The sequence below is a fragment of the Ornithodoros turicata genome, chromosome 4, assembly GCF_037126465.1.
Source record: "Ornithodoros turicata isolate Travis chromosome 4, ASM3712646v1, whole genome shotgun sequence".
NCBI classification, from domain to species: Eukaryota; Metazoa; Arthropoda; class Arachnida; order Ixodida; family Argasidae; genus Ornithodoros; species Ornithodoros turicata.
The window spans coordinates 81,509,410-81,579,786 of record NC_088204.1 but is presented as its reverse complement, the minus strand read 5'-3'; the positions used below and the strand labels follow the sequence as shown (position 1 = coordinate 81,579,786).

General features: G+C 46.3%; 4 protein-coding genes across 8 annotated transcripts; 2 read left to right on the top strand and 2 right to left on the bottom strand.

The window, feature by feature from the left end:
- Nucleotides 1-29,189: 29,189 nt before the first annotated feature.
- LOC135392121 (etoposide-induced protein 2.4 homolog) lies at nt 29,190-31,833 on the bottom strand. Its single transcript, XM_064622804.1, has one exon. It carries the CDS (start codon nt 31,661-31,663, stop codon nt 30,611-30,613), a length of 1,053 nt encoding a protein of 350 aa, XP_064478874.1. The 5' UTR covers nt 31,664-31,833; the 3' UTR covers nt 29,190-30,610.
- A 114-nt stretch (nt 31,834-31,947) lies between these two features.
- LOC135392120 (N-sulphoglucosamine sulphohydrolase-like) lies at nt 31,948-38,304 on the top strand. The gene is made up of 6 exons (XM_064622803.1): nt 31,948-32,243; nt 32,703-32,969; nt 34,439-34,589; nt 34,659-34,897; nt 35,481-35,656; nt 36,400-38,304. Exons 1-6 carry the CDS (start codon nt 32,144-32,146, stop codon nt 37,006-37,008), a joined length of 1,542 nt encoding a protein of 513 aa, XP_064478873.1. The 5' UTR covers nt 31,948-32,143; the 3' UTR covers nt 37,009-38,304.
- Nucleotides 38,305-38,577: 273 nt separating this feature from the next.
- LOC135392119 ((E3-independent) E2 ubiquitin-conjugating enzyme UBE2O-like) lies at nt 38,578-62,280 on the bottom strand. 5 transcript variants are annotated; one of them, XM_064622802.1, is made up of 27 exons: nt 62,008-62,280; nt 61,628-61,801; nt 61,458-61,555; nt 60,883-60,943; nt 60,126-60,278; nt 59,937-60,052; nt 59,727-59,880; nt 58,116-58,311; nt 58,016-58,039; nt 56,701-56,873; nt 55,530-55,632; nt 54,645-54,753; nt 54,414-54,519; nt 53,548-53,646; nt 52,750-52,976; nt 51,391-51,693; nt 49,993-50,185; nt 48,636-48,827; nt 47,515-47,707; nt 46,277-46,380; nt 45,686-45,748; nt 42,906-43,109; nt 41,841-41,901; nt 41,425-41,546; nt 40,093-40,279; nt 39,870-40,028; nt 38,578-38,878 (listed from the first exon to the last, which is right to left on the bottom strand). In XM_064622802.1, exons 1-26 carry the CDS (start codon nt 62,227-62,229, stop codon nt 39,898-39,900), a joined length of 3,768 nt encoding a protein of 1,255 aa, XP_064478872.1. In that variant the 5' UTR covers nt 62,230-62,280; the 3' UTR covers nt 38,578-38,878; nt 39,870-39,897. The 5 variants fall into 5 exon arrangements, with proteins under 5 accessions (XP_064478872.1, XP_064478867.1, XP_064478869.1 ...); XM_064622797.1 differs by having other exon boundaries at nt 54,645-54,750; nt 62,008-62,275; XM_064622799.1 differs by lacking the exon at nt 53,548-53,646 and having other exon boundaries at nt 62,008-62,275.
- A 4,763-nt stretch (nt 62,281-67,043) lies between these two features.
- On the top strand, nt 67,044-68,770 carry LOC135393548 (collagen alpha-3(V) chain-like). Its single transcript, XM_064623957.1, has 2 exons — nt 67,044-67,876; nt 67,907-68,770. The coding sequence occupies exons 1-2, from the start codon at nt 67,219-67,221 to the stop codon at nt 68,749-68,751; spliced, it is 1,503 nt and encodes a 500-aa protein (XP_064480027.1). The 5' UTR covers nt 67,044-67,218; the 3' UTR covers nt 68,752-68,770.
- The last annotated feature ends 1,607 nt before the right edge of the window (nt 68,771-70,377 follow it).

The window sequence follows — 70,377 nt, the reverse complement described above, 5'->3', positions numbered from 1 at the left end:
GTGTGTGTGTGTGTGTGTGTGTGTGTGTGTGTGTGTGTGTGTGTGTGTGTGTGTGTGTGTGTGTTTGCTGGAGAGGATGGAATGGCACGATTGTTCATAGGTAAAAGATCCAGTGATCCGGTCAATATTTCGAAATATCGCCAATCCTGGCACGAGGTTTTTGCTTCAATTCATAATTTGCATACAAGTGACTGAATATGGTAAAATAAATATGACTGTGATCCAAAACAATATATGAATGTATCTGCCGCATCATTTTCTGACTGTTTCGAAGGTAAAACGAAACACAATGGCTCTGGTGAATCCGGTCCAGGAAAATTAAAATAAAAAATAAGATCTTCAAGCAACTGCCTTCCGAACGTTTAATACAGTAAAAAAAAAAAAAAAAAACTCTTCGTGTCGCAGTAAAAATGAACAAATCCTGTGTCCAGTATACCTGCGATAGTATCAGCAACGTATATATCGGCGTTCTCAGCTTTCGTTTGCCTTCCTGAAAAACACCGCAGACCGAACGCAGCCGATACAGACACCGTGGAGCAAAGTATAAGGGTAGCGAAGGAAATCCAATTTCTTCAAACTCTCGAGATTGAAAACTCGGGATACTTTGGAAGTGGTTACCCCGGAGCAAGAGAGATTCGTGTAACTTTCCAGTTATCCATCAATCTTTTCTCCTTCTGTGAGGAGAAGGGCAGAAAGGTCGTGGTGCACGGACTCGATGAGACTCGCTCTACAAACCTATAGAATAGAATAGAAGTAGAAAGAAAACAATCGAAACGACGTATCGGTCGCACTGGTGCGACCAGCTGTTCCTCCAAACGTACAGACTTATCCTGAACGCATAATGTAAAGCCCCCCGAGACTAGGGAACACGAAAGGACAGACACAACACGAAAAAAACGTTCGTGTTGTGTCCGTCCTTTCGTGTTCCTTAGTCCCGGGGGTTTTACATTATGCATCATCTTCACCAGCTCGCTTGCTTAATAGCCTTTTTTTTTTTTTTTCATTATCCTGAACGCTGTGTATCAGTTGTTACACTTCGCATCTTAGTGTCCTTTGGTTATCTCGTTATATTCGTCCTTTTGAGAACGACTGCCTAACGAACGACTGTTTCGACTAACTCGACTAACGACTCGACCTTCGTCTCCACTAACGACTCCGTGCGCCTCCCCAGTCCCCTCTCCCAGTGGCGTAGTCAGAGGGGGGTTTGGGGGTCCAAACCCCTCACGAAGCCTACCTTTGGTAGAGCATTTGGGAGAGGGAAACGAGGACGAAATCCTCCTCCCCATTATAAGGTCCCCATCGAACCCCTTCGGAAATATACTTTTCTGGCTACCCTACTGGACTCCGCTACCATCATGCGCCTTATCCGCGCGTCTTTGGTGCTGCGAATGTGCATGCTTGGAAGAAAAGTTGGAGGCAGGGTTGCCAGATTTGGCTACTTTACGCCAAATAGATAGATTTACCCAAGAAACGTCATCGTGACGTTGGTAGACAGACTGAAAGAGAAACAAATCGGAAGGAGAGGGCTGGGTTCCACGCTGCCTCCTATTGACAGATAAGTAGGACCGAAGGTCGCGTCCCTCTCAGGGACCATCGTAATCCCCTCAAGATCGTGGCATTTCGGGCGCGACCTTTTCCCCCCCGAAGCTTCGAGCTTGAGGGGGACTCAACCAAACTCATCAAACAACTCTACCAAATTGGTGGCGCTGCCGAACACTATGACGTCATTTGTTTACAAACAGGGAGAGGTCTATTGGCTACGTTCTCTGACTCTCGTGGTGCCGAAATTTGGGCAATGGCGACTTGGCTATTTTCCGGCTACTTTTGTGGATACTTCTTCGCGTCACATTTGAGGCTCCTGTGCACCCAAATCGGGATAGTTTTCATCGCGTACCACATAATGCCCAAGTGCGCAGAATGCCGTTTATTCCTGTTTCCCTCGACGATCGGCATACGATGTCCTTCGGACTGTTTTGTTTGTGTGCTGCCGTTTTAGAGTCCTTCGTTCGATACACGATGGCTGCACACCACTAGCCACAGTATTGGCTACATACTAGGGGCAGCTGACTACTTTTGGATACTTTCTCATCGCGTGTTGGCGACATCTGCACAGTTCTCGGCCCATGGAGTAACCCTGGACACCAGTGCCGTGCACTTGGCGCTCTTCTTTCCTTTCTGAGGGCCACCGGCCTCCTTCACGAACTGTAGGGATTTCCTTCCCTCGTCATCCTTTCATGTGAACCTTTTTGGAATGGGGTAGGGTCCTGCACTCAACGCAGGGAAACATCCCACATCATCATCATCCATTCATCTATGTTGTTGTTGTTGTTGTTGGCGACTTTTCAAGATTTGACCTGGCAACCCTGAAGGCGAGATATTCGAGAGGAGACAAAAGGCGTGCGGCTAGTGACGTACAGATAAGAATCTTCGGAGTCTTGTAACTCGTAATGATCGTCATCGCGTTACCTGAGAAGACTCACGAGAGGGCTTCGCACATGTCACCTTGGTGGTTTTGGCGACCGGACAACGGTGGTGGTGGTGGTGGTGATGTGATAGAGAAAAAAAGGGGGAATATAAGTTTCGACGAAGTTGCCAACTGGTTGCATTCCTTTAATAGGCGTCACCATTTAGAAGTTGGCTTCACCGAACACTTCCGTGTATTGCGGGCAAGCCAACTTCAACGAACGCTTTGTGTTGCTTAAATGTAAGTTTGTAAATTTAGCGGAACTTTTCGATTCATTTATTTGTGTTGCAGGAAAGCCAACTTTAACCTATAACATCATACACTTTGTGTACTGATAAATTAGATTAGATTAGCGCGGCTGTGGCAGCTTGCCTCGCCCTCCCAACATCATTACCGAAGCGGATTTGGGGACAAGGCAGGCTGCCATTACCCTATTAATCTAACCTAACCTCACTAAACTAACCTCATCTAACATAATAAACTCATCTAACATCATCTAACTAACATAATCAAATTGGTTAGTTTAGTGATAAGTTAGATTGATGGGGCCATGACAGTTTCCCTTGCCCCTCAAAATCCGTTTCAGTAATGAGGTGAAGCCGCCTTGCAGAACGGCAACGACAACCAAAAGAATAATCTGGTTTCGGAACAAAAATGGCGGGAAAATCAGTAAAAATCACGCTGAACTGCGAAGAAAGAAAGAGTTAAGCATAGCTCGGCGTTCCTTGAAGTGGGCTTGCCCGCGATACACGGAAGCATTAGGTGAAGCCAACTTTCAAATTGTGACGCCCACACCAAAGGAATGCCGAACTGGCTACAGATGATGAGATGATGAGAAAACAAAGAGATGATGACCAGAGAAGAAACCCGAAGAAGCCCAGACGACGAGGCAGTGTGCACATCACTAGACATGGGGCTTCCAGAAATGCAGTGACGTTGCTCGGTGCAATCGTGTATATATATTCGGTACGCGTTTTACGAACCCTTCTTAGAACCACCCCTTTGACACTCTAAGCTTACGCATTAAGTATTAGTACTGTATATTTATATTTAAAAAAAAAAGAACGTACTTCGTCCACGGCGTGAGGAAGATGGGAGGTAAGGGGTGTGCATTTCGAATTCTGTCTTGATATGACATTTGTTTTGCACATTTTTTTTTTCTTTTTGTCTAATGAACTGAAGCACTGAAGGGGAGATGTACAGTTGAAATAGGCGCAGAGGTTATTGAGGGTTAGCACCGCAGGCATCGGTTGAACTTCAAAATCTCGCGAGTCTTATTAATTTCCCGTACCGCGCAAGAAGTGAATTCCACATAAAAACATTACATTTGCGATTACATAGCGCACAACTCCTGCGGACCAGTTCTCCTTTTAACTTGATTTGTCGAGTGATCCTCCATGACCTCGCTTCATCAAAGTTTCTTCGAGAACAGCCAAGTTGTAAAAGGTTGTCTGCATCGACCGAACTGCGTTTGGAACAAGAAAAACGTAGTGTGACCGGAAGAACTAATAAATTGATGAAAGAGCGCGATGAACTCTACGGAGGATCAATGAAGTCTAATCAATTGTTTCGCTATATCGATTCTCTTCATTCAACACCAATTCCAGCGGGCTGAATCCACCGCGCCTACACACGACAATGTTCCTGGAAAGTGAATGAAAAGTGAAATGCCCCGAGGGGGGAGGTTAAAATACTTTTTATTCCGTTTTTTGCGCCGCGAATACGACTATATAAGCGTTGACTATAACTGTGACTATAAGCTTTGTGTACCAACCTGTACGGGTGTAGAGAGTACAGCAAGAAGGAATTGGGGGGGGGGGGACCAATAGTATGCGTCCTGGTCAGACTTCACGGTGAACTGTGTGGCTATTTGTCTGGAAAGTTTTCTGGAACATCTAGGAAAGAGTTCAAATAGCCGGTGGCAAGAGTTACAGCCAGTGATCGTATATGGCTGTAGTCTTTGGTCAGCACTCGCTGGTCAGATACACAAGCCAGTGCCAGCACTTTTTATTTTCTTTTTTTTTTCTTTTTTATTATTATTATTATTATTTGTCATCATGCAGTCTCGGGTAGTAACATAGTGACAAGCAGGAAAGGGTAACGGTAATGGTAACGGAAACAGAAACGGTATATTACCGAAATTGGAGATGGTAACGATAACGGAAACGTATACCACGCTCCTCCATTACCGGAAACAGGAACGGAAACGAAAATTATCGTCCGGTATTGAATTCGGGTAATGGCTATTGATTGATTGATTGATTTTAAAAGAAAAAAATGGAGATGGTAGTCTCGAGCCACTCGGGACTGGCTACTCCAGGACGCGTTATTAATAAAAGAAAGGGAAACTACACTAACCTCGACGCTTTGAAACGCTTTGAAAGAATAAATGAGAACATCATCACCGAGCTTGTCACCAAAAGCGAATGGCTATTCCTGTTGTGCCCTACGCCCTCTTTAACTGAAATGGATGACACGGCGTGGCGCCACATGTAGCTGCTCACGCTGGGAACCCTAGACAACTTCCGGTTGTGCCTTCCGTTTGCAAACAGTGAAAGGGTGAATAAAATCGTACACGATGTATTGTTCTCCCGGGGCTTTTGGAGGATGGGCTCCGTTCGTTGGCATCGGGGTGTATAAGAAAAGCGTCTGGCGTTGTTCGTTAACACATAAAGGCAGGATGACTTTTTTCGATGTAGCGCGTCACCGTGTCGGCGCTGCTTAATGGAGTGCGAGATTTCGCGAAACTTTGTGGTCGCGAATATGTGCCTGCTGCGACATTCGCGACTATTAAAGGCTCTCGAAGTAAAAGGGTTTCACGGAACATTGCGACGTTCAACTGGGTGCGCTATGGGATTGAAACGTTCAATAAAAAGACACACAAAATGCTGATATTTCTCGCAGACTGGCGCAACATATTGGGAACTCGCGTGCGAAGCTCATCTACGTGGGCAGCCGTTTCTTCTTGCCAGCTCTCAGGTCATGCTAAGCACTGGAAGGATTGAATCCCGGCGCCGCCTGCGCGCACTTTCCACGCAGTCGTCTTCACCGTTCACCCTGAAGCCGGCCCAGGAGGCGCACTAGTCCTTCCCACTTCTTCCTCTCCACTCATATAGCCAAACAGTCTGTTCACACAGGCGACATCCTCACGGAAGATTTTAGTGGAAGAAAAAGCGAAAACACTGCTCACGGCGCCGAAGTTCCGTCCGGTGTTATGTTGAGCATTCACACGTTGCTGCAATATCGCCAGTGGCGTACTGCGCACTTAGCAGACGACACTTAGCGGACGACACTTAGCAGATGACACTTAGCGGACGACACTTAGCAGACGACACTTAGCGGACGACACTTAGCAGATGACACTTAGCAGACGACACTTAGCAGACGACACTTAGCGGACGACACTTAGCAGACGACACTTAGTGGACGACACTTAGCAGACGACACTTAGCGGACGACACTTAGCAGACGACACCGTCAGCGTCCTTTCCTGTCGTTTGCTACGCAATATCTTGCGACTGTGTCGCAGGATATTCCCCACGGTTAGCAGTGTACGTGAGCACACGACGTTGAGAGCTCGCGCTCATGTGACAGCAGAAAGCTATGACGTTCTTCGCATCTTCCGCTGGAGTATTCCGGGGAATGTCGTTCGTGCGAATACACGGTTAGTTACTTCGCGGCGCCGAAAAACAAACAAACAACAGGAATAAACTTCCGAGTGGCTTGTTTGCTCAGCTGCGCGCTTGGATATACATCAGTGTAATATCCAGGAAGCGATATCGTCTTACGGCCCCTTTCCCTTTTATTATGTCTAAACACGATTAAGGAGCAATGCAGGCGAAAGCTCGAATTGCCTTCGACACGTGTGGGAGTGTTCCATTTGTCTTCACATTTTTCGTGTCGCTATCATCCGAAAAGAAAATAGGAGAATGAAGGATTTAAAATACGAGCCAAGATACCATGTGTGTGTCAACGGGCAATGCCCATCGACTTGTGTTGTTTCTTCTCTCTTTACGACAGTTCTTTGCAAATGGATTTTCATTCTGCAAAGAAAGCGCGGGAGGCGTTTAGATAACATGAAATAGACGCGGGAAAGTTGTTGCCTGAACACCAGAATACAAAATACTGAACGTGGGCGACGAAAGGTTGTGTCGTCTATCTTTTCGTCGCCTATGCACCGGCCGGATTTTTCACTATGGCGTTCCGTGTCCCATGTTAAAGGGAAGGTGCCGTTCGAAGGCAGGATAGACGGTAGAGGGGGGGTTGAAGACAGGTAGCATGTACTGTTGTCGTCACTTCGAGCTGCTTCGAACTAGTCTCATGTTTGAGTGGTCTAGCTCCCACCGATGGATTATTCCAAGATGCAGAACAACTTATAAATAAGACATACTTTTCCGCAGCGCTCTTTAATACAATTAGTCGAGAGCTATCACAATGTTCAAGGCATGCCATTTTAAAATATGTTATTGTTTAAAAATATTTTTTTTATTGTTGTATCTAGTTTTTGTCAACTTGCTTTTGCACTGCGCGTCGAATACAGGGGTGCAGACGCAAGAAGAAACGGTACGTGTTGATGTCCGCAATGTCCAGAATGCATTGCGTTTGTCTGACCATGATCTGCATCCATGATGTGCATGGAGGTAAGATAATCTGGCATACTCTTTTCTTTGGACTGGAGCACGGCGGGGCACCTCTGTGTTTGTAAAGTGCAGGACACACACCGTTTACACTAGCACGAAGCACCACTTGCATACGCTACACAACATTCGCTTTTACGTGTTCGATGGATGGACCTGACTTGAAAGAGCCATATCGACGCCAACTGGGCGCTCGACAAAGACAAGCGCCGGCGTGGGCAGCTCAATATATGTTATTACTTTCAGTCTGACAATCCACGACTTGCTTCCAACGCCCATTTCGTGTCAGAAGAGGGCGCCACGTACCGCCCTAATTAATTCGACGACGGCGAAATGGCCCATGTCCGTGAAAGCATTACGGCAGGAAGCAGTCGGAACTAATTGAACCTATCGGGAGCCCAGAGGCATAATTAGCTGATTATTGGTTGAGCCGAAGTTCAGGCCTTCAGTTTGATTCCACGCCTCGTTTTACGAACGTTGACGATTTCGTCGCCCACGGCGATGCAGACGACAGCGACATGCATCTGAAGTTGTACTTGGGAAGAAAAATGTTTTCATACAGAAGCACATCTCCTGCTAGTGTCGTGGCCGCGATGCGGTGCGGACATGAGGGTTAAAGCCCTGTGATGCCCTCTAAGGGCCTTTGGGTTATGTAAATAAATAAATAAATAAAGTAAAGTACAAAAGACGACTGCAGCTATTCGCTCCGAGATCGAACGGTGTCGGCGCGCTGCGGAGAACAGAGAACTATCGCAGTGTGGACGCGTCGTCTGCTTTTACACGTTTATTCCGCGTTCAGTGCCGTAGGGGGAACCGAATAGTATCGTGCCATCGCGGCACAAGTGATCTTCCGGCGAATATACGCAAGAATTACGAAAAAAGAACCATCAAATCCGAACATCGGCCCACGTGTTATCCACACTAGAATGGTGACAGTGTCGCCCCCTATAGGTCGATCTCGTAGCGAATAGCTAGTCATTTTCACGGGATACGCTTTCAGAGGTCCCCCACAGATAGAAGCGGTCGGTTGAGTTGAGTTACGGGTTGAGGTACGGCTGAGCACGAAAGTCACGTCAAGCTCTATTGTTGAATTCCAATGGCAGATTCGGAGCGCCTCCGGAATAAGTTTTGTTGCTCCGCCGAGAGCAAGTCTGTTTGATTGGCAGATTGGGAACAGTTCTGGAGTCTTCCAATGGGAGCTTCGGAGCGGCATTCGAGCCAAGGTCGCTCCAGGGAGCAACCGAGACTGCTCCGCCAAAATAGGCAGATTCAACTGGAACACAACGTGACGTGCCACTTGTCGCTCGTGCTTCCTATTTCCTGTCTCTACTTCGCCAACATGGCCGCTTCGCAACGCGTCTTCGCCGTGACTAGTATTTCGCGTCGTACGTTAGCGATTTTGTTTCATGAAGGAAGCGATAAGTCAGACATTACCGGGGCAACGTTAGGGGATTAGGAGGACCTTGATGTTGCGAAACATGGCGTTATAATGGAACATGAGCATCTTCTTCTTCTTCCTCCGTCTCTGGCCGCCATCCACGAAGGGAGATTACCCAGGGCTAAACTCCAAGTTGTGCGGAAGTGTTCCAGTCGCAGATTCGGATCACTTGCTCTAGGCCAGATCAAGCCGCTCCACTGCGGAGCCTGCCCCTTGCTCCCACTCTGCCATTGGAATTCAACATATGACGCGCAACCCAAAATGGGATTGCGAGTTTAAAAAAAAAAGAATACGTTTGTTGTTATATTCCTCTATGTTCAAAGTTATTCCATAAAGAAAAAAGTGCCCAGATATAGAGAAAAGCAAAAAAAAAGAAAGAACAGGAAATCTTTGCCCAGAAACCTAGAAATGTCCCCTAACGGGTTAAGCTACATACTTACTGACCCCACACGGCCAGCTCCCGTGGCTGGCATTCAACGCCGCGCGTTACTGGGAGGTGTCCCAGATTCGAAACCACGACGTCTCTGCTGTCTGTGTGTTTTCCATGGGTTTTCCTCTGACATTTTAAGGCAAATGTCACCACAGTCCCCAGTGAAGTCGGCCCAGGACGCGCGATGCCCCCCGCGATAGTCGTGATGTTGCCCGCCTGATACATGGCCGACTACGGCAAGCAGGTCAACTACCAGCCCTGCATACGACGTGGTATGCAAAAAGTTCCAGGGAGAAGTGCGCGCCCTGGCATGGCGGGCCGGGAAATAGGGTGCATTTTTTGAAGCTGCAAAGAGGCACCTGGAGGCACCATTGTCCAGATACTAGCATAGATTCCAGTAGCCTCCATTTTCGGTGCTCAGTAGCAAAGGAGGCAAATGACACACACAGAAAAGGGAAAACCACACTCATTGAAATCAGCCATATATCTCCTGAAAGCTCCCACGTATGGTTCTTGCCTGTGTCGTTTGGCTGCTTTGCTGCAATGTACGATACCAACTACCCAGCCCCTTAGAGCCTCCAAATTAGGAGGGAACGAGCCGCGTTCGCATACAATTGAAGAAAAAAAACAAAGCTGGTCAAATATTGTTATTACAAGACTTGTACCGTGTTGTTGGAAACTGAGGACGGGCTCCACAAATGATGCGGCTATTCTGACACAGGTGTCCTTTGACCCGTCCTCGTGGTGTCCTCGTCAAGGTGTCTACTCCTCGTGCAAGCCTCGTGCTCACAGCGCGAACAAAGCAGCTAGAAAACGTCTCCGACGAAGGCCATTAAAAAAGGCGGTTGGTGAAAACGCACCACTAGTGCGTTCGAGTTCTATACCTTCAGTGGTAGCAGCTGTGACCGGAGGTGGGAAATGCTGCCATTGCACCAACTAGGGGGTTTTCTCGTCGGGACATCGAGCCTTGGCTCAGATATAGGGACACACGCACTAATCCTCTGTGCAGCCTCTCCTACATTTTTCCCAAGTCGCGTTCATCCAGACGAACGAGGAAACTGCGGGAAAAAAAAAGAGTAAATGGCCATCTACTGTCTTCTTCTTTCTTTCTTTCTTTTTGTTTTTCCCGCTGTTCTATACGCTGTTCCCGCTGTTCATCTGTCTTAGTAATCGAAACTCATCATTGGATTGTTCTTAGACAGAAAAGAGCGTAAACGACACTCTGAAAGGGCCTTAAACATCTCTTTCACCTTTCTTCTGGGACCTGCACAAAAGAGGTCCTTGAAGATTACAAGCAAACTGCTCATGTGGTCGCAAAAGACTATCTAGATATCGTAGGGACGCAGAAGAAAAAAATTGAATTTTTCTTGATAATATCCTGGCATAACCGTGGTGAGCATTGTGGAAAAGGTGCCGCGGGACGAACCTCAGACCCCTGGGGGCTTATGGAACACCCCCACGGGCTACCCCCTGCCACCTGACGATCCTATCTTACCCACCCTGTCCTCGGCTACTTCCTGTTTGCCCCATTACACCCCACCTCCCATTAAGGATAACCCACACCTACACCCCTTCGGTGAAAGCTACCTCCTAACCAGGGCAAAGAGATCCCGTTTCGAATTAGGGTCTAGGGTCTTTCTGTACAACAATCAAGCGCTGAACCAACTGAGCTATCCACCCACGAGTACAAACATGACAGGAATGCTTTTCAACGCAGCGCTTGGTAGGTCACGGCGTTCCTATATCAACGCTTTTCGGCTTGCCTAACAGATGGCGCTAGGCATTTTCTTAGTCATACACAACGCCTCTACCCCTGCAATTCCACATATCTGCATAATTCCAGCTAATTCAGAGCACTTTTATCTTTTCGCTGAAAATGAAAAAAAGGTAAGGCTAACACCTTGGTAATTTCTAAGGTCAAATTTCCACGTTTCCCCTACCCCTGCAATTCCACATGCAAAATAGGGAGCACCTTCTACTGAGTATATCTGCATAATTCCAGCTAATTCTGAGCACTTTTACTTTTTGCAGAAAATTAAAACGAAAGGTAAGACTAACCCCTTGGGGTTTTCTAAGGCCAAATTTCCGAAGTTCTTCTACCGCCTTAACTCCACCTGCAAAATAGAGACCACCTTCTACTGGGTATATCTGCATAATTCCAGCTCATTCTGAGCAGTTTTGTTGTGTCGCGTTTAACTTCACAACAACCCGTGAACAAGCTTCTCACGTTGTCATAGGTTTGTCTAGATCTAGTTGAGACGCAGAAGAAAAAAATTCTTTGCCAATATTCTGGCATACGGGTAGCATAACCGTGGTGAACATTGTTGAAATAGCGCCGCGGGACGAACCTCAGGCCGGGGGGTCGGCAGGGGACCCGTGGGGACTTACTGAATACTCCCCACGGGCTACCCCCTGCCGTTGCCACCTGACGATCCTATCTTACCCACCCCCTCTCTTAGGCTACTTCCTGTCACCCCGATTACGCATCACCCCCCGCTAGAGCTAACCCGCGCCTGCACCCTTTCGACCTTAGCTACCCCCTAACAGTACGACAGAGAGAACCCGTTTCGAACCAGGGTCTTTCTGTACAGCAGTCAAGCACTCAACCAACTGAGCTATCCACCCACGACTACAAGCGTGACATGGATCCCTTATCAACGCTGTGTTTGATAACACACGGCGTTCCTATCTCAACGCCTCTCGCTTCGCATGAGAGATGGCGCTGCGCATTTTCCTCGACTGAGTATATCTGCATTAAAAATGATGCATGAAAATTAAAACGAAAGGTAAGACTAACCCCTTGGGGTTTTCTAAGGCCAAATTTCCAAAGTTCTTCTACCGCCTTAACTCCACCTGCAAAATAGAGAGCACCTTCTACTAGGTATATCTGCCTAATTCCAGCTCATTCTGAACAGTTTTACTTTTTGCAGAAAATTGAAACGAAAGGTAAGCCCCTTGGGGGTTTTTCACGGTAAAAATCGAAAGTCCTATTTCGGCACAAATTTTGGGCTAAAATTAGAGGGCAGTTCCTGCTGAGTAGCCGTGCGGAATTTTAGCTCGATCTGAGCACTTTTGATTTTTGGCTGAAAAAAAAGGTAAGCCTAACCCCTTGGGGTTTTTTCACGGTAAAAATCGAAAGTCCTATTTCTGCACAAACTTTGGGCTAAAATTAAAGGGCGATTCCTGCTGAGTATCTGTGCGCATTTTTAGCTCGATCTGAGCACTTTCAATTTTTGGCTGAAAAAAAAGGTAAGCCTAACCCCTTGGGGTTTTTTTCACGGTAAAAATCGAAAGTCCTATTTCTGCACAAATTTTGGGCTAAAATTAAAGGGCGATTCCTGCTGAGTAGCCGTGCGGAATTTTAGCTCGATCTGAGCACTTTTGATTTTTGGCTGAAAAAAAAGGTAAGCCTAACCCCTTGGGGTTTTTTCACGGTAAAAATCGAAAGTCCTATTTCTGCACAAATTTTGGGCTAAAATTAAAGGGCAGTTCTTGCTGAGTAGCCGTGCGGAATTTTCGCTCGGTCTGAGCACTTTTGATTTTTGGCTGGAAAAAAAGGTAAGCCTAACCCCTTGGGGTTTTTTCACGGTAAAAATCGAAAGTCCTATTTCGGCACAAATTTTGGGCTAAAATTAAAGGGCAGTTCCTGCTGAGTAGCCGTGCGGAATTTTAGCTCGGTCTGAGCACTTTTGATTTTTGGCTGGAAAAAAAGGTAAGCCTAACCCCTTGGGGTTTTTTCACGGTAAAAATCGAAAGTCCTATTTCGGCACAAATTTTGGGCTAAAATTACAGGGCGATTCCTGCTGAGTAGAGCACTTTTGATTTTTGGCTGAAAAAAAAGGTAAGCCTAACCCCTTGGGGTTTTTTCACGGTAAAAATCGAAAGTCCTATTTCTGCACAAATTTTGGGCTAAAATTAAAGGGCGATTCCTGCTGAGTAGCCGTGCGGAATTTTAGCTCGATCTGAGCACTTTTGATTTTTGGCTGGAAAAAAAGGTAAGCCTAACCCCTTGGGTTTTTTTCACGGTAAAAATCGAAAGTCCTATTTCTGCACAAATTTTGGGCTAAAATTAAAGGGCAGTCCCTGCTGAGTAGCCGTGCGGAATTTTAGCTCGATCTGAGCACTTTTGATTTTTGGCTGGAAAAAAAGGTAAGCCTAACCCCTTGGGGTTTTTTCACGGTAAAAATCGAAAGTCCTATTTCTGCACAAATTTTGGGCTAAAATTAAAGGGCGATTCCTGCTGAGTAGCCGTGCGGAATTTTAGCTCGATCTGAGCACTTTTGATTTTTGGCTGGAAAAAAGGTAAGCCTAACCCCTTGGGGTTTTTTCACGGTAAAAATCGAAAGTCCTATTTCTGCACAAATTTTGGGCTAAAATTAAAGGGCAGTCCCTGCTGAGTAGCCGTGCGGAATTTTAGCTCGATCTGAGCACTTTTGATTTTTGGCTGGAAAAAAGGTAAGCCCTTGGGGTTTTTTCACGGTAAAAATCGAAAGACCTATTTCTGCACAAATTTTGGGCTAAAATTAAAGGGCAGTTCCTGCTGAGTAGCCGTGCGGAATTTTAGCTCGATCCGAGCACTTTTGATTTTTGGCTGGAAAAAAAGGTAAGCCTAACCCCTTGGGGTTTTTTCACGGTAAAAATCGAAAGTCCTATTTCTGCACAAACTTTGGGCTAAAATTAAAGGGCGATTCCTGCTGAGTAGCCGTGCGGAATTTTAGCTCGATCTGGGCACTTTTGATTTTTGGCTGGAAAAAAAGGTAAGCCTGGGGTTTTTTCACGGTAAAAATCGAAAGACCTATTTCGGCACAAATTTTGGGCTAAAATTAAAGGGCGATTCCTGCTGAGTATCTGTGCGCATTTTTAGCTCGATCTGAGCACTTTCAATTTTTGGCTGAAAAAAAAGGTAAGCCTAACCCCTTGGGGTTTTTTCACGGTAAAAATCGAAAGTCCTATTTCTGCACAAATTTTGGGCTAAAATTAAAGGGCAGTCCCTGCTGAGTAGCCGTGCGGAATTTTAGCTCGATCTGAGCACTTTTGATTTTTGGCTGAAAAAAAAGGTAAGCCTAACCCCTTGGGGTTTTTTCACGGTAAAAATCGAAAGTCCTATTTCGGCACAAATTTTGGGCTAAAATTAAAGGGCAGTCCCTGCTGAGTAGCCGTGCGAATTTTAGCTCGGTCTGAGCACTTTTGATTTTTGGCTGGAAAAAAAGGTAAGCCTAACCCCTTGGGGTTTTTTCACGGTAAAAATCGAAAGTCCTATTTCGGCACAAATTTTGGGCTAAAATTACAGGGCGATTCCTGCTGAGTAGAGCACTTTTGATTTTTGGCTGAAAAAAAAGGTAAGCCTAACCCCTTGGGGTTTTTTCACGGTAAAAATCGAAAGTCCTATTTCTGCACAAATTTTGGGCTAAAATTAAAGGGCGATTCCTGCTGAGTAGCCGTGCGGAATTTTAGCTCGATCTGAGCACTTTTGATTTTTGGCTGGAAAAAAAGGTAAGCCTAACCCCTTGGGGTTTTTTCACGGTAAAAATCGAAAGTCCTATTTCTGCACAAATTTTGGGCTAAAATTAAAGGGCGATTCCTGCTGAGTAGCCGTGCGGAATTTTAGCTCGATCTGAGCACTTTTGATTTTTGGCTGGAAAAAAAGGTAAGCCTAACCCCTTGGGGTTTTTTCACGGTAAAAATCGAAAGTCCTATTTCTGCACAAATTTTGGGCTAAAATTAAAGGGCGATTCCTGCTGAGTAGCCGTGCGGAATTTTAGCTCGATCTGAGCACTTTTAATTTTTGGCTGGAAAAAAAGGTAAGCCTAACCCCTTGGGGTTTTTTCAAGGTAAAAATCGAAAGTCCTATTTCTGCACAAATTTTGGGCTAAAATTAAAGGGCGATTCCTGCTGAGTAGCCGTGCGGAATTTTAGCTCGATCTGAGCACTTTTGATTTTTGGCTGGAAAAAAGGTAAGCCTAACCCCTTGGGGTTTTTTCACGGTAAAAATCGAAAGTCCTATTTCTGCACAAATTTTGGCTAAAATTAAAGGGCGATTCCTGCTGAGTAGCCGTGCGGAATTTTAGCTCGATCTGAGCACTTTTGATTTTTGGCTGAAAAAACAGGTAAGCCTTGGGGTTTTTTCACGGTAAAAATCGAAAGTCCTATTTCTGCACAAATTTTGGGCTAAAATTAAAGGGCAGTTCCTGCTGAGTAGCCGAGCGGAATTTTAGCTCGATCTGAGCACTTTTGATTTTTGGCTGAAAAAAAAGGTAAGCCTAACCCCTTGGGGTTTTTTCACGGTAAAAATCGAAAGTCCTATTTCGGCACAAATTTTGGGCTAAAATTAAAGGGCAGTCCCTGCTGAGTAGCCGTGCGAATTTTAGCTCGGTCTGAGCACTTTTGATTTTTGGCTGGAAAAAAAGGTAAGCCTAACCCCTTGGGGTTTTTTCACGGTAAAAATCGAAAGTCCTATTTCGGCACAAATTTTGGGCTAAAATTACAGGGCGATTCCTGCTGAGTAGAGCACTTTTGATTTTTGGCTGAAAAAAAAGGTAAGCCTAACCCCTTGGGGTTTTTTCACGGTAAAAATCGAAAGTCCTATTTCTGCACAAATTTTGGGCTAAAATTAAAGGGCGATTCCTGCTGAGTAGCCGTGCGGAATTTTAGCTCGATCTGAGCACTTTTGATTTTTGGCTGGAAAAAAAGGTAAGCCTAACCCCTTGGGTTTTTTTCACGGTAAAAATCGAAAGTCCTATTTCTGCACAAATTTTGGGCTAAAATTAAAGGGCAGTCCCTGCTGAGTAGCCGTGCGGAATTTTAGCTCGATCTGAGCACTTTTGATTTTTGGCTGGAAAAAAAGGTAAGCCTAACCCCTTGGGGTTTTTTCACGGTAAAAATCGAAAGTCCTATTTCTGCACAAATTTTGGGCTACAATTAAAGGGCGATTCCTGCTGAGTAGCCGTGCGGAATTTTAGCTCGATCTGAGCACTTTTGATTTTTGGCTGGAAAAAAGGTAAGCCTAACCCCTTGGGGTTTTTTCACGGTAAAAATCGAAAGTCCTATTTCTGCACAAATTTTGGGCTAAAATTAAAGGGCGATTCCTGCTGAGTAGCCGTGCGGAATTTTAGCTCGATCTGAGCACTTTTAATTTTTGGCTGGAAAAAAAGGTAAGCCTAACCCCTTGGGGTTTTTTCAAGGTAAAAATCGAAAGTCCTATTTCTGCACAAATTTTGGGCTAAAATTAAAGGGCGATTCCTGCTGAGTAGCCGTGCGGAATTTTAGCTCGATCTGAGCACTTTTGATTTTTGGCTGGAAAAAAGGTAAGCCTAACCCCTTGGGGTTTTTTCACGGTAAAAATCGAAAGTCCTATTTCTGCACAAATTTTGGCTAAAATTAAAGGGCGATTCCTGCTGAGTAGCCGTGCGGAATTTTAGCTCGATCTGAGCACTTTTGATTTTTGGCTGAAAAAACAGGTAAGCCTTGGGGTTTTTTCACGGTAAAAATCGAAAGTCCTATTTCTGCACAAATTTTGGGCTAAAATTAAAGGGCAGTTCCTGCTGAGTAGCCGAGCGGAATTTTAGCTCGATCTGAGCACTTTTGATTTTTGGCTGGAAAAAAAGGTAAGCCTAACCCCTTGGGGTTTTTTCACGGTAAAAATCGAAAGTCCTATTTCTGCACAAATTTTGGGCTAAAATTAAAGGGCGATTCCTGCTGAGTAGCCGTGCGGAATTTTAGCTCGATCTGAGCACTTTTAATTTTTGGCTGAAAAAAAAGGTAAGCCTAACCCCTTGGGGTTTTTTCACGGTAAAAATCGAAAGTCCTATTTCTGCACAAATTTTGGGCTAAAATTAAAGGGCGATTCCTGCTGAGTAGCCGTGCGGAATTTTAGCTCGATCTGAGCACTTTTGATTTTTGGCTGGAAAAAAGGTAAGCCTAACCCCTTGGGGTTTTTTCACGGTAAAAATCGAAAGTCCTATTTCTGCACAAATTTTGGCTAAAATTAAAGGGCGATTCCTGCTGAGTAGCCGTGCGGAATTTTAGCTCGATCTGAGCACTTTTGATTTTTGGCTGAAAAAAAAGGTAAGCCTTGGGGTTTTTTCACGGTAAAAATCGAAAGTCCTATTTCTGCACAAATTTTGGGCTAAAATTAAAGGGCAGTTCCTGCTGAGTAGCCGAGCGGAATTTTAGCTCGATCTGAGCACTTTTGATTTTTGGCTGGGAAAAAAGGTAAGCCTAACCCCTTGGGGTTTTTTCACGGTAAAAATCGAAAGTCCTATTTCTGCACAAATTTTGGGCTAAAATTAAAGGGCGATTCCTGCTGAGTAGCCGTGCGGAATTTTAGCTCGATCTGAGCACTTTTGATTTTTGGCTGGAAAAAAAGGTAAGCCTAACCCCTTGGGGTTTTTCACGGTAAAAATCGAAAGTCCTATTTCTGCACAAACTTTGGGCTAAAATTAAAGGGCGATTCCTGCTGAGTAGCCGTGCGGAATTTTAGCTCGATCTGAGCACTTTTGATTTTTGGCTGAAAAAAAAGGTAAGCCTTGGGGTTTTTTCACGGTAAAAATCGAAAGTCCTATTTCGGCACAAATTTTGGGCTAAAATTAAAGGGCAGTTCCTGCTGAGTAGCCGTGCGGAATTTTAGCTCGATCTGAGCACTTTTGATTTTTGGCTGGAAAAAAAGGTAAGCCTAACCCCTTGGGGTTTTTTCACGGTAAAAATCGAAAGTCCTATTTCTGCACAAACTTTGGGCTAAAATTAAAGGGCGATTCCTGCTGAGTAGCCGTGCGGAATTTTAGCTCGATCTGAGCACTTTTAATTTTTGGCTGAAAAAAAAGGTAAGCCCTTGGGGTTTTTTCACGGTAAAAATCGAAAGTCCTATTTCTGCACAAATTTTGGGCTAAAATTAAAGGGCGATTCCTGCTGAGTATCTGTGCGCATTTTTAGCTCGATCTGAGCACTTTCAATTTTTGGCTGAAAAAAAAGGTAAGCCTAACCCCTTGGGGTTTTTTCACGGTAAAAATCGAAAGTCCTATTTCTGCACAAATTTTGGGCTAAAATTAAAGGGCAGTCCCTGCTGAGTAGCCGTGCGGAATTTTAGCTCGATCTGAGCACTTTTGATTTTTGGCTGGAAAAAAAGGTAAGCCTAACCCCTTGGGGTTTTTTCACGGTAAAAATCGAAAATCCTATTTCTGCACAAATTTTGGGCTAAAATTAAAGGGCGATTCCTGCTGAGTAGCCGTGCGGAATTTTAGCTCGATCTGAGCACTTTTGATTTTTGGCTGAAAAAAAAGGTAAGCCTAACCCCTTGGGGTTTTTTCACGGTAAAAATCGAAAGTCCTATTTCTGCACAAATTTTGGGCTAGAATTAAAGGGCGATTCCTGCTGAGTAGCCGTGCGGAATTTTAGCTCGATCTGAGCACTTTTAATTTTTGGCTGAAAAAAAATGTAAGCCTAACCCCTTGGGGTTTTTTCACGGTAAAAATCGAAAGTCCTATTTCTGCACAAATTTTGGGCTAGAATTAAAGGGCGATTCCTGCTGAGTAGCCGTGCGGAATTTTAGCTCGATCTGAGCACTTTTAATTTTTGGCTGAAATTCCACATGAAAAATAGGGAGCACCTTCTACTGAGTATATGTTTATAATTCCAGCTCATTCTGAACACTTTTATCTTTTTGCTGAAAATGAAAAAAAGGTATGGCTAACACCTTGGTAATTTCTAAGTTCAAATTTCAAAGTTTCCTTAACCCCTGCAATTCCACGTGCAAAATATGGAGCACCTTCTACTGAGTATATATGCATAATTCCGTGTTGTTGGCTATTTTATTCGTCTCTTAGTCGACAACGGTTTGCTGCGCGAAGTATTGCGCACGTACTACCCAAGAGGTGTTGCTTCAAGGCGCTCTGCCACGCGCCTTGAGGCAACAATTGACACCTCGACACCTCAATTTGTCTTGTATGATCGAGCACGATGACTGGAAAATTGAAATCTGGTATCCAACTGTGCCTACTTTTTGTTGTACTCTGGACAATCATGGGAATATGAAAGTCAATATGCTACAATTTTTTTTTTCGTTCCCTAACTCCCATATTGATGAGTTTTAGTACATCGTACGCTATCGCATTTGCTTACGTAAGGAACAGCGTGGTGATTCTACGCACGCGCAATACAATCTCTAACGTACGCAAAGACGATAGCGTACTCTGCACTGAAACTCTTATCCCAGTACGTAATCGTTATATGATACGATTAGATTACTTCTGTCGGTATTTCGATGTCACAAAGCACATACAATAAAAGCCGATCAAATTCATTAATTTGCTTGTTTTGTTTAGGGAATAGCAGAGTTTAGGGAATAGGGGAGCTGCATGGCTGACTTTTGCTGCTTTCTTTTTCTGTCAATAAATCCCCCCTCCATATCAAATTGTTACTAATCTTGATGGAACAAGTTTGGATGAAGCATCCACAGGTGCGTTTTGTTTGTAGACAGTAAGACTTACCTAATGCCCAGCCTTTCACCCCACGAGCTTCAAGACTTTGCCTGCCGTGCCTAAGCAATTTCTTTGTTTAAGCCCCTGATGAAGCCATATAGCATATGGTGAAGCCATATAATGAAGGGCAATATAGCAACACAGAACACAAGGGAAATTTCTCGATTACATTTATTTCAAAACAATGAAAAGCAGCATCATACATAAAACCTTGAGCCCGAGGAAGACAAGGACAACAGGACACCGAGGCCTCCCGTCTTCACCAGCACTCTGCGGTTCCTTCAGGAATGAACGCACAACGGTATTCGATCGATGGTTCTTGCGTCCTCACCGCTGGGCAGCATCGCCTGCAGATGGAATCAAAGAATTAGCATATATCCGATACAAAACAATATACTTCTCGAGGTGGTATGCTGCGCGTTGCTGGGCGTTCTTGCGTCCACTTGTGTGAAGACAGCAGGTGACGAGCATCTGGAAGGCAAAGGGGGGCATACAAAATTTACCTGCCTCAATCAGCAAGCTAGTGCATGTTTGTGTACCTTGGACGAATGAAACAACAGAGCCGAAATAAGGAAGCAATGATTTATTGCAATAATCAGATACAATGCACACTGATACAACCAAGTGACAAAGCTAGAAAAACTGGGTGGGTGTTGAAGTGTCGCTACCTCAACGGTAAGCTAGTGCATGTTTGCGTCAGGAGGGGGGGGGGGGGTCAGAGAAAAGAGACATACAAGGTATACGTAAGGTAACGAACAGTTTATTTGCGAAAGCAACCTAGTCAGTAGTCACAACGAGAAAGTAAAACTCGAAGAAAACAAACGCCACAACGCATTATGTGCCTAACACCGCGTCCGTAAGCTAACCCTAACGATGATGGAATTGGAATCCAAGGTGGATACAGAATTAGGCTTACCTTTGCCGTAACACCCATTTGGCTTACGAACTGAAACGCGGAGTTCCTCTTCAGTTGACGCAAGACAAAGAAAACATTCCATTCGTCAAAGCGCAACAGCGTCAACTACACTGTTGGTCTGTGACGAACGAAATGTGGGCTCAGTTAAGCCTAACTTAAAGCTACTCGAAGACAAAGGCGCGTAGCTCCTCTTGAAGCTTGTCATCTTCATCTGTCTATAGCTTAGCTACAGCGAAACAACTTTTACACTTAAGAACGTTTCACTGACACTCCCTTAACTGAGCCCCATTGTTGCAGAGCCGAATGGGACAGCCCAGACGGTCCCTGCTAAAGAAAAGCATACGCTCACCATATTCGAAGGCTTCGTTTACCAGGCAGTGACTGTCGAAGAACAAAATTCCGCCTTGTCGTCATAGCTGAATCTTCAGTGTGGCCTAAAAGAAATGGCAGAAGACTTAGGTCAGGACAAGAAAATGGGATAATACAGGTAGGCCCACAAGGTGCTTATACTCACCGCTCGTCTCGAACTCTGGAAGCTGCACACAGCGTCACACGACCAAGAACGACTGGTGGCTTCGATACCGTGCGTGCTGCTTTTAAAGAAATGGTGGCGCTAGGTATGCAATGTAACTCTGGAACAACAATTTTGATCTTTGATATTTTAATAGAAAGAAAAACGCGAAAACAATTTTCTGGCACGCCTTTATCGCAGCGATGGTTTATCGCCTATTTATCAAATCTAAATGAACAACTGCGTTACTGGTTCGGGCCCCAGATATCTAGGAATGATACTAGCACATGGGACGTCTTCGAAGAGTTGCCAGTGGGGCAAGGTGATTTGCGGCTAAAACCATGCAGCAAAAGTGGTTAATTTCGCGGTCTGAACAATTCTCGAATTCGAATGGAGGAATATCTCGCGGGACTTAATTTTCGCGGTACGTGTGTTCTTCGCTGCTGCAGCGCCACGGAGCTCTTCTGAAATATTGAACTTCTCAAGCAGGAACGTCCAGGACAGCTGTTGCGTGCTGGCTCACGGGACACATCTTTATATAAAGGTAGAAGATTTATGTCATCTTCCACGAAGACTTGCTGTGCCCAGCAAACAGACTTATGAGCTTCGATAGTTTACACTTTGTTTGCCGAATTTTCCCAATGCCAGTGCCATTATGTTGCAGTTATATATGTTGCGCCATCACAGATAAAAAGTTCGAGGACAATGACGATTGTCGGTATGACGAATCGATTGTCGTGATAGGTGCATGTTTTCTGGAAACTCGCATGGCCTACATGTCGACGCGTGTCGTCTTCGACCATATGTCTTCGACAGAATCTCTACCTTTTGCGAATCACCAGTGTCCCTGAAACGCGCATGAGTGTATAATGCCTTCATTGCCATACACGTGTTGAACCATCCCCAAGGTTTCAGTAGCTGACTTGCATGATTTTTTGGCAAAACTCGACGTTCCTCCTCTGCTCAGACTGCGAAATCTGTGCTCTTCGCCACTGGCACCTCACCACCTAACACAAAAGTATCGTAAGGTGGTGGTGGTGATGGTGAAAGGGCTTGCCGTTGTCGGCCTCACGTATGTGGGCAACGTCACGACTGACGCCCTGGGGAAATGTGCGTCCTGGGCCGACTTCTAGGGGAACTGTGCCGACATATGCCTGAAAGCGTCTGAGGAAAACCCAGGAAAAACCCCAGACAGCACAGCCGGCACCGGGCCGGCCGGCAAAAGTATCGTTCTGCTTGCACTGACCTGTCGCAAGCCAATCAATTACGGTGTCTGACAAGTAATCAGTGTCGCTATCTGTACATCAAATGCATTCGGAAATATTGTGCACAGCTACTCCGCAACAAGTCTCCGAGCTTTTTTGACTCCTGTATGTGAAGCTGGGCTTACATGTAACTCACGGGTCTCGAACTTTTTGTCGTTTATTGGAAAAGATATGACACAGAAGCCATCACAAGTACAGTGAACCCTCGTTATTATGACCATGGTCGTTTCCGAAAATTTTGGTCATAATGCGGAATTGTCATTTTAACGGGGAGGATTTGCAGAAGTTTCACAGCATTGTTCCCCAAGAGTATGGTCGTAAAGTGCGTATGTCAGATTATCGGGGGTCATATTAACGAGGGTTCACTGTACGTGAAAACGAACTACCGAGAAACGTATGCGCTTGTTGGGGTTCATCCGCTCATGAGCTTTATGGGTTTCCCGCACGTATACAGTGAACCCTCGTTAATATGACCCCCGATAATCTGACATACGCACTTTACGACCATACTCTTGGGGAACAATGCTGTGAAACTTCTGCAAATCCTCCCCGTTAAAATGACAATTCCGCATTATGACCAAAATTTTCGGGAACGACCATGGTCATAATAACGAGGGTTCGCTGTATTGGTCTCGCTCGCTGTCAGTCCTCCTGATGTCATGAGGGACCACGTGACAAGAGGTAATAGGATCGTTCGACAAAGAAACGCACTCCACTTTGTAGGCATTCGTGGTCTTTCAGACGAACGAAAGCAGAACGAGCTCAGTGCCGGAATCAGCCTGTTTTAGATTTGATTGGCTATTTGAAGCTTCTAAGACCTTAGAACTTCTGCGTAGACGCCCACATCTGTGAGGCCCACAACGGCGATCCCTTTCACCATCATGCACCACCACTACCATCTGCGTGGACGAAGAAATGCTTCCGTGTACAAGACCGCTCGAGAGTTCCTTATCCCAACCGAACCCGGTGGGGCTTAAGAATTTCATTTCCACAAAGCCTTGCGTTATGGACTTTGGGATTTGTACGGGCAAGAACACTAGATGGAGACTCAAAAAGAGAACTTGAATTGTTTGGGTCCATTGTCAAACTACTTCCAGGGAAAACCAGGGTTCACTGCGTCAAGTGCGACGTGTTTCTGCGTCTTCTAAATCGCAGTTGTCTTCTCGACTTCCATAAGCTACAAGACATGTAGTACCCAATCGAGTACTACACAGTTCCCATATAGTTTTCTATGTTTTTTTTTAATCTGGTTCTCTTCGATGCTTTAAGCAAGAATAAAGTAATTTTATTGAAAATCTTTCTGTAGCCTTCTCAGAGGTCTGAGGAGGCTAGACGTGACAGCGGGTGGTACTTATGACAAGTGTTCTGGGTTAGGGTTGATTAATTAAAGGGGTTGGGACACTTTCATAGATGTAGTTCATTACATCATGTACGCATTGTGCTGCACGACAGAATACTGAAGAAAAAAGAATTCTTCTTCTACGTGTCGTACTTGGCGAGATGCAAGCCCTCGAACACACTCCAGAACAAAGCGCAGACGTCACAGAGTTCAGAGTTGCGTCCATTCCTATTGGCAGCCGTAAGCACGTGACTTCTCGTGCGCTGCCCGACTGGCGGCGGCGAGGGCTGTGATGTCAGAGCCGCATGAGTTTTCGTGTTCGCGATGCCCATTTTCTCCGTTTCTATTGCCCTCTTCGCTGTGAAACTTTCATGCAGGTTCACTCCGGGGCACAAAACCGTTTCTTTTATCTGAGACAACCTGAGATGACCTGTCGCAGCCGCTTTAATGTAAAACAAATACACGAAGCAAGTTGTTTGTCCTTTTAAATTTGTTATTTGTTCGGTGCGAATGTGGAAATGTTTCTAAAGAAGGTGCTCTAAGCTTTCTACTACAATTGATGATTCCTTCGGTTTTCTTTTTGGGACAAGCACTGATCCTGCTCAACTTCACACCCTCACTCTCTTTAATCATCATCACCTCGCATACCAGCTATTATCTTGTCGATGCCCACAGCTTTGAGGTGAACATTGTCAAGCGGTTTACAACGACACCACACTCAAAGTCCATCCAACACCAACAGGGGCGGCGCAACGTCCTGAATTCAGGGGGACACCAGATCCCAGCCGGTCCCAAAAAGGCAAAGGAAGCGGGTATTGCATTTTATTCGCTTGCGCCACCTGAGATAACACTTTGGCGCCTCACCTCCATGAGAATTTTGTGCCCCTTACCCCCCCCCCTCCCCCCTTGCTCCCGCCCCTGATCTCCACGACTAATCTGAAATGTGGCACCCCCATCACTGGTACGTGTCGTAGTGCATCCAGGAGTTTAAACATTTAGGATGATGTTAACAGTTCCGCACCTGCACAGTGAAGCAGCACACTATGATCGCGTTTTGGTTAGAGCCTGAAGTTTTCGGGAAATATTTTTTTCTAAATTCGGGGGGTAAAAATCGGGTAAATAAACGTGTGCACTAAATTCATGCGAATTCGGGTGAAAAACTTCCATTGCGCTAAAATCGGGGAGAAATAGGGCTCCGTTATTCAAACTAACTGTAGCGATTTGGTACAAACGGTGATGTAACTACATTTTTCTGCCAAACAAGTAAGTTGGTGCATTCCTACAGACATCCCAGAGAGGGCAATTTGCCTGGTAAAAATCGGGTTTCACCCTAAAAAGGCAACCTTCAATTCGGGGTGCAAATTCGGGGAAGAATCGGGTAAAACCCTAAAACTTCAGGCTCTAGTTTTGGTGCAATGAACGATTCCCCGACAACGGGTATACGCAACTTGCCTACGACCTGATGTCCACACAACGGTAGACAGTGACAGCTCGTTGCGTTGATGGAAAGCTCCAGCGGATATCGATTAGCTTCAGTTCTTGATCGCAAGTCTAGATGGCGCTGGTTGTGGGGCGCCTTTGTTCATTAGCACCGCGGGACGACTGTAGCTGTGAACAGTGCCGGGTCAGCAAAAGACAGCTGATAGATCGCTTCAAATATATTTGGGGTCTGCTTATGCGAGTGTTATGCGAGATGTCTTTCATGCGAGTGATCATGAAAACCCTGTAAAAATTTGTCTCATAACACGGAATTCCCGACACCCTGCCCCACCTCTGTGTATGCAGGGGGGCGCGGCCCCCTTAGGCAGATTGAAAGATTAGATCTCCGCCTATATGGGCCTCACATCCCTTCACCTTCACTTGCCTTCAACTCATGGGAGAGTTGTGAGGCCTGCTATGAGTTGAAGGCATCTGAGGGTGAAGGGCTTGTGAGGCACTGAATGGTTTGAGGCCTATGAGTTGAAGGCATGTGAGGGTGAAGTGCTCGTGAGGGCTTGAAGGATTGTGAGGCCTTCAAGGGTTGAAGGCATGTGAGGGTGAAGAGCTCGTCAGGCATTGAAGTGTTTGAGGCCTACGAGTTGAAGGCATGTGAGGGCTTCAAGGGTTGTGAGGCCTGTAGTGAGTTGAAGGCATATAAGGGTGATGGGCTCGTGTGGCCTTCAATGGTTGCGTGGCCTGCTACGAGTTGAAGGCATAAAAGGTTGAAGGGCTCATGAGGGCTTCAAGGGTTGTGCAGCGTGCCATGAGTTGAAGCCATATGAGAGTGAAGGGCTCGTGAGGCACTGAATGGTTTGAGGCCTATGAGTTGAAGGCATGTGAGGGTGAAGTGTTCCTGAGGGCTTGAAAGATTGTGAGGCCTTCAAGGGTTGAAGGCATGTGAGGGTGAAGAGCTCGTCAGGCATTGAAGTGTTTGAGGCCGACGAGTTGAAGGCATGTGAGGGTGAAGTGCTCGTGATGGCTTGAAAGATTGTGAGGCCTTCAAGGGTTGAAGGCAAGTGAGGGCTTCAAGGGTTGTGAGGCCTGTAGTGAGTTGAAGGCATATAAGGGTGATGGGCTCGTGTGGCCTTCAATGGTTGCGTGGCCTGCTACGAGTTGAAGGCATAAAAGGTTGAAGGGCTCATGAGGGCTTCAAGGGTTGTGCAGCGTGCCATGAGTTGAAGCCATATGAGAGTGAAGGGCTCGTGAGGCACTGAATGGTTTGAGGCCTATGAGTTGAAGGCATGTGAGGGTGAAGAGCTCGTCAGGCATTGAAGTGTTTGAGGCCGACGAGTTGAAGGCATGTGAGGGCTTCAAGGGTTGTGAGGCCTGCTACGAGTTGAAGGCATAAAAGGTTGAAGGGCTCATGAGGGCTTCAAGGGTTGTGCAGCGTGCCATGAGTTGAAGCCATATGAGAGTGAAGGGCTCGTGAGGCACTGAATGGTTTGAGGCCTATGAGTTGAAGGCATGTGAGGGTGAAGTGCTCCTGAGGGCTTGAAAGATTGTGAGGCCTTCAAGGGGTGAAGGCATGTGAGGGTGAAGAGCTCGTCAGGCATTGAAGTGTTTGAGGCCGACGAGTTGAAGGCATGTGAGGGTGAAGTGCTCGTGATGGCTTGAAAGATTGTGAGGCCTTCAAGGGTTGAAGGCAAGTGAGGGCTTCAAGGGTTGTGAGGCCTGTAGTGAGTTGAAGGCATATAAGGGTGATGGGCTCGTGTGGCCTTCAATGGTTGCGTGGCCTGCTACGAGTTGAAGGCATAAAAGGTTGAAGGGCTCATGAGGGCTTCAAGGGTTGTGCAGCGTGCCATGAGTTGAAGCCATATGAGAGTGAAGGGCTCGTGAGGCACTGAATGGTTTGAGGCCTATGAGTTGAAGGCATGTGAGGGTGAAGTGCTCCTGAGGGCTTGAAAGATTGTGAGGCCTTCAAGGGGTGAAGGCATGTGAGGGTGAAGAGCTCGTCAGGCATTGAAGTGTTTGAGGCCGACGAGTTGAAGGCATGTGAGGGTGAAGTGCTCGTGATGGCTTGAAAGATTGTGAGGCCTTCAAGGGTTGAAGGCAAGTGAGGGCTTCAAGGGTTGTGAGGCCTGTAGTGAGTTGAAGGCATATAAGGGTGATGGGCTCGTGTGGCCTTCAATGGTTGCGTGGCCTGCTACGAGTTGAAGGCATAAAAGGTTGAAGGGCTCATGAGGGCTTCAAGGGTTGTGCAGCGTGCTATGAGTTGAAGCCATATGAGAGTGAAGGGCTCGTGAGGCACTGAATGGTTTGAGGCCTATGAGTTGAAGGCATGTGAGGGCGAAGTGCTCCTGAGGGCTTGAAAGATTGTGAGGCCTTCAAGGGGTGAAGGCATGTGAGGGTGAAGAGCTCGTCAGGCATTGAAGTGTTTGAGGCCGACGAGTTGAAGGCATGTGAGGGTGAAGTGCTCGTGATGGCTTGAAAGATTGTGAGGCCTTCAAGGGTTGAAGGCAAGTGAGGGCTTCAAGGGTTGTGAGGCCTGTAGTGAGTTGAAGGCATATAAGGGTGATGGGCTCGTGTGGCCTTCAATGGTTGCGTGGCCTGCTACGAGTTGAAGGCATAAAAGGTTGAAGGGCTCATGAGGGCTTCAAGGGTTGTGCAGCGTGCCATGAGTTGAAGCCATATGAGAGTGAAGGGCTCGTGAGGCACTGAATGGTTTGAGGCCTATGAGTTGAAGGCATGTGAGGGTGAAGTGCTCCTGAGGGCTTGAAAGATTGTGAGGCCTTCAAGGGGTGAAGGCATGTGAGGGTGAAGAGCTCGTCAGGCATTGAAGTGTTTGAGGCCGACGAGTTGAAGGCATGTGAGGGTGAAGTGCTCGTGATGGCTTGAAAGATTGTGAGGCCTTCAAGGGTTGAAGGCAAGTGAGGGCTTCAAGGGTTGTGAGGCCTGTAGTGAGTTGAAGGCATATAAGGGTGATGGGCTCGTGTGGCCTTCAATGGTTGCGTGGCCTGCTACGAGTTGAAGGCATAAAAGGTTGAAGGGCTCATGAGGGCTTCAAGGGTTGTGCAGCGTGCTATGAGTTGAAGCCATATGAGAGTGAAGGGCTCGTGAGGCACTGAATGGTTTGAGGCCTATGAGTTGAAGGCATGTGAGGGTGAAGTGCTCCTGAGGGCTTGAAAGATTGTGAGGCCTTCAAGGGGTGAAGGCATGTGAGGGTGAAGAGCTCGTCAGGCATTGAAGGGTTTGAGGCATACGAGTTGAAGGCATGTGAGGCCTGTAGTGAGTTGAAAGCATATAAGGGTGATGGGCTTGCGTGGCCTTCAATGGTTGCGTGGCCTGCTACGAGTTGAAGGCATAAAAGGTTGAAGGGCTCATGAGGGCTTCAAGGGTTGTGCAGCGTGCTATGAGTTGAAGCCATATGAGAGTGAAGGGCTCGCGAGGCACTGAATGGTTTGAGGCCTATGAGTTGAAGGCATGTGAGGGTGAAGTGCTCGTGATGGCTTGAAAGATTGTGAGGCCTTCAAGGGTTGAAGGCATGTGAGGGTGAAGAGCTCGTCAGGCATTGAAGGGTTTGAGGCATACGAGTTGAAGGCATGTGAGGCCTGTAGTGAGTTGAAGGCATATAAGGGTGATGGGCTTGCGTGGCCTTCAATGGTTGCGTGGCCTGCTACGAGTTGAAGGCATAAAAGGTTGAAGGGCTCATGAGGGCTTCAAGGGTTGTGCAGCGTGCTATGAGTTGAAGCCATATGAGAGTGAAGGGCTCGCGAGGCACTGAATGGTTTGAGGCCTATGAGTTGAAGGCATGTGAGGGTGAAGTGCTCGTGATGGCTTGAAAGATTGTGAGGCCTTCAAGGGTTGAAGGCATGTGAGGGTGAAGAGCTCGTCAGGCATTGAAGGGTTTGAGGCATACGAGTTGAAGGCATGTGAGGCCTGTAGTGAGTTGAAGGCATATAAGGGTGATGGGCTTGCGTGGCCTTCAATGGTTGCGTGGCCTGCTACGAGTTGAAGGCATAAAAGGTTGAAGGGCTCATCAGGGCTTCAAGGGTTGTGCAGCGTGCTATGAGTTGAAGCCATATGAGAGTGAAGGGCTTGTAAGGCACTCAATGGTTTGATACCTGTGAGTTGAAAGCTTGTGGCAGCAGCACTTTAATGCAAGGTATGAGGGTGAGTAGGGATGTATACTACTAGGGCAGCACGCTGAGGGTGAATCAAGGGTTGTGTCAAGGGTCAGGGTAGATAAGGGTGAATGATGTGGGAACAAAATGCTCACTTATGGTTGTGAGAACAAACACTTACAAAGGCATCCATTTTATTTTATCATAAAATAATCACTGATCTCATTCAAGCACCACATCCACAGTGCAAGCCTGTGCAAACAATATGTGCAAGCTGCCAGCTTGCCAGAATTTAAATTACGCATGTTCATACATCCCCATCATGCTCAGGAACATACATCTGCAACCATTCTAAAATATCCAAGTGTGTCCCGTTCAAATATTACACACAGCCATTCTAGCCACCAGTTGATCCCTTATTCCATGCTTCAAGAAGCAATACAGTTAGAGCATCTAGTTTCGTACACCACGTACAGCCTTGAACACTAAAAACTGACACGTTAATGCGCCATTTTGATGAGTCGCAAAGCAGTGACATTAGAGTGCTCCGTTGATGTGCGTCACCATTCTGTTATGTGGTGCTGTGCACACTCCAGCGTTCCTTTTCTAAAATAGAATGTCACATATCAAGTGTGCCCAGTGTTCACGTAAAAATCGCTCATTTCCTAACGTGTCTAAACAACGCTTCTATTATCGTACACTGCTATAAAAGGACACGTTTTGATTGTTCTGTGACACACGGTACAAACTGCACTTGAAAATCCTAACACACAAGATACACCAAACTATTGTTACAGCTCCTCTGTTAATAGCTACAGACACAACATCACTAATTGGGAGTGGGAACTGCTTCGGAACATTTGAGAAAAAAAAAACAGTTTGTCTGCTTCAGTAATCAACGTACTTTGTGTCGCACTGCCCTACTCCAAACAGCAGTTTGTCTTTGTACAGCGACAAGCCATCTCATGCGCTCGTAAGTCGATGTGCAAAGGCACCACGTTAACGTTAAAAGCACGGTTCTACCAGTGGACAGTCGATTAAATGCTGTTGGAAGGAATGGACAGTTTGAGATGTAAAGCGCAGACTAGGCATTTTGAAGATCAAAAAGGCTTCGTGACAAAAATATTTTGTGGTGCGCCTAAACTCTGTGTCATAGATTCTAAGGGAAGGACCACTCCTGAACTTCAGTAGGCGAAAGGATGATGACATGCTCATCGTAGATTCACACCATTTAGTTAGCTTTCCATCAACCACCAAACCAGGATCATTTAAACCACTGCATCGGCCACTGAACTTGTAGGAAGTGGGAAATGTTACCTACTAGTTAATTACACAAGCTTGCCTGCCTCTTGCTTGTTTGCTCAAGTCATCGATGTTTAAATTTCGATTCCTCATTTTCTGAATTACACCACTCGAATACCGTGGAGTGTGTACTGGTACGTGGCTGTGCCTTTCAACGGTATGTACTAGCCACCTCGAGCACGCACACACAAAAGCAAGTTAAGACTTTGTATGAGCATTATAGCAGCCACAAGGTTAAAAGCCCTTTCCCTAACATAACTAAAAATTGTTCCGCACTCATCCGCGACAGGTTAAGATCATTGTATTGGAACAGCGCTCTTCTTGCTTCTTCGCTTCATTGAATGAACCTTGTCCTGCGGAGTAAAGTTAGTCGCCGAGCTGTTTGTCAAGTGTCGGAAGATAGCGTTGGAGACCCAAATTGAAGGCGAGAACAGCTGCAGGCGGAACACTGCCGTCCCGGCAACCGGGACTGCCTCGTGTCCGCTGATGATGTAGAGGGGGAAGAGAATGGAGAAGAAGCAACCGCTGATGAAGTATGACGAGGGCCACGACGTCGCCAGGGCCAGGGGCAAACCGAAACCAGCAAAGTAAGGCCAGTTCTCCTCGATGAAGGACAGTCTTCTGTGCAGTTCCCAGCCCATATTGAACCACGTGTATTCAAAGGCATAGAGTGAATACAGTAGACTGAAATGCAGCAGGCTTACGATATCACTTAGATAGCCTATCGGCAAGATAGCAACGAGCTGACTTTGTATTAAGAACAATGCTTGGACGAGGATGCTGAATAGTGTGTCCGCTAACATGCGACTCAAACTCGGCAGAAGTTGCGGCGGTCGTCCGCGTATCTGACGGTAAGCCAAGTCGGCGATGTCTTGAAACCACAAACTGTTCACGACTTTGCTGAGAACAAATAAAGGCAGCACCCACAGCGTTTGAAACGTGTACAAGAGCAAAGGCTGCAGCCAGCCCCATATTGCCTTAGTTGATTGGCTTCCCCCGAACAGAAGGGTGATCAGAAAGTACACGCAAGGCAGGAGCACGTAATTAAACGCAACGATGCTTAGTCCAAAGACTGCTCCGTTTAGAACGCAGCACTGGAAAATGCGATGCCGTACTTTCGGTTCACTGTTTCCAGTAGTGTTTGGGTTTCCCTGGCGTGCACTCGATCGTCGTCGAGAGAGGGTTGTCTCTTGATGACCCGTCGAGTTTTCCACACTTCCTTTAGTGGACGACGATGACGCATCTGATTTAGGTGCGTGAGAGTCTAGGTCTTTCAAAATAGCTATGCCAAAAAATGAGTCGTATATGCCACGAAGAAGTCCGTACGTTAAAGACTTGAAGCAATCCATCTGCGCAATGCCAGCCAGCGTAGTCAAAATGTCATATCACGTTACTTTGCGGAGATCCCGTTTATGCGTGCATTCGTTTAACAAAAAGTGCAATCACAGATCAAAGTTTTCTTGCACTCTTGCAGGCGGCCATGTGTACGACATTGTTGTTCAGGACTGTTTGTGAGATTGTAAAATGATTACACCGTTAGGTGGCGATAGCGTTCAAAGATTTTATGCAAAGCTATAGCAGACGACGATAAGTTTTCGATGCAACCAAACCATTTTCCAGTGCTGATTAGGTGCCCCTGCTCTTGACAGTGCAGCAGTTGCTTTATCTTCGCAAGTTAGTTAAGTGCAGTAGTGCTCGGAGTTGTGTCGAACGACGAAGCGAATGTAATCAGAGTACAAAGTCAGACGTGGAGATAACGAGACAGTACGCTATCGCAACCCGCGACCTGCGCGTACTTTATTGAAAGTCGAGTGAAAGCAGTTTATGAAATGGTACCTGCACAACTGATCTTTGTGTTGGCTCTGCTAATGTGGCCTGGCGTACGTGGAGCGCGCGGGGCAACGCGTAAAAATGTTTTGTTAATATTGGGTATGCCACTTATTTCATATTTTGAAGCGTTTGAATCGAAATATGTTGTTTGTGAAGTTCAGTACACGAGCAGGGGTGTAGCCAAGAGTAGGGGCAGTGGTTTATCCAGGATCGCAAGCATGGTGGCTGCAAAAAAAATGGGGGAGGGGGGACCATTGTTATTTATTATATATATATATATATATATATATATATATATATAATAGTTAAATTATTATAGCTATAAGATTAACCGCTGTATGCTCTGTTCTCAATGTGTGTTTAAAAGTGAACTGACAGAGGCCCCTCTAAGGAGTGCACAGGGGGAAAAAAAGTAAGTCCCCCTGTCCCATTCCCTAGTAGGTCCCATTTTTACTATATGGTGAGTCATGGATGATCCGAGGATGGAAGATCACACTCCCTGATCCTTCCACTTCTTTTGCATTTTTCATCCTTCTCAATTTTTTTTTAACTTTTCAGCCGATGATGGAGGCTTTGAGACCCAAGTCTACAACAACTCCATATGCCAGACGCCAAACCTGCTCGAGCTGTCCCGCAGAGCTCTGGTCTTCGACAAGGCCTACACGGTCGTGAGCAGTTGCTCGCCGAGCCGCGCCTCCCTCCTTTCAGGACTGCCGCCACACCAGAATGGAATGTACGGTCTACACCAGGGCGTACATGGTTTCCAGTCCTTCGCCGAAGTTCAGGCACTTCCGCAGGTTTTATCTGAACATGGTGTTCGAACGGGTATAAAACCAACATGATCCTAACGACCAAATAGCTCCTCTGCAGACTCCATGTTCTAATTCAACAGTCCCGGAGCTGCTGCTGGCAACACTAGACAGACAAAAATTACTTGTCACCCCCTACATACCAAAGTCCCCCAAAACATCCCCCCTCAAACGAAAATTCAGCAAAAATCCCACTTTTCCAGTAGCAGTCGTGTTGTCAATCCCTCCGTCTCCTGTGTTTGGCTGCGTTTTCATCTTGTAGACCAGTTTACCAAAACTAGATGCGATCACGCAAATAATTTCTATGATAATCTAAAAATACACTGCGGACTACCTACTAAACCCCAGTATTGCGGTTTCCAATCATGCCAAGGACACTAGAAACTTAGTGGGGTGGTACATACAGCTCTGACGGGACATCCGCCGCAAGAGCTCTTTAGATGTGTGGCGCCCTCGTGCGGACAAAATCAATCCACACATCAACCACATCATCATAAATGTCTCGCAACGTAAAGCCCCGAATGATTACTGCAAAGCCCTTTAATTACGCGACACAAAACTTTTTCCCAAATCTGGCTCCGGGCCCGCTAAATTTTACGAAATTAAAGATGCTAAAGTTTGTGACTTCATTGTCTAACTTTGTGACACGCCTTAATTTGCCCTTACTACGTTTAATTAAGGCAGTTCAAATACTTACTTTCAACAAAGGGGGAAGATAAAGTTTCAGTGTTTTGGATGTGTCAACTCTCGCTCAAAATTTCTGCATGGGGTTGGATTTCGAGAATTTTTAGGTGACGCAAACGATAAGGGTTTCACAGTACACTTGTTCCGCATTTGCACATACAAAGGAAACACAAATCCGAACTCATATCCAGGGGTCGTATTTTTCAATGGCAAAAAATTAAAAAAAATGAGTCGTGCGCTAAAATTTTTTGAAATTCCACTCTTTTCTGCGCCTGAAGTTACACATAATACTGATCCAGATCATCTCAAATCAAATCTGTCCACATTGCATCTTTTCAGGCTTCACGTATCCTGTTACCTGTCCCGTGATGTGATGCACATCTGAGAAAGTGTACCACTATTTTTGTCTGCAAGGTATAAACAAAGTTCACCCGAAAATAAATTTTGTAAATTTCTGTCTTAAAATGTCAAATCTCGCGTTTTTTCCATGACCAAACTCGAAATCTGCATTTTCAACATTTTTTTGTGTGACAAACAGGATCATGGGAGCCTTGCTCATAACCGGTGTGTGGCTTGCGTGTTCGACTGTTTTCTTAAAGCTTTCTTTCTGATTCCTCTGGTTAATTTCTGAACCTGTGTGAACAGTACCACCCTGGTGCAGATTAGTTTCCACCACAGCTTATAAAGCTGCAGTGGTGCAACACTGCACAGCAGGTACAATGTAGCCTTGAAAACATGCAGAAACTTGAATGCTGAAATGCAATCCTTGAAGTAGGAGGTTGCAAAATGCAAATATTGCAGGAATCATCGGCAAGAAGCACGTGGGCCCCGAATCCGTGTACCCTTTTGACTTTGCCCACACCGAGGAGAACAGCTCCATACTCCAGGTCGGCAGAAACATCACCAGGATAAAAAAGCTTGTCAGGAAGTTCCTACGTTCCAACGACAGTAGGTATGTCTCACGCCGAGAGTTCACAACAACAACAACAAAACGCGACTCTAAAATCGCTTGTATCCACAGGCCATTTTTCCTCTACGTCGCGTTCCACGACCCACACCGCTGCGGACATACGCATCCGCAGTACGGACAATTTTGCGAGAAGTTTGGCAACGGCGAACCTGGCATGGGCTCCATTCCGGACTGGGAGCCGCAGCTGTACGACCCGTCGGATGTCATAGTTCCAGACTTTGTTCCGGACACTCCGGCCGCTCGGCAAGATATCGCGGCACAGTACACTACGGTCGGAAGAATGGACCAAGGTATCACACAGTTCACAGTTAAGCGCATCAGTAAAGAAATACTATCGATGAATGTCCCAGATTAGCAACAAATGTTGACAAAGTTGCCCGATTATTAACGCTACTATCAAGAACATTTCCATATTAACACATACTATCGAGAAAGTTCCCACACTAGAGTACTGGAGATACGCTAGCACCGTAACCCTGTACGACAAAAATAAGTAAGTAGTAAAATAAGTAAAAATAAGTAAAATAAAAAATAAAATAAAAATAAGTAAGTAATAAGTAAGTAGTTGCTTTCACAAAGGCTTGTACAGTATATCTGTACCAGTTCTCATCTGCACATCATTAGATGTTCCAAATTTATTGATGACAACCAAATCAAACTAAGAACTCAAATCTTCCAATCTGCACGTGTGCAGTATGCATTCCAGCATGTCACATATGCCCAGGTCATACTGGTTCTGTTACAATCTAAAGCAATTAAACTTAACTGGTGATGGTCTTGAATCGCAAACACAAACCATGCTGCTGTAAAGACTATCACCATCGTCTGACAATACGTTTTTGGACCGTCCCTTTAAGACTGTCCCCCTCTCAGGTATTGGTCTTGTACTCCGCGAACTTTCTCGTGCCGGCTTCCAGGACAACACCCTGGTGATTTATTCGTCGGACAACGGGATACCATTTCCAAACGGCAGGACAAATCTCTACGAGCCAGGCATTCGAGAGCCATTCATCATTGCAGACCCAACACGGCCACACTCTTTCAACAAGGTATGAAGTCCTACAGAGCTCAGAATTGCATTGAGAATTCCTATCCTATCATTGTATTTCCATGCCTCAATCGTGCTATTAATGCCGCACACTTTAACTGCAATGCTAACTCGTTTTTCCGAATCATTCTTTTGTCCCGGCGCCATTGACTGGAATGACCTTCTGGCTGCGCTTAAACCATTTAATGATCACGGTTTGTTTCGTAAGCAGATGATTGTATATATACAGTCACGTGTCACTTATCCAAACCTTGTTACCTTGTCTGCGTGATCAGGAGCAACTATGCTAGCATTGGCTTCTTTTATTGGTTTCGAGCGATATTTATGCCCACAGCAAATGCGTACATCCATTCTTTTTATCCCCGCGCCATCAAGTTTCGGAACTCCCTGCCTGAATCCGTGGTGTCCATCCTTGATCATTCTTCATTCACATCTGCAGCAAAGTCTCGTCTCATCACGCAGTAAATCTGATTTATTGTTCCGATTGTCCTTTACGTTTGACGTGAGTGATTGTTACAATTGTAGTCCTTGTACAGTTGTTTTGTATAGCTCTGTACGTTTACCAACTGTTATAGTACTTTCCATTCTGTTGTCTTAACTATCATTTCCTCCTTATCTAACGCCCATGTAATGTCCTACAGCCCTTGGGTTTGTGCCAGTAAATAAATAATGCGACAGAACTCATCTTCGCCCTATAGGAAACAGCGTAAGGGTTAGACGTTAATCCCTACTCCTGCATTGCAGAGATCCCACGCAATGGTCTCCCTGCTGGACATCATGCCCACGGTGCTGGACTGGTTCGGAATACCTCTTCCGACCTACGAGATATTCCGCAAGGGCGTCACCTTCACCGGAGCCTCCCTCCTGCCACTCCTCGACGTTGGCACCGCGGTACTGCCGCGAGACACGATTTACGGAAGCCACAGCCTCCACGAGATCACGATGTATTATCCCATGCGGAGCGCGCGCAACGACCGCTTCAAGCTCATCCACAACCTCAACTTCCTCATGCCCTTTCCCATTGACCAAGATTTTTACCTGTCACCCACGTTTCAAGACACGCTCAACCGCACGCAAGCGGGCGTTCCGACCCACTGGACCAAGAACCTGACTTCGTACTATTACAGGAGCAACTGGGAACTGTTTGATTTGCGGGAAGACCCCGGCGAACTTCGCAACCTCGCGGAGAACGTCAGTTACGTCGACGTGTTCGGCGAACTGAAGCACGGCTTGTCCAAGTGGCAGGACCTGACCAGGGATCCGTGGCTGTGCGCACCTGGATCTGTTTGGGAAGCTTCCGGACGATTCAAGGCTCATCCTCAGTGTCTGCCACTTCATAACAATGTTTGTTGATGGGGCTCCGAAGTGTTAAGAGTTTCACCTGATTCTTCTCTCCGACTTTACCCCCTCGAATCGCACATTTAGTGATTCGGGTAAGACACTATGTATTTCTCCCCGAATCGTCTTTTTGCTGTGCCACCAGGAACCGCGGAAGCAGAACAGTGGTAGAGAGCGGGAGGTTGTCAACGGAAGGGGGATGCACTGCAGCCGGCTCGTTGATGTTTCTCGTGTGTAGACTTGTAACAGCGTCACGTTAAGCAAAGATAGATATGCTGGAAAGATATGAAAAGTCTTGGGAAGATGTACCAGAGATCTAGAAAGGTTCTTGATTAAGTTACGTTACGTGCCTAAAAGGTAACAGGTGAGCTTCGACACTCTTAAGATGTGTGCAATGCTTCTTGTAAGCGAGTGTTTAGATTGAAGTGGTATTTGCAAGTTTGAATTGCCGTGCACCTTTCAGCATATTCCTCATCTTGTAGCAGACAGCACGTTAGTTTGGAGGATGTTTTCGTTTTTTCATTCGTGATACGTATAATGAGCCTAATAGACACAATTTTTATCCCGGGAGCTGCTATTTCGCACCCGATTTTTACGTCCCAAATATTGCAAAAAAATATTTCGCAAAAGTCTCAGACCTTATTTGCTGGACAGTCCAATCTTAAATGAACAAAAAAAAAACTACTTGTTAGTGTCCGTTCAATATACCGGCGTCTCTCGTCCCGAGGCACTTCCCTTAACCAAAAAAAAAAAAAAAAAACTTACTGGGTTTACAAACTTAAACTACTGGGTTGGTTAGTACTTAGAGCCTGCTGCTTTCAAGTTAAACATGGTAAAACATGTTTTTGCCCCCTCATTCAAGACAGTATGAATTCAGCTACTCATACCAGGGTTGGCTACCAGAAACGGAAACGAGAAACGGTAATTACCGAAATTCAACAGGAAATGAAAATGGAAACAAAATTGTTTTAGTTTCCACTACCAAATGGAAACTAAATTCAAAAGTGGTAACGTTAGCAGAAACCAAATTCGCTGGACGTTTCCCTCAGTGTTTTCGCATTAATATGAAAATTATATATATCCGCACTATTCTTCCAGTCATCATTCATTCGTTTATTTTCGGGACTTTCTTTCGTGTTGAGCCCACTGCACAGCAAGATGGATGCAAAAGTTTTGGATGACGCGTTATTTTTGCGCACGAGCGGAGGCTTTTGAAACTTAAAGGCATGTATTTGTACAACCTAGAGCGGCATCTACTTGGGGTGTATAAGATTTGTGACGAACTTTGGATTAAAGTCTATAGTGTTTGTGTTTGGTGTGGCTGTCCTTTTGCAACTATTACGTAACAAAAATATCCGACACGAAAAAGCCAAAACCAGACAGTACGAGCTCCGGATGAGAAACGGAAACCAGTACCGAAATTACCTCGGAAACAGAAACCGCTACTGAAAATCACCCAGAAACGGAAACGAAAAGCCCACATTTTCAGTTACCGGAGACGGAAACCGGACACGACCGGACCGACTCATACCAGCCACTCTGCAAACTCCCTCCTTGCATTCCGTCGATTGAGCCTCCCCATGGTTGCCAATGCTGCATGAATTTTTAATTTCACTATTATATAACTTAAACGCGATACGACACCTGCCGTTCCTCACGAGCGCCTCGTGGAATATGGCATATCTTCCGTCTTTGAGGCACCAGGTTTTCGTATGCACCACAGTTCTCCGCACCACGTTGCCAGACTCCGACAAAACAGTGTACAAAGTAATTGCAAGAAGGCAAGAGTTCTACCACAGCAGGCAAAGCAACGCCCTCTGCAGGACCGAAGCTGCTCCCAGAGCGCACCAACCCAATATGGCAGCGGTATCTGTACAAATGCATTCTGAAAAGAAAGTATTACGGAACGTAATCAGCATTTATTATCCAGAAGCTGTTACTGGGTATCTATCGTACGTGACCAGTCTCTATTTTGCTGGATGGTGATTGCCAACACCCCTGCATGACCCGTAGCAATTCCCCTGTACCGTGATTGGCCGCGGTAAACTTCAATGTCTCTCGGGTGTAGGGCCGGGATAGGTTGTAGCATGTATGCGATTCACGGGAATGTTCTTAAACGAAGGACAGTGATTGGCCAGCTCCTGGGCATGACCAGGGCCGGTGAGATGGGGGTCAGCCGGGGATGGAGCCCCGTGGCCCGAGCCCCTTCAGGGTCCCGTTCAACCCAAGGCCCAATGGTTGAGTTTAGGGGGTCTATCCAAGATCAAGTGTTCCCTAAACTTAAAGTTAGCCACACAGTGTGAATTCCAGTAACGCTAGCCAACGTCAGAGAAAGCGGGTTGAGTCGTAATTTCATCTTAAGGGACGGCTTGATCACGGATAAACTCTCAATCGGCGTTGGTGAAACTGGCCCTTAGCCATACAGACACTTTTTCGAGCAATGAATTGGTTTTGGGTTACATATTTCCGTCAAGTTTGTGTTACCCAGTACAATAAAGATGGTATTTACTATCATGATGACGAATAGCAGCAAGAAGACAAGGACAGGGTAGAAGTAGACAAGGACAACTGCAGACTCTCAACTGAAGTTTAATCGAGGAACACAGCATCTTAAACGCTAACATCTAGGTCACTGACTATCACCTAAAAAAGTGATAGTCATTAGTGATAGTTCTTAGGTGATAGTCAGTGACCTAGATGTTAGCGTTTAAGATGCTGCGTTCCTCGATTAAACTTCAGTTGAGACTCTGCAGTTGTCCTTGTCTACTTCTACCCTGTCCTTGCCTTCTTGCTGCTATTCGTCATCATGAACCTATACCAACCACCCCGGATTGTTCCTACTGTGGCATTTACTATTTAGCAAAAGAACGACTTACAATGTACATTAGAGGGACGTCATCTAAGTTACTGTTCCATGATGCCAGCAGCGGCCAAGATTTCCTTGAAGGCAGCCAGTGATTTCCGTAAGGTAAGGCAGAAACCACGAGATGCTGGCAACAGTGGGAACTCGGGCAGCGTCACGTGGTCCCAGCCACCTGCATATGTGCCAGAGGCTTTCCGTTTACATTATCGTTCGAAGTAACCCGACACTGTCCCCACCTTCTGCAAGAAAAGAGGCCAGCGAATCTGGGTCCGGCAGAGAGACCGTGTTCTCGTTGTGCCACGCCTCGGACACCTCCAGCCAGCCTTCCAGCCGGCTCATGAACCTCCCAGCACTTTCCCCAAAGTGCGCTTCCAGTTCGCTCTTGAAAACTTCGGGAGGGTTCTGGATCATCTTGCCCAGGGCCTGGATATTTCCAAAGAACCACGTAACACACTGCTCCAGAGGATCGACGTAAGTAAAACGCGTCTGTTGTACGGTTAAAATGACGATAGTCCGCGCAAAATTCATGGAGCGAATTCGTAACTCCCGACTCGAAACGTTTTCAAGTAGGGTAGGAGATGCAACTTCCCACCGGAGAAAGCGTGAGCGAGCAATGTTAACTTGGCAGAGTGGAAAAGAAGGCGATTTCTAGTTTGTGGTATGGTCACATCAGGAAACTCGATCGAGATACCACTATGTTACTTAGGTAATTTTTTTGTTCGAAAAAGATATTCTTATTCTTAGATATTAAACAAACAAATTATAAAGATTAGGGCTGCCTCCGCAGCTGCAGAGCGGCTGCAACAGCCTCAGTGTGGCGTTACTTCCTAGCAGGAGGAGTCGCAGCATCCCTTTCCTCGAGGCCGTGTGTAGGGAATGACATTTTCGCCTTTTTCCAGAGAGAAGATTCCGGCATGTTCTCGACGTGCGGCGTCTACTCTTGTCAAATATTCCATCGTGTAGCAGTCAAATTAAACCATTTCGCGTGGGATTTTTCGTAGCATGGTCAGTGGTACGCGAGGAATAAAATGACACTGCAGTTTCAAAATCGACTGGAAAGGATGCGACCATATCCCTTTATATGGAACAGCTGATGCCATTTTGGGTGTTCCACTTTTGCATGGGAAGCTCTGCTCTTGGCATTATTTTCCCCCGGAAATGACCCCATTTGGGGAAGGCGTTCGTACAGACTGCGGTAAGGAAAACGGATTTTGCTTCTTCACTCCCTATCCTGCCAGACCACATAACAGACAGAGTGGCCTCGAGATTTTCCTGCGCACCATTTTCATTGCTTTTTCCTCGGCCTAGCTTACCAGGCCTGGAAGCTTCATGATGCTCCCATAGAAAACTTATGGTGACTTCTGGTGGACATTTCGTGGCAACTACTTTTTCACTATTCCCATAGAGCATTGCGCTCTGCTTAACAGCTTCTTGGGCCATGTAGATAGCTTTTTCTTGCGAGACTTCAGGCCTGGAGTAATATATGTAGGCCTAGCCTTGTCTCATTCATTGCCTATAGTTTTTTCTCTGCGCTACAAACAGAACAGCTCCCAAAGCAGCAATCATACCTGCACCAGCTTGAGCACCACCATCTCGTTGTACATGCGACTATTCTCCGACCCCTGTTGGGAGCCTCGCTGCTGTTCGTAGCCAGCTTCGTTGAAGTAGGGCTCTGACACCAGGATTAGGCCTGCATGAAGGCATTTCAGCAAACTTAAGCCACAGAATATGTAGGACCTGACTTTTTCGGGTTATATTTTTAGGGAGGGGGCAAATATCGGGTTATATTTTGCTCCAAGAATTCGGGTGTAATCGGATTGGACTGAATCTGATTCAACCCAATTCTGTTTGAATCGGATCGGATCATGCATAAATCTTTCGTTTACTCGGCATAACACGCATGACACACCAGTAGACACAGAGTATCAATATCAAAATCAATCAGTATCAATATCAAAGAGATAAATATACGCTGCAAACCCACCTTGAATAGAAATGAGAACCTGAAGAAGACTAGAAGTTTTCGGACTCCAGACCTCAGTGCCCTGGAAAATGTTGAAAGTTTTGCACTTCAAGCGGACTTCATTAGTAATAGCAGTTGCATCCGCTAAAAAGTTTGCCTCAATGCTCGTGATTTCTTTTTGGGCATGCTTCATTTTCATTTGTCGACATGACTTCAATATCGTGTCAGTTCTAGCTGGCAGTATCAGTTACGTCTGGCAGCGGCTGTGCCCTAAGCAGATGGGTCTAGCTAAACACACAAAAATGTCACGCACAAATTGAAAGAAATTATGCGACTTATGTAATAAAATCTGCTATTCTGCAAAAAGAAAAGGGGATTCTGTGGGAAATGGCAAATTTCACAAAATTTTGCAGGAAGTTACAAACTGCTGTTTTTATTCTGTGCTCTACAGTTTGATAAAAAAAAAAAGTCCCTCCGTTATATAATACCTCCTGTCAGGAACCTTTTACATTGTTAGGTGCGTGTTTATTTCAAGAGCAAACCAGGCTACAAGCGCTACAAGTTCATCACATATCACTCATTCATGTTTAAGCCCACGTTTCCATTAAGCCATCATTTCATGTTTCAATGCCCATAAAGCAAAAAATGGTGTTCCTTCAAGATTTTTTTGCGGACGAACTATCGAACGGATTTTTGTTCTGAAAACGGCTTTGGTACCGGGCGACCGAAGACATCAGATGTTCTCATTGGAACAACTTCGTAGCTTTTATAATTTACAAGTTAGAAAATTAATTACCACTAATTAATTAACAAGGGGCGACGAAAAAAACATTTTTGGATAGACCACACAACTGCCAAACGCGTACAGTTGGTTCCATTTGTGTCCAGCACTCAGTTTTTTTTTTAGCCCCTGGTCCTTTTTCGGTGGGACGCCCTGTATATCCCTGCGCGTCCCCAGCGTTACGTTTTATTTTACACCTTTACATTTTTTTATTTTACACGTTAAATTTTACACCTTCCACAATCAAACGACTCCCTCACCATGCTTCTCTGTGCAGCAAATGCAATTCAGCAAGTTTGACGTACCTTCCCTCCCCAGGTACCGAGGAGGCTGACACAGACTTTCCCTCCCTCGTAGAGGTTTGGGTTGAGCCGATCGCTGCAGTAGGAAACGTAGTGGACCAGCGGAGGAGCTTTTGGATACTCCGCGGGAAACTGAATGTCAAAGAGGAAGACGCCATCTTCATAGGGTGTCTTCGTTGGGCCTTTGATCAGCACAGAATAAAGGTCCTGGGCATACAGAATTTGTTGTTGCGAGCATGCAGCAAAGATGGCAGGTCTCTTCCATTAGCCGAGGTAACCAAAAGAAAAGCAAAACGGTTGCGGACATTTTTGTACGAGATCACAATGACTGGAGCAAGAGACAGAGGAAAAATTCTGATACCAACCACAACAACTTTGTTCAGAAGCAATACACCATAATGTACCATCAATTACTAGACTGTATTTGGGCTCTTTCGTCAGCATAAATATAATACAGTAGACCCGCGTTTATCCGGACAGCTCCGCTTCCTGTGAAAATGTGCGGATAGAGGAGGAACCGGATAAGTGAAACCAGGGTGTCGAACCGAACCCGAACCCGAACCGAAAACCGTACCCGAACCGTTATTTTTGCCGGAACCGAACCCGAACCCGAACCGAAATTTTCATGACACTGTTGAACCCGAACCGGAGCAGAACCGTAAAAAATAATAGCGGTAACCGGTTCGCAACAAAACGGTTCGGACATAGAAGAAGTCAGCATAAGAGTTCCTCTCTATCCCCGAACGAAGACACATTGGTATCATCATCACGCGCCTATATCATGGATTTCAGAAATTTCCACCTATCAGTGAGACGACGACGTATAGTAAGTATACTTTCAGCGTCTTTTTAACATGTTGAAGCGCAGTTGTCCTTGTGAGCGCCGCGGCTAGCGCCCCACGCACGCGGTGCGGCATCTACTCTTCAGAGACGAGGTGCCACGCGCACGAATGAAACAGGAATGGAGTAGGCCAGTTATGTAGCTCTACAGGACTAATATGCGATCAAATAACCGCCCAAGATTTCCCTTTACACGTGAGCAGTACAAATTAAACAAGTCAGAAACATGAGAAGTAGAGAAGGAGCGTACGCAGAACGGTGCCTGTTTGATTGGTCGTGGCTTGAAAAGTAAATGTGGTTCTGCTTATTGGTAGTGCAGTTGTGTCGCGACATATTGCCTTTGTGTTGTGGATTAACTAGTACACTGCTGTGAGCTCGGACAGAGTAAGGCTGGCAGACTTATTTTCGACATGCTTCAGTACGGTTTCAGATCGATTCACGTTGCGAAGGCAGTGTGCCGGCTAGTACTGTCGTCTATGTTACGCTGCCCATCTTATTAGGCTTCCTTTAAGTGTATCTTGCTGGCACTGTGCGTGTGAAAAAAGAGATTTTGGGAGCAGAAAGTAGCAGGACTACACCGCTTCAACAGCGTAGACTCTATTTGCAATAAGTGTTCATCCATTCCTCATTTCTCTCGCTAAAGGGCTACCTCACCGCTAGAGACGTCAATGCAGACAACAGCAGTAAGCAATTAGCCACGCATTTCCTGATGAAAGCAGTTTTATGGAACATATAAAACGGAAGCGTTGAACCGGTTCGCGAACCGGTTCGGGGCTGCGAACCGGTTTGCGAACCGGTTCGATTCTTGGCGTGGCCGAACCGGAACCGAACCGGAACGAAATCAAAACAACGCGAACCCGAACCCGAACCGTACCCGTATTTTTTGCGGTTCGACACCCTGAGTGAAACACGAAAATCCAGAATGATCCTAAAAGGAAGTCTTTATTGACAATTACGCAGAAAACTATCCATTGTCATCTGTTTCATTCTTCTAATACACGCATCCAGTTCTTGCAAGCCTTTGCTAATGGCATTAACTCGGTAAATAGTATTGTTCCGTTGCTCGAAAAATGCTAGCTCTGTTCTCAGAGCCGCATGCGCATTTTCTACCGTCGCAGCTGGTGCATCCCCGCTTTCATCGTCAGATTCTTTTTGAACACTATCGCTTTTTTGTACGGATAACGCAGGATCCGGATAAATGTGATGATGATGATGATGATTCGGGTTTTTATGGCGCACAGACAACTAAGGTCATAGGATAAATGTAATCCGGATAAACGCGGGTCGACTGTATCAACGTAGCACATCTGTAGATAACATCTGTCATGTACCGCAAGAATCTTCATCAAATTTCAGTCGTAAGACTGCCGAATTTTCGAAGATTGAACTCCAGAATTTGCCAAGTTTAAGTGAAGTTCTTTGAGCGCATTGAGCAACATATTTTGCGATACGGGAAAGACGAGACGAGACAAAGACAAGAAAAAGGAGTTAAAGTACACCCCTTTTCTTAAGGGTGTAGTAACAGCGAGCTTTGGGCCAGCTCACCAAGTTTGCCAGATATACGACTTATATGACACTCTTGGCTGGAGCACAACCATTTTTCGCGGGTGGATTTGGATTTGGATTTTGTAGCTATGCAATGAACTCCTATACTGAGAGTTTATTCCCACAGGGTCCTTCAACTATACCTACATGTGTGTGTATGTGTGCACAATGGATAACCTGAACAAACTGTTACTTTTAACTTTAATCTTGCGCGCTCGCTCTAGATCAACCAGTGAAATTTGAGAGAAGATTTCTAAACACTTTAGGTCATACACCTTGCATAGTCAGTAGTGCTGGTGCCACCTGAAGTGCAAAAAATTTCATTTATGCGAGACACATTGTCATCATAGTTGATGAAATGATGAACAGGTGAAAGCTCCTCTGACTGCATTTCTTACCATTCTGTCTTCGAACGACTTCACATTAATTCCTTCGGGCAGGGAAGTATTGAGAAGGTTCATCTGAATAACAGAGTACAAAACGTGTCAAAAATTTTGTTGCAAACAGGAACACGAAGATGAAAGCAACGCTTGCACGTGCTTCATGTTAGTCAAAGACAACAGTAGAATGGTGAGGTACTGAGGTACACGTAGTGTTCTGAAATATGAAAAATTGCTGCAGGACACTTGCGGCTTCTCCAATGTGGCAAACAAGTAATGTAAAATTAATCGTTAGTTTGGAAAAGTATGTGATAAAGACACGTGAAGACGTCAGTAGTTCTACGTGAGCCAGGGAGATATGGAAGACGCATGCAGACGAATCCAGAATGACGAAGCTTTAATAATAATAATTGGGGGTTTACGTAATGATGAAGCTTTGCTCGTTCCTTGAAAAGTTCAATCTTAACTGGCACCATTTTTATTTGACACTGGTTAAGTTACGCCGTTGATTGATACCACAAAATAACAAATAAATAATCAAATAGCATCATTTTATTGGCCGAAAGAGGCCCTTGAAAACATCTTTAACACCTTAAATAATCTAAATACCTCTTTCTTGACCATCCTAAAAAAGGCTTTCGGATCGTGTGGCTGAAGTATGGAGAGCTTGTACTTGTGACAATCTGGAACCGCCTCTAACGTTGAAAAAACACCTGCAGAGCAGAAACAGAATTTACGTGGGCATGGCAATAACCAGCCTCTTCTAGCTTTGTATGTTTAACTTCTAAAGTAGCGAAAATGACACTATCAGGGGTGTCACCAGTCCATCGCCACAGGGAAGGGGACAGAAGACTGAAGGCGTAGAGAATAGAACGACGCACGCTACACGCAGTGCAGGGTAACTCCAAGCTATGTTAAGGAGCTTCCACTTGCATGATTCAATTAATCAAGAAATGGCTAGTCCTCCTTTACGTGTATGGCCCCCACTTGCAGCGAGCCAAAGATGGCCAGACACACAAAACAACGCAGCTCAAATGCTTGGTGCTCCCATAGGTCTAGCGCGCAAGATGGAAATTAAAGAGTCCTCACATGAGAGCCCGGCTGGCTGTCATTGGTGGGAGCCATCTCTCAGTTTCAGCAACAATGTCTTTCGTTGTTGTTGGTTTTTCTTTTTTTTTTCTAGCCTGTCATGAGACCAAATATTCCGCGAAAAAGAGTGGCACACCCAAACTTTGTGTGAAAGTTTGACGGCATTGCGAAAAGCAGTCATCAAGGTCGCTGAGACTCTTGTGCCTGATATCCGAGCACAGAAACGCGAGTGCACAAATTACGCTTTTTGTTTGTTTGTTTTTGTTGTTTTTAGTGCTAAACTAAAAAACATCCAATGTGCAAATTATGCGACGGCGCAAAATATGAGAGTAAATATGTCAAAGGGTACGTGTACTCGGAACAGTAGGGAGCGTGCGCGCACGCGGTTTTATCCGACTCCCTTTCGCGTGAGCACACAATACTTCTCCTGCGACACTGCAAGTCGTAGTAACCGTCCACACTGCATCAATCGCGTTCCTCGACCCAATCAGATTTCCGCGAAATTCCGCGCAAAACTCCGCAAAATTTCCTGCAAAATACGGGATTCCGCAAAATTCCGTGCCGAACGGAGGAATTCCGCGAAATTTCGCGGAGAACCCGGGGCCTTGAGAGTGGTTCTTACTCAGGAGCCTCTGGGCTGTGACAAGACCTAGAATGAGGTCCATCATTTCACGGTGCACGTTTTTGCTATCGTGGCTAGAAACGTGACTGTTTCGCACTGTTCCTCAAAAAAAAAAGGTTGTGACCGGCTCCTTCACCTTGCCCCTTCGTGCCCTCCTCGGCGAATTCTTCAACTTTGCCGTTTTCCGCTTGCACGCATTCCGCAGACTTTGAGGCGTTTTCCTCCTCTCCCTTTTGCGCTTCTTCTTCCTCTTTGACCACACTCTCCAGCTCCAATGTCGGCTCGTTTGCCGCATTTTCCAGCTGCGCTGCTGACATACCGAATCGTCCCTGGCAACATCAAATGCAACGTCTTAACATTGGATAGTGATAGTCGGCTAAATGCACAAAATTGCGATTGAGACTGCAAAGGCAATGGGCATGTTCAAAAGAAGTTTGGATAAGAAAAAAAACTGTCTCGTCTGCAAGCAAGGCAATGTAAGCCTAGTGCTGCGGACTCGCATTAAAGGGACCATGAAAGAATATTTGACGATCCTACGATCATTTTCAATGTGTTCCTCTTTACTAAAGCATTTACCCCGCGAAATACGAAGTTGAAAAATCGTTCAAATAGCGAAAATATTCTATATTAACCGCGGCAAATTGAAAAATTTGCAAGCGAACTTGCAAACATCACCATGAAACGTGTTTTAATTTGACCTGGAGCTAAGACCGCAGTTGACACAGCTTCCTACCGGAAGTGTAATGTAGCCGTTGATTGTCAAGCATGGTTACCGGAGCACGTTTTCCTCTTTGAGGTTCTTCTTCTTCTTCAGAAAATGTCTCATCAGCGGTCTTTTCGGAGCTGCTGCATACTAGACGCTGCGTGTGCCGCATAATCTCTTCCTCCATTGCTGACAATTTGCGTTTGGCCATATTTCTACCGATTTTCAACGGCAGATATATACAACGTCGTTTTTGTCCAAACCGAAACGAAACCATGCACCCACGTGTTCCCGCGGGGTGTGTGCTCCGGGTCGTCCAGAATTGTCTGGTAGGACTGGACGTTGATGAAGTAAGCCCGCATCGAAGGGATGCATCTGGTGGACACACCCTGCTACCCACCCCGCCCCGCTGAATATGATGAAAATTCGATGTGTGTATGATAGTGAGGGAATACTCGGAATTCGTGGAAATCATTTCATGGTCCCTTTAACACAATTATGAAAGCAGTCACACGGAGGTCACAAAACAAGGCATAGTAACGTCATCAACTAACCTGCACATCTTCGTGAGCCTTAAGCAGCTTGGTCTTGAGTATGGAATAAAGCTGATGGCAGACATTCGACATACCAGTGGCGCCCTCTAGGCGCGTGCTCACGCTCGTCGGCTTTCGTGGCTGCGGATGAACCTGCTGCAGGGGCTCCTCTGCAACTTCTTCGCTGAACACGAGCGAGGTGTCCGATACGCTCTGCAGAAAGATTGTGCAGTGTGTTGCAGTGTACCTCGGGAAAGCTGCTTCTCAGGCACGTTACTTGCGTGCATGATTTGCCTACTTCGCGGATGGGATGCATTCAACTTTTAGTTTTTCGTTCCACGTTAACGTCACAAAGCAACTGTGACCACAAGTGGGTACAGAAGTCAGGAGACATGGGATGTTAGCAGGCATCCAGAACTGACCTGCAACTCGAAAGTCTGGTGGGCATTCCACAAAAAAAATTTTAACACCGTAGCCAGTGGCACAATTCAATCCTACCTCCTCCACCAAGTCTTCAACGTGACCTTGGATGTCAACTAGTTGATGTTGTATCTGCTCCACCACGCATTAATTATTGATTTGCAATACATGAATTATAGGAAACTGAAAAGTCTACACACCAATGCAAAAGCTGCATTGATACTACAGCCTTCAGCTGTAAAGTCAGAACTGCCATCTTTAGTGAAGAATCTTAATATATTTCCGCTCCAAAGTGGGGCAGCGAATGACCACGGTATTCAAACTCTTGCCCGAGCTACACAAAAGCCTTTTTTCTCCTGCAGGAGGGGATCGTACAAGGAGGACAAATAGGTTGTCACAAATAGCTCTCTTTCCTGATATTATGATTCACTTGTCAGACGGTTTACTGAAGACGACAAGTTAAATGACCGCAAGGACTTCTGGGAGATATCGGGTTTTACCCGAATTCTTGAAAAGCTGTTCGGGGGTGGGGGACTATCGTGAAAAATCGGGTTTAACCCGAAAAAATGAAGAACCCTAATCATAATTAGGGCCTGACTTTTTAGGATTAAACCCGTATCCGCCCGATATTTACCCCCCGAACGAAATCTGTAAAATTCGGGTTTAACCCGAATCTACCCGAAAACATCCGGGTCGCGTGGCACACTCATAAGCGTGCATTAAAATAAAGTTTGATAACATTGCTAAACATTAGTTCCATGTTAAGACAAATTTTTATTAAACAAAAAAAATCACCCGAATTCCTGACGACAGAATATGCCGTAACGGGATTTAACCCGAATACACCCGAATTTTCAAATAAAAAATATCACCCGATATTTACCCCCCGAATTTGGCCAAAAATAAAACCCGAAAAAGTCAGGCCCTAATCATAATCCATGCACAAGAGAGTCCTCACTTGGAGATTATCCTCGGGCGTCACGGCTCCATTTTCTTCGGACGCAGAATCCAGATTCGAGGAAAAGAGTCTGGCAACCTGGTCGGAGACATGCTGGGTGCTGTTGATTCGACCGCGCTGCCGGAGTCGGTCGACGAGCGACTGCAGGCAGCGTTCTTGGAAGTACGCCGTGCCCAAGAGGTGGTCGAACATCCTGCGATTGCGATAATGGTCTCCCATCAGGGTTGTCAGATTTAGCTATATTGAGACAGACTGGCTCTAAGAATTTTGGGCAACGACAACCTAGCTACTTTGTGGACATCCCTTGGTGCTGCGTAAAAATTGGGGAAACCAACATGTGCTCTAAATTCGTGCGAATTTGTTTGGAAAAACTTCCAGTATGCTTAGTTTGAGGATCTATGACTCAAACGAACTGTACCGGTTTGGTACAAACACTGCTGTAATTGCATTTCCTGCCAAACAAGCCAGTGTGCATTCCTACAGACGTTTTAGTGAGGGCAATTTGTCGAGTAAAAATCGGGTTTCGCCCTAGAGGGGCAACCTTCAATTCGGGGCGCAAACTCGGGGAAGAAACGGGTTAAACAAACCCTAAAACTTCAGGCTCTATTCCCAAAACGTTGGTTCGAGTTTGTCCCGAGTTGCTGGAAAAAGTGACTCCGTGTGAACGCAGCCTTAGTGGAGCTTAGTGGCGCACTGGCAAGTTCGGCATCCAACTAGGGTTGCCAGCAGGCCGGTATTATACCGGCACAGCCGGTTATTTGCTTCCTCTGCCGGTTTGCCGGTTTTTTGCCGGTTTGCCGGCTTTTACGGGGTTTTTCCTTCAACATTCCACTACAGCTCGAATGAATCTGGAGCACAGACCAAACTCCGCAGTCACCAGTTGTTTTCTTTGTTATCCATTATTACAGTAAATCTTGGTTATAACAGCCCCACTTATAACGAGTTTCCTGTTATAACGAACCCATCGCAAGCGACCGTCAATATTTAACTCAATGTAAGGAGACTTCATTTATAACGAACTATCGGATATAATGAACAGCTGTAGCCTGACCGTCGAGTTCGTTATAAACGAGGTTCACTGTATTATTATTCCTTGTTATTATTATTATCATTGTTATTCATTACGTCTTGTGTTCGGAGGGTACAAGAGCAGTGGTTGTGCAAAGCTGTTGGTGGTTGTGTAGAGCCAGCTAGAATGTTCCTCACCCACTTTCCCTTTCCCACGAGCCTTTCCTCCTTTCCCTCTATTTCACCTCCTCTCCCTCAGCCGATATTTTTTTCACTCCGAATGGTGGCAACCCTGCATCCAACCCATGTACACCACACAAGTGCCACTGGGGCTTTCTTATTCTCGATGACCTCATCTAACGAAGCGAAAGCCAAACACGCGCGGCTTACTTGCAGTGCTTGTACAGCTCCAACAGTTTCCGCACGACCGTGCAGTTCTGAAGCGCGGGATTCTGCGTGAACAGCTCCTCGAGGCGGGCCATGTTGTGTCGCAGGAGCTCTATTTGCCCCTGCGTCCTGTTACACAGGTTTTCGGCCGTCTCTTCGCTGCCCGCCACGGTGACGCCGCTCGGAGTCTTGTTCCCGCTGTCCGATAACTGCCGTGACGGCAGCTTCTGTGACTGCCGGCTCGTCCGATTGCCCGCGATTTCTGCGTCCAGCTTGGTCGCGGGCCTCGAGCCGTCGGGAGAGGTGCTGCGGGACAACCGAGAGAGAGAGAGAGAGAGAGATCAGCATAATGGTCGTCACAGTGTCACTTCCTTAACTCTCGTTAATTTGACCGCGAGAGGATCACAAAATTGGGTCAAATTACCGTAATTTCACGCGTATAAGCCGCACCGCAGATAAGCCGCAGGACGCGTTTTTTGGGACGTTTCGAAAATTTTCTGGCAGATAAGCCGCACCCGCGGATAAGCCGCGGGCAATACGAGACGACTGATTTGTGCGACAAAGGAGACCATAGAGAAGGCCATAAACCATGTGGTCCATACTCCGGGAACGGCACAGTGTGCAACAGAGGAGGTCAGTTCTGGAGTTCTACCAAGATCGGATTGTGCCCTTGTCGGGTGTTTTTCGTGGGCTGATGGGTCAGTGATCCTCCAGAAGACGTGAATCATTGTCACCACTTTCCTTAAAGCTGCTTTGGGGAATGCACCAGGAAGATCAATCTACTCGAATGTGGACCCGTCCCTGTTACGCACTGTTCGTGCATCGGCAGGGCAGTGCTGTTCCAGAGACACTGTCGGCCCTTTCGTTAAAATCGGCGTATGGGGAAAATACCAGGAAAAAATAGTCATCAGATAAGCCGCACCGGTGGATAAGCCGCAGGGCGCCCGTGAGAAAAAAAAATCGCGCATAAGCCGCGGCTAATACGCGTGAAAATATGGTACCCAAACATCAAATTAAAGAAATGTCACGAAAGTGCTAACGACCCAAGATTGCTTTTATCTGTCAAACTAGCTCACAATCCTTCACCACTTGAGACTTCACCACACAAGAGGGAGAAGGCCAATGATGCCATTATGATGCCACATTCTTGGGTTTAAGAGCAGGTTAATCGTGACAGTAAGTACTGTATGACGGACAGCTTCCACATTTTAGGGAACATGTGGACCCACATGGACACACATCGCATCTCACGACCGCTTAATCCTGCGAAATTGTGAGTAAAGTTATGCTAGTTAATGGATCCTTTCAATTGACCAGATGCAGCACTTCCAACGGTTCCTCGAAGCAGACTGTCCTACTCACATTTCACCGACCAGGGACTTCTCGGACTCAGTCTCCCAGGAGTCGTCGGACGACGTGTCATCATCATCATCTCCGTCCTCCCAGAGGTCATCGGAGTCATACTCTCCAATACGGTACAGTTCTTGAGGATAGCACAGTGACTTCTTGCCGTTCACCCACTGCACCTCCACCTTTCCGCTCGTGTGAAGCTCCACCACTTGCCCAGCGGATGACTCAGAGTCCTTGTCCTGCAAAGACAAATGGTCCACGCGTCCTTTATCCCAGGGGGTTCCTCAACCCACTGTAAGGGCAAGAAACTGTTATCGTAGTACCATTTTTGGTATAGCGAGAACACCCCTCCTCCCCACCCCCCTAATAAAAACAACACATTGTGGGTTCCTTTAATGAAGCACGCTCTTCGCAGCAGTAAAAAGGAAAAACCCGGATGATAATGAATGACCCACCACGATACGATATACCGTATATTTCACACAACAATTGGCGGGCAAAGCGTTCTTCTGCCACTATAGTTCTTAAGCGATCCCAAAATACTTCCAGATTCGGCGGTCAGACCGGGCTGGCCGGTCGCGGATCACCAGGATTTTTTCCGGGGGGGAGGGAGGGAGGCGAGGCAGAATTTTTGGGGCAGCGGTGCGTCAACTGTGACCCCGCAACTACATTGTCTCGGCTCAGAAACCCTACGTTTCTGGGGGGGGCAACGGCCCCCACCCGTGACGGCGCCCACGGTCGAGGCACGGAGCTTCCTCGTGGCAGCCGCGCTTGCGGTGGAGAGAGTGTGAAGACGCATTGTGCGGTTACCGTTGTGAGCGTTCCATGGACTTGCGACCAGCTGTGGTACCCCTCGTGAGACACTGCGGAACCCAGTTTGAGAACCCCTGCGTTACGCTGTTGCGTTGCCTGCAGGTAACAGCGTTTTTTTTTATTGCAGTAAAACACGGCTTTCCCTGTTCTGGGGATACGACAGTGTTCCTCTCAAGCAACACTGTCGTCTGCTGATTTCCGCAACTTTTCTGTTTGATAGATGCGTTGTTCTATCGGATGGAACTGTTGTGTAGCCATACCCCTATACTCAAACAACACCCTACATTTTGTTGCACGCAGCACTTCAGTGCAATCCACAACACACACACAAAAAAAAAAGTGTCAGAAAAGAGGCTGTCTGGAAAGAAGGACTGCATTTACAGAGCGTTTGCAATCTGCCCAAAGACTCTGCAGGCAGCCAAACATGATGAAATGCCAAATTGAACTCAATTGAATTGAGCTTTTTTTTTTTTTTTCGAATGCAGTAGCTACTACACCCAAAAGTGCTTCCGCCGTACAATGCAGTTAATCTTTGAATCAACGATTATTGGCAAATGTCTCCCACAAACAAGGGAAGCACGTAAAAGAACAACACATGAAACGCAAAAGGTTACTTCTTTTTTTCCCGACAGCTTCCATGCGTTGCCATACAAAGGGGCGAGCTTGCATTGTATTGCAGGGGGACTGACCCCGAAAAATAATGTCCCCCTTATCCCTCGGAAGCACGTACACGATGCGATACGGAACAATGTGCACCGCACCTAATTCGACTCAATTTTAATATATTCTAATAAAGCCCCTAATTCGAGCACACGGGATGACGAAGACGCGCTTTAACAAATCTCGTCACCTTCAGTACGTACTTCAAAGTTGGCAACCCTGATAATGCACGAGGCCTGGCGGTACTTGAAGTCGGGATGGTCTTTGATGTCGTAGACGCTGACTTCTTTCACGCCGAGCGCTTCGGGGCTGAGGAGAAAGCAGAACGTTACAGGAATGAAAGAAAGATGGCCAATTTCGAAAGCTGGCTGGAAAGCGTAACGAAACTGATCCAATAACAGCAATCGACATCAAAATAGGGATTGATCACGTACTGAGGATCGGTGCCAGCCAGGTACGTCTTGAACATGGTTACCACAGCCGTCCTCCCGGAATGATCAACCTGCTTCACCACACCGTACTCATGAGCAGGAGGGTTGTCTGCTGACAGAGGAAGATGTTAACACCAGTGATGGCCAGTAGTTAACTACATGTAGTTAAACTACTAGTTAAACTACCTGATTATAGTTAAAAAGTAGTTATCAACTACTTGCAGAAATGTAGTGGCAACTACTAGTTAAACTACTATTTCGAGTAGTTAACTACAGTAGTTAGGTTACTGCAGGCGCCAACTACTTCCGATTTTGCTGCAAGCTTAACGGCACGATTGTGCTTCAGACTTTTACCTTGAGAGCTACTTGTTTGATGAGAACGGAGGTGCAGAACAATTGTGCCGTGCATGTGTAATAAATATTCACTTTTATCACTGCTTGTGATTCATATTTAGGTGTCCAAGAACACTATAGAATGGGATTGGTGATGATGGACAACGTTAAGTAGTTATAGATGTAGTTAAAATACATTGCAGTAGTTAAAGAAGTAGTTTTAACTACCTCCCCTGAAAAGTAGTTGAACTACTAGTTAAACTACTCCATTGCGAAGTAGTTAGTAGTTATAGTTAAACTACTGTAGAAGTAGTTAATGGCCATCACTGGTTAACACCGATAAATTATGCCTGATGTCATTTTGTCCCCTTCGTGTTATCTCATTCCGGGTATCAGGTTTATTCTGCGCCATGAATGTTCAACAGCTAGCTACTATCCTTTGAATTCTCCCAGATAAATTGCCTACTGATTCGATTGACATCAATTTCTGAAAAGACTGCTATAAATGTACATAACGCAGCGGACAGTTTATAGCACTGGAGCTATGACACTTACCCTGGTTCTCCACGACAAAGTCACCAGGAAAGAACTCGTGGCCGTCCAGGTGATGAATGGGATAAAGTTCTGATGACGGAATGTTCTCTTCCACAGTACCGTCCTAACACAAGATAAGGTTGTTACACTGTGGTTATTCGACTACTCGAATACACCTAAAAATAACTAGAAATATCACGAATCACTCGAAGTTCTAATTCAAAATGAGGTCCTGAAGTTTTACCTTTTAACTGGAAAACTTTTAAAAGATGGCCGATGTTCGACATTAATTGTGTGCAGGGGCACCGTCAGGGGAGGGGGGGGGCGTTCCCCCCCCTTCCGGCTCCGGCAAGTAAACATTGTCGTTACAACACAATTACAAATTGATTCCTCTTTGAATTATGAAGCCGTATGTCTATGCCTGGTCTGTGACATCACTATGAATAATTAGGGCCTGACTTTTTCGGGTTTTATTTTTGGCCAAATTCGGGGGGTAAATATCGGGTGATATTTTTCATTCGAAAATTCGGGTGTATTCGGGTTAAATCCCGTTACGGCATATTCTGTCGTCAGGAATTCGGGTGCATTCGGGTGATTTTTTTTTTGTTTAATAAAAATTTGTCTTGACATGGAACTAATGTTTAGCAATGTTATCAAACTTTATGTTGATGCACGCTTATGAGTGTGCCACGCGACCCGGATGTTTTCGAGTAGATTCGGGTTAAACCCGAATTTTACAGATTTTGTTCGGGGGGTAAATATCGGGCGGATACGGGTTTAACCCTAAAAAGTCAGGCCCTATGAATAATTAGAGCCTGAAGTTTTCGGGAAATATTTTTTTCGAAATTCGAGGGGTAAAAATCGGGTAACTAAACACGTGCTCTAAATTCACGCGAATTCGGGTGGAGAAACTTCCAGTATGCTAAATTCGGGGAGAAATTGAGTTCGGTTACTCGAACTCTCTGTGCTGGTTTGTTACAAACTGTGATGTAACTGCATCCGCTGCCAAAGAAGTTAGTGTGCATTCTCGTGGACGTCTCAGTGAAGACAATTTGCCGGGTAAAAATCGGGTTTCACCCGACAACCTTCAATTCGGGGTGCAAATTCGGGGAAGAATCGGGTTAAACCTTAAAACTTCACAGTCTATGGATAATCTATCAATAGGATACAACTATGCAGGTAGATTCCTTACTTGCCAGACCACTTCAACAACGGTGTCCGTGCTGAGTGCTTCTACGACAACTACGTCGCCCGGATTCACGGTCACCTGTTCCTGAACGGGCCTCTTCCGCGGTCGATGCAGTTTGCGCTTCTTCAGGAGACGAGTCGCCAGTGAAGGCCCGTGCCTTCCTCTTCGCAGATGCACTGTTTAATAGATGTGGATTACAGCTCCCCTCAACGAAACCCTCGAACACCAAAGAATCCGCATGCTTTGTAACAACAGTCGACTGCGAAAATCATCGTGCACTGTGCAATACGGCGGGACTTGACTGCGACAATCATTCGTGGAGCCCCTAGCTTTCTGCGGCCATATCTCGCGGAACCTGCCGTTTCCCTCAGAATCGTCCATTTCTCGCGGATTATATTCGATATCTTACAGAATTACGTAAGGTTTCCAATCGATCGGCGACATTTTCGCGGGTTAAGCCCGATCAGTTGTGACTGCGATGTTTGACACCACTGATGATGGTGGCACTTAAACGGCCGAAAAAATGCTGCAATGACAGAAAATTTAAGGGCAGCAATGTTCAGAGAGAGGGTGGAGGAGTTGAAGCCTGCTTTTCTTTGCGCATTAAAAAGTTATTAAACAGGCTGAAAAAGTGTGTGAGATGACTCTCTATGCAATCTTAGGAGAATGCTGCACTTTTTGTTTGCTTGTTGTCCCTTGCCCGCATAATCCCGCAGATTTGTAAATCCAACACCGTGGAAAAGTTAATTTTCAACCGCAGACAGCTAGGGGATTTTAATCGTTGTCCTTTGCTATGATGGTTGACTCTGCTTATTATAGTTTCGTTCGAAGCATACTTTATTAATGCCATCATTAACAAGCTGCAGACTGTCCCATGCACCATTATTAGGGCCTGACTTTTTAGGGTTAAACCCATATCCGCCCGATATTTACCCCCCGAACGAAATCTGTAAAATTCGGGTTTAACCCAAATCTACCCGAAAACATCCGGGTCGCGTGGCACACTCGTAAGCATGCATTAAAATTAAGTTTGATAACATTGCTAAACATTAGTTCCGTGTTAAAGCAAATTTTTATTAAACAAAAAAAAATCACCCGAATACACCCGAATTCCTGACGACAGAATATGCCGTAACGGGATTTAACCCGAATACACCCGAATTTTCGAATGAAAAATATCACCCGATATTTACCCCCCCCCCCCCCCAATTTGGCCAAAAATAAAACCCGAAAAAGTCAGGCCCTAACCATTATAGGCAATCATGAGTGTAAATATGAGTTCAAATTACAGTAGTCAATATATATATATATACATTACGTGGGACAAACTTGGTGATCAGTGCTGAAAGGGGCACGAGGCTCAGTTCGGGACAAAGCAGAATATCACGTTTCTCACTCTCTACTAGTCACAAGGTTACCTGGTCTCCGAAGCCCCAGACCAGACGTCAGCGAACCGCTCGTGACGGATGTGCTGTCGGATGTGTTGTCACAATCCTCAATGTCCTCGTAGTCTGAATCGCTGATTTCGTTGCGGTGATTCACAACTTCTCCCGCGTCTCCGTGACTGGCCACCAGGCTGACATCTCCTATGCTGTCCCTGTTTCCTCTTGTCGGCTGAAAGCAACAGTCGCCATCGGTCATTTCAGCCTTAAAGCGAGAGTCGCCCGCGGGAGTGTGTCTAATACCCGTGCCACACGAGCAGGGACAATGACATTATCTTCTAATGCCATTAGGGGTCCTGACATTGACATTATCCGCTAATGTTGCGCCACACGTCAGTTTCATAATTGTCGTCATTGTCATCGAGTATACTTTTGTAGTATACTTTAGTATACTGTAGTATACTTTTGTTTTTCTGAGAGTGGTATGATGTTATTTATCGTGCATTGCCTGGTATGGAAAGGGGTTTATTATTGCAGGTGACGGGAAAGTGTTCCCACACACAGGGTGACTCGAACCCTAGTAATGCCACCGACGGCATCACTGAGAACTATACTCTGCGTTACTATTTGTTCGCAGTTATGCGCCACTTTACCAATAACCACTTTACCGATAGCCAATCAAGTATATCCACTGCGTACACACTCTGGGGACAGTCATAAAAATTTTATCAATGCAGGTAATTCATGAGGAACGAAATTCCATACATTCGTCAGTGACAATTGTGACTAATGACATTAGACACCATGATGTGGATACCGCCCCGTTTGCACAGTCATCCATTATTTTAATTTTGTTAGCGAAAATTTAAGACAACTCCAGCTTTTTCTTCATCAAAGGGCACTCGTGTAACCTCAGATTATGAAATAATCTTGTAACTAATATGTCCTACGGAAAAGTCGCGAAAAGGCCTTCATAGAGCGGCATTCTTTGCGTCCTGCGAGGGTTCGCCATCGGAATCGCGTGACACCGTGAAACATATTCAAAATAGGGCCATTGGAGCTGTCGAACTCGACTAGGTTCTCGACAAACTTGACGGTCTCACTAGCCAATGAGAGAAATCCTTTGCGGTTTAGTATAACATCTTCGTAGAACGTGAAGAAAAACAAACTTGAGCCCTTGAGCCCTAATTCCCCGTACGCATTCTAAAGCCTTTTGTGCCAACTGGCTGCTGTGCCTATTCATGTGCTGTTCACTGGTTTCCTCCACGTACAACTCCGACTCGTCTGTATGTCTGTCTGACCTTGTCGAGCCACCTCCTACTGATTGCGTTTTGTTTTTCATTTTCATTTTTGTTGATATTTGTATCGCGTTTATAGTTCTCTTCACCCTTACCCTTTTCTCTTGTACCATGTGACTCGGTTTTTTTATATATGCTTCACCACTTGTAACAGGTCCTCAAACCTGAAGAAGTGCAGCCTACTGCACGAAAGTCTTGTTTTTAATGTATATAGTAAACAGCTGATGCTCTTAACCGTCTTTGTTATTTTTGTTATTTATAACATCTTCCATTAAATAAATATGATTTGAGAGTTTAAGACACATAAAACCCTTCCGACAGTCCACGTAGCTCAAAAGGATGAACTCACACAATCCGAGTGCTGAGGATGTTGAATGTACTTGGATGCGCACTGGCGTTTCCACTCGTCCACGGTCACGATGACGTCCGAATCTTTGATCGTGTAGTAATTACGGTCGCCGATTTGCAGAGCACACCGTTCAAAGATGTTCAGCATCTTCACCCTGCGCATAATAGACAAAAAATTTACAGCGTTTCTATGGCGACGGCTACCCCTCACCTATCGAGCGTCTCTCCTTCGATTACGTATTTTATGAGTTCCGAGTCGTTTTGTGCACTGGCATTATCTTGATAAGCCTTGCAGACACCTTGGACATAGAGGCACAGTACTTTTACCTGTTAAGGGAAAAAGTTGAAATTAAAGGGACGCTCCACGGGGAGAGCGAGAGACGTTCACTCAAAATCACACCTCATCTACGGTAACTTGTACCATCTTGCGGGGCTTCGAGAGCAATGCCGTCGTCTCTTTGGTTCGATGGAGCCACTTGGCATTTTCGAAGCACTGCATGGGTCCAAAGAGCTTCTGGCCCTTGTAGTATCCCGAGATCTTGAACTCTGACGACTGCGGAGGTTAAGCGTTCGGGTAGCAGTGATCAGCCATACTTAACGTGTGGGGATTTTTTGTTTCCACTACTACTGCATTCTTGTAACAATGAATACATATGCTGCCAGTTTTTTTTTATATTTTGTGTTTCTTTAGGCCTCTTGAGACAGCCAACTGAACAAAAATAGGGTTGAATCCACCAGCTCACATGGTTCAACGAACTTACAGGTTTCTACCCAAAGTCACCGAGGTTTGCAAAGGTTACCAGACTTCACCGGTCTAATCAAAAATTAAAACATACTTAAAGTTACGGTTACGGATTAGTGTTTATTAGGGATGTGCAAACCAAATCCGCAAATCCTGGGCAGGGATTCGAGATTCGAGAACCCGAATCCCAGTGTCCGAAACGGCGAATCGAATCTTTCGAATTCCACCAGCCATGTCTGTTTGTTTGTTTCTTCTTAAAATTTTACCATGTACGCTTCCACATTCAGGAATGAGATAGACTGCACAATTGGCAAGCCTTTTTCCAACTTCCCAAATGTAAGTGCACTTCTTTTTTTTTTATTTGGACCTCGGGTCAATCCAGACACTACTACTAAGAATAGGAGAAGTAACGTACCAAGCACCTGCGATCGAGTACGTCGTCCAGATCGTACGCGTCGTCCTCTTGGATAATACACCTGCAATGTCAGCAACTATTTTTGGCACAGACTACGCAGACATAGCAAGTGAAGAATGGTGAAGCTAGGTGGTGAAGTTAGGTGGTGAAGAATGATGAGAGAAGAGAGCCGAAAAATAATATGTTTTCGTTTTTAGCTTCGGCAGGTCCTATAACGAATACTGCGCGTTTTGCACAAGAGCAATGCTCCTAGCCGACCTACAGAGGTCGCTGACCTACACGAATCCCTCGGACTCCTTCACAGAGTTTGGTCGTCTGCTATGTCTGTTTGCCACTGGAGATAGTGCATTTACTACCACACTTTTTCAGATTTCTTATTCGTGCAAAATTAACGGTTGTTATGCCGACCACCACGTGCGATTTTTGTGCAACACGGCACAATTGTCCCTCTCATGCGCACAAGAAAGGCTCGTTTCTTCTAAGCACTCGGATAAAGTCTAATTCTACCATAGGCTTCAGACAGCTATGCAACATGGACACGATCAGCCATGCTCAGAACAACATGAAAAGTTTACCTTGACCCATCCTGGAAACGGATGCTCAGTTCGGACTTGACATTTTCGATCATACCGACCCAGGAGTCCAGGAAGACAGCAACATCTGGACTAAACCGCTGTTTGACGATGAATCAATCATCAAATCAATCCAGACTAATTACGCACAATCACGATTAGGGGACGCTCACCTCAAGGGGTTGCAAATCTCTGCTATTGACATTGGCTATGACGCTGCTCGTGCCAAAGATTTGAACCGTGGCATACACTTCGGTATTCCTGCAATAACCTAGTTGTGTGTTCTTTCCTTTCACTACTTTGCGCACAATATCACCGGGCATTAAAGATCTGTCGTGCAGCTTCACCTGCAATGCAGATCAAAACGCACGCTTTAAACACACACTTACAACATGCGACGACTTGCTTCAAACACGTTGATGTATCTGAGGCGAGTACAATCCAACAAATTATTCTGCCAGCATTGCTGCGCCGAACCCTCACTTCACGGGCATTGTCGAGTAGTGACACTGTTAGGCAGTACGATGTGTCGGAATGTGGAAAAATAATTTACCCTTTTTTCGGACAAAACTTCCTCTCGACCCTTGGGGTGCCATGCCACTCTGACATGTCCCCGTTTCATGCGTTCCCACTGAGGTACACTTGGAGAGTTTTCGTCATCCTCGTCGCTGCTCACGTACTCGGCGTTCTCTAAAACCAGTCCAAATTCGATACGGCCTTTCTTGTTAATACGGTAAACGGAGTCTTCGTCGAAATATTTACAATTCGATGCCATATTCGACCGACTGAATGTGAACGCGCAGAATCTCGCGAGACTTCGGAAGCCCGCTGAAGCTGACGGCGTCTTGTTTGTTACTATGACGACGGGTGGAAGACCAGAAAAAGGGGGACAGCAAAAACAGCAAATACTGTTCTTTCTCAAACGCGGTAAAGCTAAAATAAGGCTAAAAGCAAATGATTGCAGCGTTACCGAAGCAGTTAAACAGTAATATTTGAGCGTTACTATCCAATCCAATCCCTTCCAGTAACATTTAAATATGGCGTCTCCTATGCGGAAGCTGTGTGCTGCTCAACAGCTCCAAAGGTTGCTCGGAATGAAAAGATCTCCTCAAATTCCCACGAAAGCTCGCTCTAAAGTTACACTGTCTTCAGGGGCGATAGTGGAAGAACCCCAAAAAATGGTTTTTCCGATTTCAAGAGTTGTTCTGACTGTGCTACCCGGACTATATCTCGGAGCAACGATCAGCAAAGAAGGTGCCGCATTCTTAGAGGAGAATGACATTTTTGTGCCGGATGACGACGACGATGAGTGATTGCTTGATGGATGAAATTACGTCTATAGTCTGCAACTCGTCTGTTTGGATCTGCGACACTCCCGGAACCCATACTAGAACTCCCTCTTGCTGTTGGTAGCGCAGATGCTTGTCGGTATCATTGCAGTAAAGTGACAAATAACTGAGTATGGTTGTTTGTGGTGTGGTTGGATATGCTTCAAAGGAGCTAAGAAAGCACTTCAATCACTATATATATATTTTTAAACAAAGCCGTAAACTCACCGAACATTAAGTGTTAGATATAAGGAAGGGATTATAGCGTAGTTAGTTTGATATCGTATGTTTGAGGTTCAAATTCGCCACAATGAAAACGAAAAAAACAAAAAAAAACAATTTAATTATTTCCATTGAAGAGGTTCGAAGCCATTACGTGCGTTGTGCAGTACCATAGCCTCCTATATATTGATCAGTATATAGGAGGCTATGGCAGTACATCACAGGGGCCGGCCCGTGATCCACCAGCGCCTCCTTTATTACCAGTAATAAAGGAGGCGCTGGATCCACAAAGGGAAATTGGCTCCCATATGACACGTGACCTCGATAATCGACCATCGGGTAATCGGCGGTCTTCTTCCGGGACACTGTTGCTCGATGGTGGACGTACTGGACCTGTTGCTGACAACCACGTCCAAAGTTATACGCCGTTATACGCTACACGCGGATCCGGCAACGGATCTCAAACAGCATTTACCGCCACAGAAAGGTCATTATACTGCTACTTAAACACATTACAAAAAAAAGAAAAACAGACGCGGTCTTTTCGTCTTCATCTTGAGAGACGAACATCGAAAATGACGAGGGCGCGCGAGGCTCGCGGTTAACCCAGAGCGTGGCCACTGCGGAGAAAGACGAAGAAGAAGAAGAAGAGCGTGACCATCCTGCCGTTCCAGACCACATTCGGCCCTCGATCGTCCACAGCGTTGGACGCAAAATTCTACGCACCTTTCACAGCTTGGACGCAACCCTGGCCGGGCACTTGAGAGAGCGTTATTCTTCCGAGGAATCCGAAAGTTCGCAATCCATCGACATGTATCCCAACAAGCGCCAGCAGGTACCTGCCTGCCGGTCCTCGGTTCCGAACAGCGGACGAAATTATGCGAATCAACAGGGCTACGGAGGCGGCCAGCAGATGGGCTGTTCAGGTCTCGACGGCATCGCCCTTCAGGTCGGAGGACTCGGTAGTTTTACGCTGGGTTCCGGAAACAATCCGGTCGTATTTCGAACGCCGTCGGCTACCGTGACGGTGAGCAACAGCCGGGAGCAGCTAAGGTGCAGCAGTCCCCGGGCTTTGTCGCCAAGCATCAGACAGTCGGGCGTTCGACTTGACTTCGCCGCCACTGCGTCCCAGCCGCTCCAGGACAAGCAAGAAGGTCGACGGAAGTCGATAGTCTTGACGGAGAAGCAGAGTCAGTCGGTGCAAAATGGACTCGCAGCTTTGGCCAACTTCCTCGGTGGTACTAACCTCCAGCCGTTTGTGGAGCAACCTCGCAGACAAGAACCTCAACCGCCGCAAGCGAGCTTACGTGCCGGATACCAGAGTGCGCAGAGCGGGTACCAGGAACGAAGAGATTCTGTTCAGTGCGATCGACCAATGATGGGCTTTCGATCGCCGTCGGGTACACTCGTCCTCTCCGCTAGCTTTGAACGGCTGAACATCGGAAGCAGCAGCAGCAGCAGGAGGGGTTCACGTTCACGTTCCCGTTCACCGCCACCGACAAGGCCTATATCACCATCACGCCCTCGTCACCATCGCTCAAGTAGAACAGAGGTCAGCGGTTCAGTCATGTCAGACTGCGACGGACAGAAGGTATTCATGGAAGCCAAGACACCGATCGTTGTGTCTCAGCCTCTTAGCCGATCAACGGGGCTAGCGCCACAGATGAATGATCTGCTGACCAACGGCATCAACGGTTATACGGCCTCTGTTGTCGTCATTCTTACGCCCGAAGAAAAATCGAAATAAAATTTAGGGCCTTTCAAAAGATCCCTGCCTATCCTTGGGGCTATCTTGTAATTAGTAGGGTGATAATACTAAAGCAGGCAACTGAGTCAGCGAGTAATTGGGCAGTCTAATACATAGATACAGTAACGTGTGTAACATCACGTCACACCGTCCACATTGGCCAGACACTGTTTAGTACTACGTTGTGATTTCACCTGTTGGGAGCACGATTACGGTAGTAAAATTACCACAGTTTTGTGGTAATTTTACTACCATAATCGTGCTCCCAACATTATTACGAACTGCGCGGACCGGCCCATGTATAGTGTGCAGTGGGATTCGAAACCACCCCCTGTGATGCTACCAATTACACCGTGCTAGATACCCTCTCTTCACCGTACCACACTACGCTAGTAAATACGGGGACACTCACTCTTAACACATTCTCTCTTTACATTGTTTCCAGTCATTCGCACAGACAAACACACCCGTGGTGGGTGGCACCTTATTGCTGTCGTATTTTTCTCCCCCAGTCATTGGCAGAGGCAACGCCACCTGGGCACAGAAAGCCTTAAAGAACATAGCTCACCATACCATAGTAGAAGGAGGCGAGCAAGTCATTATTGGTTTTAAGTCAGTCTTGTCTACTTCGTGCGTGTTCGCCTCCTTGTACCTCAGAACCAAGAATATGTGACCAATCGCCACGTGAACACGATGTCGTCTGCTACATTTCGAGCACATGCTTTTTTTGTGTCTACCAGTGGATGCCCATGAGGCTGATGCCAGCTTGTCTCCATAGCCCAGAAGTCGGCCCAGGAGGCACATTCCCCCAGGGCGTCAGTCGTGACGTTGCCCACCTCTGAGGCCGACAACAGCTCGAGCTCTAAGACGTGTAAATCTGCTCCAATTACCACCGATTCTTCTTCTTGAAAGAAGGAAGTCGTTGAAAAGGTTAGCCAGTTGTGGCTGTAGGCTCACCTTTTCAATGACTTCCTTCTTTCATTGTTCTTAGGCACTTGAGGCTTGCGCGTCGTGTTGTCCTTTCTTCTGTGTTCCAGTATCAAAACATCAATTTCCATCGGTATACCATCCACTGGTACCGTTGGGGCCGATTCTTCTTCTTCCCATGGAGAACGGCCATTAGCCACAAGGGAGATCGGCAGATGACGTGACGCGCATTCATTTGAGCGCCTTTGAGCCACGTGACTCAGGAAAACATGGGCATACGTCACAGGAGTCATACTGCGGGTCGAATGATCCAACAGCGTGTGTTTTTTACAATACGCGCTCGTAATTGCATGCGCACTGCAACAACTCACGGCATGCCCTCTTACAGTAGCTCCGGCGGAAAAATACGTTTTCCCGAGTCACGTGACCAAACGTGACGTCACTGCACAAGCCTCAATATTCTTCTTCTTCTTCTACCAATCAAAATTTGGCCGTGAGCTATGACAATTTGGACAGTTGCTGTAGTTGCTGATTACAGGTGCCGCCGCTTTCCTCATTCAACGACTATCGATACCCAGTCAACGAACTCAGACAACGACCATCGAGTTGGTGATGATCACTTGAACTTTTATGACGTACGATCAACTATAGCCATGATGCGCCGATCCTGGATGTGGGTGTTATACAGATGGAAACGAATCTTACGTCATAAAAATGTTTTTACCTGCTATGACCATTGCAAACAAGCTTTTCCAGTGAGAAAGCTCATTTGGCGGTACTGGTGGCGTAGCCAGATGGGGTTTCGGGGGTTCAAACCCCCCTCCCCGAGGGCGTACCCTTGGTAGTGCATTTGGGAGAGGGAAATCCCCCCTCCATAGTTTTTTGACACATTAAAAGATGTGTCCTAAGTCTATCTATCTGCGTCTTCGATAAATCATGTGATGACCAATTTGGTATGATGGACCGTAAATTTGGCAAATTATTACTACTACTGTACTAGCTAACTGGGCGCGAGTTGGAACTTGGTGGCTGCCCAAAACGGCGCCTGCAGCTCCATTTCTTGTGACTTTCACCAATATGGCAGTGACTATCATACGTGACACTCTGTAGTGAGCAGCATCACAGGTATTATTGTGTCTTGTTTATAACTCGTTGTCCTTTAGTAGCGGCTGGATATGCCGCTGTTTTTCAAGAACGTACAGAAGGCTTTCATTGCCTTGTCTTGGTGTTGAGGGCGGGGCCAAGGTCCAAGAATTATTATTTTACAAAACAGTTATTATTTAAAACAGTTATCGTCACAGTTATTATTTTACAAAAAGAAGAAGCAGAAACCGCATTAACGGCGCGAGCGCGTTACGGTCACTCGAGCGCGCACTCGAACTGACATTCGGGCGATAGACTTGGCCTAGTGCGGTCGCAAAATTCTGCCCTCTCTGGTGTTCGACTGAAGTGGACCCCTGAGCCGTCGAGAGCTTCGGTCATCTGCGAGTCTTCATCCCAAGCGTCCGGCTTTGAGGGTCCAGTCGTCGAACAATTCACCATGTATCCTCCTCCCCGGCCGATGCAGATGTCGATGAACATGATGAACGGACAAGCGAATAACCAGCGCCAACCGGAATCTATCAACTTGCAGGTGAAGCCTCGCGGTATCACGTTGACTCCCGGAAGCAATCCCGTGGCGTTGAAGACACCATCGGCGACGATTGTAGTGACAAGCAGCCAAGAGCAGATGAAACGTGCAAGCGTCGGCTGTATGCAAGGAGTTCAGAACCTTGGAGGCACTAACATCCACGTCACATCCGGTTTCGAAGGAATGCAAGGCGTAATGCAAGGCATGCAAGGGATGCAGGGTGGAGGCGGTGGCGGTGGCTTCCGCGGCATGCAAGGCATGATGCCTGGAATGGGCATGCAAGGAATGCAAGGGCCCGGAATGCAAGGTATGCAGGGCATGCAAGGCGGAGGACATGGAATGCAAGGAATGATGGGTATGCAAGGAGCAGGAGGAATGCAGGGCATGCAAGGCCCAGGAATGCAGGGCATGCAAGGCCCAGGAATGCAGGGCATGCAAGGAATGGTTCCAGGGTGCGGCATGCAGGGACTGCAGGGACCAGGTATGCAAGGAATGCAAGGAATGATTCCTGGAATGGGCATGCAAGGAATGCAGTATCCTGGTGGACAAGGTATGCAGGGAATGCAAGGTGGTGGACAAGGTATGCAGGGAATGCAAGGTGGTGGCGGCATGATGCAGGGGATACAATGTCCCGGTATGCAAGGTGGGCAGGGCATGGCTCCAGGGAGCTCTGGAGGTCAACAAACCATCGCCTATCGGACGCCTTCAGGTACACTCATCTTGTCGCAGAGCTTGGAACGGCTTAATGTCGCTAAAAAAGCAAAGTCGAAGCCCTCTCAAGAGTCGAGCAAGATCGTTATCAAGCAATACCCCGGCCCCGAACCTGTCAAACAGAAAAGCCTTCGCGGCGTCGATACACTCAACCTGCAGCTCGGACCGCAAGGCATCACAGTTAGCTCCGCGACTAGGAAGGGCAGCCCCGTGCCTAAGAGAAAATCGTCAACCACGCTCATTGTGAGCACTAGTCAGGAACGCATCAGCAGCCCGAGGTCATCGCAACAGTCTGGTTTTACAACAATCGCGAACCTGCTTGCCTCCAGACGGAAGTCTGAAGGAAAGCAAAAGGCGTACCAGCCGGGACAGCAGGTGACACTTGGTATCCGAGGGCCCTCCACGACGCTCATGCTATCCACTAGCAGTGACAGCTTGACAGGCGGTCGCAGAAGCCCACCCAGGAGCCCGAGGGGCAGAAGCCCACCCAGGAGCCCGAGGGGCAGGAGCCCTCCTAGGAGTCCGAGGAGTAGAAGCCCTACCAATAGTATGTCCCTAAGGACCTCTTCCCGCGGCTCCTTGATGACCGCGCAGCTCATGTCGAGACCCCAGCCGCCGCCACCGCCACCACAGCAGCCACAGATGCAGCAAGTGGTACTGACAGGAATGCCGGACTACCAGGCGACAGTGGTTCTCATTCTTACGCCCGATGACGAAAATCAGCAGAAATAAAAACTTGCGGCAAAACTAATTTTTCCTTTATTTCTGGCCCTGGTAGCATACAGTAGAAAACAAGGGTGTGGGTTCGAGTCCTGGCTCTTTGTCTTTCAGTTCCACTATGGTGAACTATAGTTCCACTATACATCACGGAGTCTGCAAGTATAGCGGACGCAGCATGGATTTGCGTCCGGCGATGGGAAGCCTGACTCAAAGCGAGTCTCAAACCCGTCTGCGGCCACATTAGTTGGTCCTAGGACGCGGCGGAAAAGAGACGACTATTCCGGATTGACTGTATTACCAAGTATTGCCCTCTACAGGAGCGTTAGGGTTGTTAACCTGCCTAAGTGCAATGACAAGGCGTGTCAGAAAGGGATAGTCTCTTAGATCATGGCCTTCAAAGAACGCGTACCATTCTAATCTCCGTGGCCAAAGCCATCAAAGCAAGGCAACCAAAGAAGGCCATGGCTTCGGAAGCATGGCTACACACTTCCCACGAGCTGTGCTGGCAACAACAATATCCGCTAGTACTGCTATTCTTCCCGAATATCACGCGATAGCCAAGCAAAAAGGAAGAGAAAAGGAAGTTTCGAACTCTCGTGTCAGTCTGGAGAAGACGACTGGCTAATCGCCCGGTGTGGCTAGTGGCCACGGTACCTAGTGGTGGAAGAAGAAGAAGAAGACTTCCAAAACATGGGAAGCAGGATGGATATAATGATGGGCCCTCATGTCACGATTCGTGGCCAATTGCCCCGTGCTATGCGCCACTGCGGAGAAAGACGAAGAAGAAGAAGGAGAGATAATGCTTTAGCGTTCCCACCTCAAAGGAAAAGGGGAAAGGGGAAAGGGGGGAATTAGCCCTGGCCAATCTCCCTTGCGGATCGCGGCCATCTTCCTGGGGAGAAGAAGAAGAAGAAAAGGGGAAGGATGACAGAACCTAAACAACTGTTTCGCTGAACTTGAGGGAAACCTTGAGGTTGAAGAACCGACACACACATCATACCTAGGGTGGCGTGCATATGACCCAGGCTGCAAACAGTTGTTTTGCCTGTACACCAACCCACTGGTAAAACGTCAACGTGATGTTGTCGGGGGAGTTGTGAGAATGAGGCTTTCAACGCGCTCAACATCTGTCGTCTGCTATTGTTCTGCAAATTTCTCGCAAACTACTTAGACTAAACCAGGTCCAGGAATATAGAAATGCAGTGGCGTAAGCCCATGGGGAAAGGAGGTTGTTGTTGTTGTTGCTCCTCAAGCGGGATGGCGCTTATCCGCTAGGTGGCCAGGGAAGGTGGTGGTGATGATGAAAGGGCTCGCCGATTGGGGAAGAATTAAGAAATAAAGCAAGTAGTCCAGTGTCCGGAACACAGCTGATCCTAGCGAATCAGCTAACTGTAGAAGACATCAACATCAGCCACGTCAGTCACGCGGAAACTGAACGTGCCGCGAGCCAGAACTGCCTGAGCCGAACGCTCATTCCGACGATGTTCACCTGCTGATCGATCAGGACGCGAAATTCTGCCCAAATTCACAGCACGTCTGTGCCGCCCATCAGTATAAGCGGTCATGTTTCCTCCACCGCGTCCTATGCAGATGCCAATGGGCATGGCAATGGGAGGCGGCTCAAATTTCACGAACCAG

Excerpts from the sequence above, each read along its gene's own strand:
- LOC135392121 (XM_064622804.1), bottom strand. The coding sequence starts at position 31,663 with ATGGATTGCTTCAAGTCTTTAACGTACGGACTTCTTCGTGGCATATAC.
- LOC135392120 (XM_064622803.1), top strand. The coding sequence starts at position 32,144 with ATGGTACCTGCACAACTGATCTTTGTGTTGGCTCTGCTAATGTGGCCT. Across the intron at positions 32,244-32,702 it reads AAATGTTTTGTTAATATTGG|CCGATGATGGAGGCTTTGAG; the intron begins GTATGCCACTTA and ends TTAACTTTTCAG. Across the intron at positions 32,970-34,438 it reads TGAACATGGTGTTCGAACGG|GAATCATCGGCAAGAAGCAC; the intron begins GTATAAAACCAA and ends CAAATATTGCAG.
- LOC135392119 (XM_064622802.1), bottom strand. The coding sequence starts at position 62,229 with ATGGCATCGAATTGTAAATATTTCGACGAAGACTCCGTTTACCGTATT. Across the intron at positions 45,749-46,276 it reads TTAGGATGGTCAAGAAAGAG|ATGAACCTTCTCAATACTTC; the intron begins GTATTTAGATTA and ends TCTGTTATTCAG. Across the intron at positions 43,110-45,685 it reads AGTCGTTCGAAGACAGAATG|GACCTTTATTCTGTGCTGAT; the intron begins GTAAGAAATGCA and ends CTGTATGCCCAG.
- LOC135393548 (XM_064623957.1), top strand. The coding sequence starts at position 67,219 with ATGTATCCTCCTCCCCGGCCGATGCAGATGTCGATGAACATGATGAAC. Across the intron at positions 67,877-67,906 it reads AGGTATGCAGGGAATGCAAG|GTGGTGGCGGCATGATGCAG; the intron begins GTGGTGGACAAG and ends AGGGAATGCAAG.